Source organism: Acinonyx jubatus, chromosome A2 (genome assembly GCF_027475565.1).
Source record: "Acinonyx jubatus isolate Ajub_Pintada_27869175 chromosome A2, VMU_Ajub_asm_v1.0, whole genome shotgun sequence".
Taxonomy (NCBI): Eukaryota; Metazoa; Chordata; class Mammalia; order Carnivora; family Felidae; genus Acinonyx; species Acinonyx jubatus.
In genome coordinates this window covers 6,369,338-6,441,426 of record NC_069383.1, presented here as the reverse complement: position 1 = coordinate 6,441,426, position 72,089 = coordinate 6,369,338, and the positions used below count along the sequence as shown (strand labels likewise).

Here is a 72,089-nt window from a genome sequence, read left to right as displayed (position 1 = left end):
ATTGATAGGCTTTGGCTTGATGTATTATATTTACATTATATTTGTTTTACATATAAAACAATAGGAAATAGGTCTCTGTTACTGTTTTGACACAGAATATCTTATTTTTAGAAATAGATTACTGATATTAAGCAGGAGTTACCCACATTGTATTGTTCTTTAGCACACTTAAGGAACTGCGTAGAAACGAATCTGGAAGAATACAAAGCAAAATAATAATAGCGTGTGTAGCAAGGTAGTGATGTTCACCCAAATCCCATGGCTCCACTGTATTTCCCAGCCTTGCTGTAGTGAGGCCAGGGTTGTGGGACTATTCCTCATCAGTGGGTTGGGAGAGAAAGCCACATGAGGTTACTGCAAATCTGAGATGAAGGCAATGTAAACTCCATATTCTCTCTCCCCTGCTGTGATGGCTGCCACATAAATAAGAAGAGCATTTGAACGATTTCAACGTTAACTCTTTGGTTTGTTCTTCCTGAATGTCCACACTCGAATTATTACTGTAGACACGACTAGATCTTTGATCCCCAGAAGTGCGTCCCCTGAAATTACAGAGCTGGACAGGAAAGAAAAGCCAGGGTGCCAGGAAAGCCATGAGTGAGTTATTTCAAAATGCTTTAAGAGTTAATGACTGTTAATTTCCAGTCTGACTCAGGAAGTGGGCTTCTCTCAGGTTCCTCTTCCTGCAAACTTCTGTCTCTGCACAGCACCCCATTAGAGGTGCCCCTTCCATGCTCTTGTCCTCCCCAGTCCACACTTGCCTTTAGAACAGTGGCTGCCACCAGTGAGAAAGAGGCTTAACTTCCGCAAGGGGCGGGGCTTTGCACTTGGGCAAACTTGAAACAGTGAGGACACAGCCCTGCAGAGAAGGGATCAAATCTGCCGCAGGCAGTCCTGCCTTTCTTTCCTGTCCAGCTGAAATTATTCGAACACTGGTGTTCCACTACTGGCAAGAAAACACGGTCCACCTGATAGCAAGTAACTACTGATTAAAATTTCCTATTTTAACTGTTTATTGTGTGCATGCGGCATAAATGAGAATGTCAGACACAGGCACATGGTGGGGCTCTTTTGCAGCAGGGAGTCTCTGTGGAGATTGAGAAGAGGAAGAAGATAGACTGCGCTTTTGTTTTATTTTCTTTCTCTTTGAGCTGAGCTGGCAAGTCACAGGTTTTAACAAGGAGTCATCTGGGTTTTTGTTTTTTTGTTTTTGTTGTTTGTTGTTTGGTTGTGGGTTTTTTGACAGTAAATCAGATAAGCTCACTTTCACGAAAAGCTCCTCAGTGTTGATTTCTACTTCCCAGGCTATGCTTGAAGAAAAAAAAGTTTTAAGAACAATTTTCCTGATTTTAAGGGAAACAATTTAGAGTGACTGCTTTGCCTGAAGTATAGTCAGTTTACAGGAACTGTAAACATCGTATAGTTTAGTTTACATGTTACTGGCAAACAGAGCTTCCTTAACATAAAGTCAGTGAAAAGAATTTGGACATTCCCATGTGCTCATGAGTTTTCTGTGCCTTGTCACTTTGGTATATGCTGTGAGAAAAAGAGCTCTTTAAGCAAAAGAGAAAAACTATCTGATGAAACAAAGCGATGTATAGGAAAAGGGATAGACCCCAGGGCTTCTTCATGCTGTTGAGGAAAGAAGAAAATGCAAGTAATTGATGGATTGAATGAAATGTATTTCTGGATTCAAAGATAGTATACTTGATTCATGGAGTCTCTTGCAAGGACTGCAAGGCAGAGTGGTGGGGTTGGAGAGAGAGGAGAGGTAGGGAAGAAGGGAGCAAGGTGGGGAAAGGAGAGAAGGAAAGAAAAGACTGAACCTCACATCTGGGGAAGGCAGATTTAGAGAGGAAGGTGAGAGAGGGAAAGGGTGAGGCCAAAGAGAGCAGGAGGAGCAGGAGGTCTTGGGACGATGGAGGAAGTAGAGAAGAGGTAGGTGTGGAGACCAGGAGCAGGTAGGGCTTACAAACTAAACCCACTTTTCAACTCACTGGGTGACTTTGGGCAAGGGACTCTATTTCTCTGTAAGACAGATTAATTATCTCCCTCATCAGCTATGAGTAAACAAACGAGCCATGGGTATAACAGTGCTCTCAGAATACAAGAGTCTTTCATGATGCAGAACTAATAAACTAAAAACATAAATATAAATGTAAGTATATAAATGTATAAATATAAATGTATAATATAACATATATTATACACATATACATTGTATATATAATATTTATAAACATATATAATATATATTTATAATAATATTTATATATAATATATATATTATTGGTTTCTGGCCTCTCTGTCCCTCAGGAATAGCAATGGACCAACAGGAATGCAGTCATTCTGGTAAGAATGTGAATTCTTGTGTGTGTGTGATTATTTTACCATATTTTCTGCCTATTTTATATAAAAATCATTCTACCCTCTCTAAGCAAAGCATAAGCTATCAGATGCTTCTTCATTAGAGAGAAAAATTTTATGCTGCTCATTTCAGTATTTCCCTGGTCCAGCCATTTCACTAGTGGTCAAGAACACACCCCAGCCCAGAGAAGTCAGAGGAACCATCTCTGACCTTGGAACGGAGTCAGGTTACTTAACCGACGGTGAGATGGAACTCACAGTCTTGACTACACATCTCTGATCTTCAGAAAATGTGTACTTTAGACAGCCAGCACGGGGTGATTTGGGCAAGCCTTGCATGACAAGATATGTTTCTTTTCTTTTTTTTAACATTTATTCATTTTTGAGAGAAAGACAGAGCGTGAGCAGGGGTGGGGGTGGGCGGGGGCAGAGACTGAAGGAGACACAGAATCCGAAGCAGGCTCCAGGCTCTGAGTTGTCAGCACAAAGTCCAATGCGGGGCTTGAACTCACAGACCACAAGATCATGACTTGAGCTGAAGTCGGACACTTAACCAACTGAGCCATCCAGGTGCCCCATATGTTTCTAAATCCGTCTTGTCCCCTGAGTATGTTTTTCTAAGATCCAACGTGGCATTCCTAGAGAAACTGAGATGTTTTAAAAATCATTGTTTTATTTGATAATGGAGTTAGCTTCTGTTTTATCAATACAGTGTATTGGAAGATTCTCTTTGCCCATAAGGTGGGAATATCTCCCATTGTTAAAAATATTCCATTGGTGTAAGCAGTATATTCATGACACTGTAAACTTGCTCTACAGAACCATGTATGAAGAACCAACATGCCAGAGGATCAGAGCTGAGAATCATGCTGGTGGGCAAAACAGGAACCGGCAAAAGTGCTACAGGGAACAGCATCCTCAGGATGCAAGCATTTGAATCGCGGCTGAGTGCCCAGTCCATCACTAAGACTTGCAGTAAACATGAGGGAAGCTGGGGAGGGAGGGAGATGGTCATTATTGACACACCAGATATGTTTTCTGGGAAGGACCACTCTGATTCCTTGTACAAAGAGGTGTGGAGATGCTACTTACTCTCTGCACCAGGACCCCATGTGCTGCTCCTGGTGGCCCAGCTGGGCCGATTCACCGACCAGGACCAGCAGGCTGTGCAGAGGGTGAAGGAGATCTTTGGGGAAGATGCCATGAGACACACAATTGTCCTCTTCACCCACAAGGAAGACCTGGAGGGAGAATCCGTGACGGATTACATCCGCGACACAGATAACAAAGCCCTGTGCAAGGTGGTGGCAGCATGTGGGGGCAGAGTGTGTGCCTTTAACAACTGTGCTACAGGGAGTGAGCGGGATGGCCAAGTGAGGGAGCTAATGGATGTGATTGAGGACCTGGTGTTGGAGAAAAGGGGTGACCACTATACCAATGGGCTCTACAGCCTAGTAACAGCATCAGAATGTGGACCTGTGTGGTCAGAGGAAAGGTTCAAGGATTTCAAAAGAGATCTTGTGAAGTACATGCAAATTCAGAGACGTTACTCAGCTGAATCAAATGGCCTGAAACAAGGCCTAATCAAAACATTCGTCTTTATTTTATTTTGTATTCATTTGTTCGCCAAATTCCCAGTTCTGTTATTGTGTCCATTGTACAGAGTGTGCAACTTGTTTTACTGCTTTCTCGTTAGAATGTGCAGTTTGTTCTGTAGATTGCTGTTCTTTATAGCTGGAATATTGATGACAATTTTGGGAAAGATCACTGGGCTGGAATGCATAACTCGTAGAGCATAGTTACAGGTCAGCAATTATTTACTCACTGCCATATATGGGGTGAGTCCAAGTGCTTCCCCTGTAAAATGCAGTGCCTGACATCAGTAAATGTTTGAGATTCTGTAAAGTGTTTAAATCTTGACATTGCTTGGGGCACCTGGGTGGCTCAGTGGATTAAGTGTCTGACTTCAGCTCAGGTCATGATCTCACGCTTCATAGATTCAAGCCCCACGTTGGGCTCTGTGCTGACAGCTCAGAGCCTGGAGCCTGTTCAGATTCTGAGTCTCACTCTCTCTCTGCCCCTCCCCCACTCATACTCTCTCTACTTTCTCAATATAAATAAGTACACTTTAAAATAAATAAATATTTTTGAAAAACAAAGAAATGAGGGAAGGAAAATGAAGCACGCCCAAAACTTCTCCAATAAGAATAGAAGAATGAAAATTAATAAATTCAATTCCCACACCAAAAAATACCCATGAAAAGGAAGTAAACTAAAGGAAAGTATGGAAATAATAAAGATAAAAACAAAAATTAATGGGGTGGGGAATAAAACATACAGGGCCTAATTAATAAATTAAAACTCTGGTTTGTTGAAAAAAAATAAACTACTCATCTTTTTGGATAAGAAAAGGGGAAAAGGACACAAATAAAATTTTCAATATGATAAGAGGTTGTGACAACTAAATCAGAAGACATTTTTAAAATTTAAGACTTCTTTGCAAATAAATGTGAAGATCTGGATGAAATGGATAACTTTCCTGGGGAAATACAGATTAGCAAAACTATTTCCACTAGACAGATGAAGGTGAAATAGACCAATTTACATGGAAGAGATTGAGAAAGCCATTCAGGGACCACACCACAAAGTAAGTACCAAGGCCAGATGGTTTTGCATGGGAGTTCTTCTGAACCTTCAACATTCAGATAGTCCCAGTGCTCTTTAAATTGTTGCAGAACATTGGAAATGAAGGGAAATTTCCCTAACTGCTTTTTCAAAAGAAGTATAGCAATGATACCTAAGCTTGATAAAGACCATACAAAAAGATGAAACTATAAACCAATATCTCTCATGAGTATCAAAACAAAAATACCAAATAAAATACTAGCAAATAGACTCCAACACCACATTCTTAAACATAATTCACCTTATCAATAGACTTAAGGAAAAATAATCATAAGGTTATTTCCATAGATGACTTGTGAAAGCCTTTGACAAAATTTAACAGCTATTCATGATAAATAATATAATAGCTATTCACTCAAGAAAAGAGTAGACAGGGGCACCTGGGTGGGTCAGTTGGTCTAAACGTCTGACTCAATTTCGGCTCAGGTCATGATCTCACAGTTCTTGGGATTGAGCAGCGCATCTGACTCTTTGGGACAGTGTGGAGCCTGCGTGGGATTCTCTCTTCCTCTCTCTGCCACTCCCCTGCTCACACATGCTCGCTCTCCCTCCCTCTCTTTCTCAAAATAAATTTTAAAAACTTTTATAAAAAGTGGAGAATACTTGTTTAAAATATTTATACACACACAAATACAAATTGTATACTACTGTAATCCAATATCTCACTTACTTAACTGGGAATCACTGAAGATATATTTAGGAACAAAGCAAGCCATGTCCATCGTTTACTATTCAACATCGTGATAGACGTCTTAGCCAATGCAATGAGATAAGAGCAATCAATTATGGGCATAAGACTAAATAAAAAAGAAGTGATAAACTGTGGTGCATCCATAAGATGGAATCCTAGTCAGCAATTAAAGAAGACAAGCTGTGGACACACACCACATGGATGATTCTCAAAGTTTTTATGCTGAGTGAGTGAAGCCAGTCTCCAAAGGGACTTTGTTTTACTTATCTCTAAATTCTCAGTGTACTCTTTTGTTGTTGTTTTGTTTATTTATTTACTTTGAAACGGAGGAAAGGGAGAGTGAGCACAAGCAGGGGAGGGGCAGAAAGAGAGGGAGAGAGAGAATCCCAAGCAGGCTCCAAGCTGTCAGCGTAGAGCCCGATATAGGTCCCCAGCCCACCAATGGTGTGATCATGACCTGAGCTGAAATCAAAAGTCAGTCACTCAACCGACTGAGCCAGCCAGGTGCTCTTAGATTCTCATTGTAGTATTATGGTATAAAATCTACCCTGAAGTAAAACAATCAATGAATGTTAATGAATGGATAAATAGATATAAACTCTTAAAGCTGGAGAGAAGTGAATGTGTCGCACATGTCATTCTCCTATTGTGTGAACCACCATGTGTAATATCTATCAAGGACTTTCTACCTGCATTCTGCCATGGGAGACAAATGGGCATCACTGCTGTCAAGGTATTTCAATATTTTTAAATGTTTATTTTATTTTTGAGAGAGACAGAGACAGAGACAGAGCATGAGTTGGGGAGGGGCAGGGAGAGAGGGAGACACAGAATCTGAAGCAAGCTCCAGGCTCCAAGCCCTCAGCACAGAGCCCATGCAGGGCTCATACTCATGAACTGTGCAATCATCACCTGAGCCGAAGATGGACACTTAATTGACTGAACCCCTCAGGTGCCCCTCTCAGGGTATTTCACGTGGGACTCTCATCTCCCTAGTGCTTCTCAGGAGTAGAACCTCTGGCTTTTCCTCATCTACAGCATTAACCTGAATGCAAAGGTGACAATAATTGAATGTACTTAGGAAAGAATCGCTGCAGTTAAAGACATTTTTTTTCAGATTAAACCTGTATTTACTTTTTATTGGGAGGTATGTGTGTCTCTTTGTTTAAATATTTGCTCACAGAAGGTTATAATACAGTAGGATGTTAAATTCATAATGGAACTGTGGCTAAAATTCCAATAATGAAAACAGTAGATGCAAAGTGTATGCACATTCTACAGTGAAACCAAATCTATCTCAATCTGAGTGACTATTTCTTTTTTTTTTAATTATTACTTCTTTTTAAAATTTTCATTCCTTAGTTAGCATATAGTGCAATAATTATTTCAGGAATAGAATCCAGTGACTCATCTCTTATATATAACACCCAGTGCTCATCCCAGCAAATGTCTTCCTTAATGCCCTTTACCCATTTAGCCCATCCCCCCATCCACAACGCCTCCAGAAACCCTCTGTTTGTTCTCCATATTTAAGAGTCTCTTAGGTTTTGTCCCTCCCCCTGTTTTTATATTATTTTTTGCTTCCTTTCGCTTATGTTCATCTGTTTTATATCTTTGTGCCATACTGTCTTGATTATTACAGTTTTATAATACATCTTGAAATCTGGAATTGTGATGCCTCCAGCTTTGCTTTTCTTTCTCAAGATTGCTTTGGCTATTCGGGGTCTTTTATGTTTCCATACAAATTTTAGGATTGTTTGTTCCAGCTTTGTAAAAATGCTTGTGTTATTTTGTTAGGGATTGCATTGAATATGTAGATTGTTGGGGTACTATCAACATTTTAACAATATTTGTTATTCCAATGCATGAACATGGAATATTTTTCCATTTTTTGTGTCTTCTTCAATTTCTTTCATAAGCTTTCTATAATTTTCAGTGTATAGATTTATCACCTCTTTGGTTAGGTTTATTCCTAGGTATTTTATGGGTTTTGGTGCAATTGTAAATGGGATTGATTCCTTGATTTCTCTTTCTGTTGCTTCATAACTGGTGTATAGATATGCAATCGATTTCTGTGCATTGATTTTATATCCTGTGACTTTTGAATTCATATATCAGTCCTAAGAATTCTTTGGAGGAATCTTTTGGGTTTTCCATATAGAGTATCATATCATCTGCAAAGAGTGAAAGTTTGACTTCCTCCTTGCCAATTTGGATGCCTTTTATTCCTTTGTGTTGTCTGATTGCTAAGGCTAGGACTTCCAATACTGTGTTGAATAACACTAGCAATAGTGGACATCCTTGTCCTTCTCCTGACCTTAGGGAGAAAGCTCTCAGTTTTTTCACCATTGAGGATGATATCGGCAGTGGGTCTTTTGTATATGGCTTTTATGATCTTGAGGTATGATTCTTCTATCCCTACTTTCTTGAGGGTTTTTATAAAGAAAGGATGCTGTATTGTGTCAAATGTTTTCTCTGCATCTATTGAGAGGGTCATGTGACTGTTTTCCTTTCTTTTATTGATGTGATGTATCACATTGATTGGTTTGTGGATATTGAACAAGGCCTGCATCCCAGGTACAAATCCCATGGATCGTACTGAATAATTATTCTAATGTATTGTTGGGTCCAGTTGGCTAGTATCTTGTTGGAAATTTTCGCATCCATATTCACCAGGGAAATTGGTCTGTAGTTCTCGTTTTAGTGGGATCTTTGTCTGGTTTGGGAATCAAGATAATGCTGGCCTCGTAGATTGAGTTTGGAAGCTTTCCTTCCATTTTTATTTTTTAGAAAAGCTTCAAAAGAATAAGTGTTAACTCTTCTTTAAATGTTTGGTAGAATTCCCCTGGAAAGCCCTACAGCCCTGGACTCCTGTTTGTAGGGAGATTTTTGATTACTAATTCAATTTCTTTACTGGCTATGGGTCTGTTCAAATTTTCAATTTCTTCTTATTTCAGTCTTGGTAGTTTATATGTTTCTAGGAATTTGTCCATTTCTTCCAGATGGCCCAATTTATTGGCATATAATTGTTCCTAATATTCGCCTATTATTGTTTGTATTTCTGCTGTGTTGGTTGTGATCTCTCCTTTTTCATTCTTGATTTTATTTATTTGCATTTTTTCCTTTTTCTCTTTGATCAAACTGGCTAAGGGTTTATCAATTTTGTTAATTCTTTCAAAGAACCAGCTTCTGGTTTCATTGATCTGTTCTACTGTTTTTTGTTTTTGTTTTTCATAGCATTGATTTCTGCTTTGCCCTTTATTATTCCCATCTCCTGCTGGTTTGGGGTTTATTTGCTGTTCTCTTTCCAGTTGTTTAAGGTGTAAGGTTAGGTTGTGTACCTGAGACCTTTCTTCCTTCTTTAGGAAGGCCTGGATTGCTATATACTTCCCTCTTATAACCACATTTGTTGAGTTCCAGAGGTTTTGGGCTGTGGTGTTATGTTCATTGGCTTCCATGTACTTTTAATCTCCTCTTTAACTTCTTGGTTAAGCCATTCATTCTTTAGCAGGACGTTCTTTACTCTCCAAGTATGTGTTGTCTTTCCAAATTTTTCCTTGTGGTTGATTTCGAGTTTCATAGTGCTGTAGTCTGAAAATATGCACGGTATGATCTCGATCTTTTTGTACTTGTTGAGGGCTGATTTGTGTCCCATATGTGATCTATTCTGGAGCATGTTCCATGTGCACTTGAGAAGAATGTGTATTCTGCTGCTTTGGGATGACATGTTCTGAATATATCTGTTAAGTCCACAGGTCCAGTGTGTCATTCAAAGCCACTGTTTCATTGGTTTTCTGCTTAGATGATCTGTTTATTGCTGTAAGTGGGGCGTTGAAGTCCCCTACTCTTATGGTATTATTATCAATGAGTTTCTTTATGGTTGTGATTAATTGGTTTCTATATTTGGGTGCTTTCATGGTGGAGGCATAAACGTTTACAATCGTTAGGTCTTCTTCGTGGATAGACCCCTTAATTATGATATAATGCCCTCCTTCATCTCTTGTTGCTGTCTTTATTTTGAAATCTAGATTGTCTGATATAAGGATGGCTACTCTGGCTTTCTTTTGGAGACCATTAGCATGATAGATGGTTCTCCATCCCCTTACTTTCTATCTGAAGGTTACTTTAGGTCTAAAATAGGTCTCTTGCAAACAGCATAAAGATGGATCTTGTTTTCTTATCCATTCTGTTACCCTATGTCTTTTGATTGGAACATTTAGTCCACTGACATTTAGAGTGAGTACTGAAATTTATGAATTTATTGCCATTTTGTTGCCTGTAGAGTTTGAGTTTCTGGGGATGTTCTTTGGTCCTTTCTAGTCTTTGTTGCTTTTGGTCTTTTTTTGTTTTGGTTCATCTTTTCTCCCCTCAGATAATCCCACTTAAAATTTCTTGCAGGGCTGGTTTGGTAGTCACAAACTTCTTTATTTTTCATTTGTCTGGGAAACTCTTTATCTCTCCTTCTATTTTGAATGACAGTCTTGCTGGATAAAGAATTCCTGGCTGCATATTTTTCTGATTCAGCACATCGAATATATTCTGCCACTCCTTATTGGCCTGCCAACTTTCTGTGGATAAGTCTGCTGAGAACCAGATCTGGCTTCCCATGTAGGTTAAGGACTTTTTTCCCTTGCTGATTTCATAATTCTTTCCTCGTCTGTGTATTTTGTGATTTGATTATGATAAGCCTTGTTGATCTTTGATTTTTGTTGAATCTAATGGGAGTTCTCTGTGCTTCCTGTATTTTGATGTCTGTGTCTTTCCCTAGGTTAGGAAAGTTTTCTGCAATGATTTGTTCGCATAAATTTTCTACCCCTTTTTCTCTCTCATCTACTGGGGCCCCTATTATTCAGATGTTTTTCCTCTTTAATAAGTCTCTGAGTTCTCTAAACCTTATATCATACTCTTTTGCCTTTGTTTCCCTCTTTTTTTTTCCTGCTTCATTATTCAACAGAAGTTTGTCCTCTACATCGCTGATTTGCTACTCTGCTTCATCCATCCTTGCTGCCGTGGCAACCTTTTGAGATGTATCTCAGTTCTAGCATTTTTAATTTAGTACTGACAAATTTTAATTCTTTTATCTCAACAGAAACGGATTCTATGCTTTTTTAAGCTTCAGCTAGTATTCATAGGATCGAGATTCTAAATTTTGGTTCAGACATTTTGCTTATATCCGTGTTAAGTCCCTGGCTGTCATTGCTTCCTGTTCTTTTTTGGGGGTGAATTCCTTTGTTTAGGAAGAAAAGGATTAATAAAAGAAAAACTAAAAATTAAAAACAATACAAAAATATCACATAAAGGATGTTAGGTCCTAAGTGTGTTTTGGTCTGATTGTTGAAAGGAGCTTGATGTAACAGAGGAAAAGGGGAAAGAAAAGAAAAGAAAAAGAAGGGGAAAAAGTAGGAAACATTTGAAAATATTTTTTATAAATTTTTTTTCAATTTTTTTTTGGGGGCGGACAGAGAGAGACAGAGCATGAACGGGGGAGGGGCAGAGAGAGAGGGAGACACAGAATCGGAAACAGGCTCCAGGCTCCGAGCCATCAGCCCAGAGCCTGATGCGGGGCTCGAACTCACGGACTGCGAGATCGTGACCTGGCTGAAGTTGGACGCTTAACCGACTGCGCCACCCAGGCATCCCGAAAATATTTTTTATAAAGAATACAATAAAATTGAATAAAATGAAATTATGAAAGTAAAATAGAGTAAAAATTTATAAAAGAAGTAAAAAATGCGGTAGAAAATTTTAAGGAAAATATTTTTTATAAAAATGGAAAATAAAAATAATTTTTCTTTCTGTACTCAAGGACAAGAAAGGAAGAGAAAAAAATATTAAATAAATGGATCAGCAAACAGAATGAAATATGAATGAAATTACATCCAGTTTCCCCTAGAAGTTGAACTATGGAGCACTTTATAGTCCAGAGAATACACTAAGCAGGTGGAGAGACTTGTAGTCCTCTAGAGCTTCGTTAGTGCAGTTGGATGGGGCTTGGTGTAACGGCTCTGTTCTCCACTGTATGGCGCTGCTAGGGTTACTGGTGTGGATCATTGTGGCATGTGTATGCGTGAATGCGCATGCATGGGAGAGGTGTAAATGGCGTCACCCAGGTACCCAGTCTCCAGAATCAGAACTCTGTGCTCTCACCCACGGGCAAACATGCAACCGTCCATTGTCTCCAGCTTCCATCCACTCCCCACTTCTACACTATCCATGACCAAGCAATCAAGTGGCACCTCCCTTCTGAATTTTATCTCAGATGGAGCTGTGTTTCCAAACTCCTCATTTCTGAGGGCCCTGGGGCTTGAACCCACTCTGACCCTCTGTGGAAGTGTCTTGCCAAGCAATGGCCAGGTGCTGGTGGCTCCTGGGAACGTTTGTGTGGTGGCGCTACTGCAGATGCCCAGAGACTACTACTGCCAACCTGCCCCACAAAATTTTCACGTGATCATGTAGCAGCAGCGTCTCAGAGATTATGGCAAATCACAACATACATGTGGTGCCAGACTTCACCACCCTTGACGCCCTTGTTCCAACACCAGCAAATAGCTGTTCTCTGAAGTCCACTGGGACCTTTGACTGTAGGTAGGCCAAACGGCCTCTACCAAATGTCCTCTTATCAGGGTAACCACCTCTCGCCATGTGGCCTGAGGAGCCCTCAGACCTCACTGTCTGCTCCTAGGGATTCGCCCTCCCCACCACAGCATCGCCAAGTATCGAGCTGCAGAGTTTCCAACTCTGTGTTCCCCTGTTTATAGAGTCCCCCTTAATGGTATTGAAACTCTGCTTTATCCTTTCTATGTTTCCTGGTCAGTCCCTTATGGGTGTTTCCACTCTTTCTCTTTCTCTCCAGCTGCTTTTGGGGGGAGTATTTTCCTGTACTCTATCCCCTGTATCTGTCCTTCTCTACACAAGCAAAAACAACTCCCTACCCTCCTTGGGTTCTCTCTCCCCAAATCACCTTTCTGTGCCTCGTATCTGCCAAGTTCTATGGCTCAAGTTATGCAGATTGTTGTATTAATCCTCAGGTACATTTTCTGGGTGTGCAAAAATGCTTTGGTGCTTATCTACCTATATTTCAGGGTCAAGAGAAGCAGAAAACTTCCATGCTACTCTGCCATCTTGGCCCTTCTCCTGAGTGACTATTTCTAAAGGGATTGTGAGCTTCTTTGTGTTGTGCTTCTCTTATGCTCAAGATTAACTAAAAGTACAGTCTAAACCTATGTGTGTTGAGGAAAACTGGGAGAGATATATGTCCCTTCTGGCAAAATGGGTTTGGACATGGAGAAGCCAATTTCAAGATGGCAGAGCAAGGAGAGTTTCCATAAGTCACATATGACTACTAGAACATATTGGTACAACATGTAAATGTGCTTTGGGAAATGCTAGAATGGATTATGTGAGAAGGACCAAGTAGAAAAGTAGAAAAGGGATAAAGACGCTCCCACTGCTATCCATATATTAAAAGGAATTTTTGCTCCAGGAAAACCAGAAAGGCCTCTGAAGCCTTGGTTACACATAATTTCTATCAGTGCATAATGAATGAATCCAAGGATAATGTGGTGTTTGACTGGCAGAAGGTTTAAGGATGTGGCTGGGAACTTCCAAGGAAAAGGAGGAGAAATATCTTGAGGGTAGACCAAGACTAGTTCCGAAATCATCTTGAACTTTTACCAAAAAGTGAAACTCACCCCTGTGTTCTTAGAATAGGTAGCAAAAGTGGAGTGCCTGGGAGGCTCAGTCGGTTGAACATCCTACTCTTGGTTTCAGCTCTGGTCATGATCTCATGGTTTGTGGGTTCAACCCTGCATTGGGTTCTGCACTGATGTGTGGAGCCTGCTTCGGATTCTCTTGATCTCTGCCTCTCCCCTGCTCATGCTCTCTCAAATAAATCAATAAATACATTTTAAAGAAAATAATAAAGAAAATTATAGCAAAGATGTTTTCCAAGAAAAAGAGCACTCCAATTTTATAGAAATATGAGAGAACAGAAAATTTTTATTATAATAACAACAAACAAATTATTCAACTGGGAGGGGGTGGTATGTGCAGTAAGTAATAAAGGTCTGAGGTGATGGAGGTGAAGTGGCAACAGTTAGTTTCACATGAAAAGGAGATAACTGGTTATTCAGCAAATATGTTGCATTGAAGTCAGCCAAAAAGTTGCTGTAGATATATCTGAATACAGCAAACAGTTCTCTTCTGTGTTGAATCTCTGTCTTTCAACTGCTCTTTCTGGCATTTCACTTAGTTGAGTTCTGAGAGGTCTATTTTCCAAACAACTCTTTGTTCTTCAGTGGGCAGCTTATAAGGAACAATTTGAATCCTTCTGTAAAACTGTTACTAAATAAATTTCCATTCATCTGGAAAGAATTCTATAAGCATCTCCATCAATAGATTATCCAACACAAAGAACCAATCTTTCTTTTTTTATTTTGTATTTATTTATTTAAATTTATTTATTTTTGAGAGACAGAGAGAGACAGAGCACAAGTGGGGGAGGGGCAGAGAGAGAAGGAGACACAGAATCTGAAGCAGGCTCCAGGCTCTGAGCTGTCAGCACAGAGCCCCACGTGGGGCTCGAATTCACAACCATGAGATCATGACCTGATCTCAAGTCGGACACTTAACCGACCAAGCCAGGCAGGCACCCCAAAGAACCAATCTTTCTAACAAACTGTATGGGGAAGGTGATCACTGTGTCCCAAAGGCAAAAACAAGTGAGTAGAAGTCACAAAGGGAGAGGGTACACCAATCTAGAAAGAATCTAGATTTTATTCAGGATAAATAGGTAAAGTTTGGGGTCATCTTCTTAGAAGAGCATCAATACGTTCTACTCTGGAGTTCCACAAATTGAGAATTTGTCCCTCCCCTGTTAAGTCAATCAAATATCTACCAATCGCCAACAGTGAACCTGATTATACCCCTTAGTCTTGAGAGTCTGAGAGACAGAAGGAAGAGTGCTCCAAGGTTGGTGAATGAGTTGGGGGGTGAGGGGTTGGGGAGGGCCAGCACAAAATGGGTAGGAAATAAGGAGATCTTCTCATTCAAGTTAATCTTCCATAAACAGGTGAAAGAAAAAAAACAAAAGCCTTCTTCAGTGCTCCTATGATAAATTCAAGTAGTCAACATTGACTCTCAATTTGATAACTGGAATTTTGTTGCTTTAGGACATAGAAAACCTCTTTCTCTGCCAATTCTCTCTCCATGTTTTGCTTCATTTCTGTCACTTCAGTTTATCTTCCAGCTTTCTGACTTTGTCTTCAAACGCCCTTCTTATCTGCACCCTCTGTCTCTCTAGCTCTGCTCTGTAAGGTTTTTGCATCACTTGTATTTGTTTCTGAATTTCCTCTTCGGCCTTTTGGTACATCTTATTAGTGTAGCATCTTCCTTCATGCTCAGCCACCACTCACTGGACTAGGGCCAGCAGCTGGTTTCTCTGGGCCTCCTGCTCAGCTTCTGTCGCCAGATTGTTGAAAATGCAGTAGCGATCACTAAACTTCCCCACCAGCTCTTGGATACCTTCTGGTGTTTCCTTTAAGTATTCATGGAAATTGATGCTATCCAAGTCATCTTTCCGGGTGAATAAGAGAATCATGTATCTCCTAGCTCTGAGTCCAAACATTTGCAAGATCTTTTCCATGGCCTTGTGCTCTTCCTGCATGTACCGGCCCAGCAGGACCACCAGGAGCAGAGCATGAGGCCCTGGGGAGGTCAGGAAGATGCAGGGAGCAATCTCCTTGCAGGTGTCAGCATCCTGTGCCTCAGTGTCAAAAATGACAGGCATATCCACGGCCACAATTTCTCTTCCCTGCCACCTGCTGCTCCCTTTGTTACAGGTCTTGGTGACTGATGTTGCCGCAATGCTGGAATGAAACACTTTCTCTCTGAGGATGCTGTTGCCTGTGGCACTTTTCCCTGCTCCGATCTTACCCACTAAGACAAGTCTCAGCTGTGAAGCTCTTCCATCTTGGTCTCTAAGCCCTGGTACATCAAGAAACAAAAGCCACAGCATTAGGATGGACCTCCAGCTGCTTCCTTATAGGGCCCCCCATTTCTCCTCACACACACCCCTCCTCTGTTGCCCCAGGGTCCCCTCCCATAAGTGACTGCTGACTCCCAGGAACTCTATAGAAGGCTTCTAAAGAAGCCTATTCGAAGTCTATAGAAAGCCTGAAGTTCTCTTGCAATACTTGGGGAATGCCCAAGTACTTTCCAGGATTTCCTGGAGCTTCTAACTCTTCCTGGGTAATAGATTTTTCTGTGGGCTCTAAGTAGCTCACAGAAGAGGAAACAAAATACTGTAGTTTAAGAAGATAATTCTGAGCTGCTGCTGCTGGTAGTTGTTCCTCATAAGAGCAATGCAGCAAGTAACACAAAATTTGACTTGGTGGCATCTCAGTGGGAGACCCCTGCCACACCATTTTTATTCAAAATGGAAATTTTCTTCTGCCATTAAGAAGCCAGCCAGGGGGGTTACACAGGCCAACACAACCTTGCAGGGCACAAAAGGGATGCTTGTGTGGAAAGACAAAGTGTCTTTTTCTATTTCGTGTGTGCAACCACCCTGTCAGGGATTGTGACATGAGAGAGAACAATATAATTTATATTTAAAGTTAAAAACCTTAACTTAGAATCCACTGAAGCTTTTATATTCTAAATTAAGACATTAAAGAATTATAGCCAGAAAATACCGACATTTCTCTAAGATTATTACAAAATCTCTTGATACACAAAAAATTAAAGAAATGGAGCACCTGGGTGGCTCAGTCGATTGAGCATTGGACTCTTGATATCGGCTCAAGACATGATCCCAGAATTTTTGGGTTGAGTCCCACATCAGGCTGCATGCTGAGCACGAAGTCTGCTTAAGATTATCTCTCTCTTTCTCTGTCTCCCTCTTCCTCTCTTCTCCGTCTCTGTTTCTTAAAAATATGGAGGGGCACCTGAGTGGGTCTGTCGGTTGAGTGCTGGACTTCTACTCAGGTCATGATCCCGCTATTTATGGGTTCCAGTCTAGCTTTGGGCTCTGTGCTGACATCTCAGAGCCTGGTGCCTGTATGCAATTCTGCGTGTCCCTCTCCTTCTTTTTGCCCTTCCCATGCTCATTCTCTCTCTCTCTCTCTCTCTCTCTCACACACACACACACACACACACACACAAATGAATAATTTTTTTAATTTTTAATGAAAGAAAAAACGGATACAGTTGAGTGCATTAGTAGAGTTATACTTTCTTAGCTTCACTAGATTAAGCATATTCTACTTCCTAGGACAGTTGACAGGTAATCCCAGCTCAGCATAACAATTCTCACATTTTTCAGAATAACTGTGCCTTAAGTTAAACAACAAATCATCTATATAGCTCTTCTGCATTTCTTTTCAGTAATTCATTGCATATCTCTTCACTGTCTCTATATGGTCCCCATCTTCAGGATTTATAAAGCACAGAACCGCCCTTGACCCAGGTGGAAGATAAGTGTGAATCATATTTGAAAGCCTGTTTCTCCAAGGAGGCAGACCCTGCCAGAACAGCCCTTGAGTGAGGCTGATTCCTGAATGGGAATCCTGTATTATACCCATCCATCTCTCCGTGAACATAATGCATATGTTATGACACTCACAACATCAGAGACACTACTATAAACTGCATTTATTTGTCAGAGACACCAACAGCATTGATCCAGTCCCTTAGACCCAAAATCTAGCAACTGCCCTTGATTCTTCCCTTCCCTTCCCTTCCCTTCCCTTCCCTTCCCTTCCCTTGCTTTCCCTTTCCTTTCCATATCAGCACATTCTCTGATCTCCACCTACAAATCTGTCTACTTTTCTCTCTCCACTTTGAAGGCCACCACACTAGCTCCCACTACCATCAGAATCCAGACCTCCAGAGTCTCCCAGCTGGTCTCTCTGCTTCCATTTGGTCCCCTTCCATCTACTCTGTCAATTGGAATACTCTTTTTAAAATGCCAATGAAGCAGAGAAAAATGCCAATGGGTTCCACAAAATCTGTAGTTGGTCCCCACCTCCTTCCAAGGATTAGCAAAACCATCCCCAATGCAGAGTCCACACATGATAACCAGATCCCTGGCCTGAGACAGGTAGATTTCCAGAAACCGAGAACACTGAATACAGAATGGCTAAGATTATCAAAGGAAACATGTGGATGGGAGTTCAGATTATCATTTAGTTAGCATCCCTATGCAAGACTACAACTTTGGGACAGCCTGAGGGCATCTCCCTAGCGAAGAGGAGTAGGGAAATCACGGGAGGAGAAACAGAAAGGCGTTTTACCCGGAGAGAGTGGACAGGGTGGACAGGAAAGAAAAAGCAGAGGAGATGAAGAGGAGATCAGATACAGGGGTGGAAACATTTTGCTCCAGCCGGATGAGGTCTGGCTGTCAGCACAAGAGAACCCCTCTGCTCGCTGTCCTCCCCCAGCCCAGCCCAGGAGGACTGGATCTCACTGATCTCACCGCAGCTGCTCCTGGGGTCACCGGGGCTGCAGCACAGACCGCTGTTAGATGTTGCCATTCAATGTGAATTCCTGCCATAGAGAAACATAATGTGTGGTTTTAGGGAGGTGGACAGTACTGGAAACCTCAACCTCGTGTAGCCAACAGTTTCTTCTCTTCTGCACACTTGCCACTTGGTTTCCCTGCCCTATTTCCCAAGGCTTCTCTGCTCTCCACATTTGGGCTCATCTTCAGATTGTTCCCTTTTCTTCACACAATCATGCACTTCCGGTGGTCTGTTAGCACTCCTTCAGGGTGGCCTTCCCCTGGGATACTGAGGATTTACTGACAGACCCCTTCCACTCCCCTTAAGAAGCCAGACTTGCCTAAACAACGCATTCCTTGCTAATAAATTCCTTTCTTTGTCTTCTCTTTTAATGCCCTCTCCCTGCCTTTAAAGACCTTTCTTCTGTAGCTCAGTGGAGAGCCCCCCTATTTGCAGGATGAGATGCTGCCTGATTCATGAATCTTCCATAAAACCAATTTTCTTCCTGAATAGTGTTTCCTAACAAAATTACTGGAGAAAACTTTGACAAGGACAGGTTGAAAATGCTAGTTGTTCAGGACAGGCTCCTCTGACGGGAAGTTGTTGCATTCACACGACTCCTGAAACAGAATGCTACGGGCACCAGTGACAGTCACAACAAAGTTTATTGCAATGAGAGTCAAGGCCGACCGATCGGGACCAACACTCTTTATCAGAGTGCGGCTTCGAACAGCCGGGGTACAGAGTTTTTATAGCCGATTACATCGTTTTATCATCACCTGGGAACAAAACAGAGAAATAGTTCCCAGATGAGTTAGAAACAGTTCCCAGATGAGTTAGAAACAGTTCCCGGATGAGGTGATTATTTTAGACTTTCTGCCATTAACTTGCAACCAGTGGATCTCCTTGACCCTGCCTCTGATGCTCTTTTCTTTGAACTTTTGTTTCCTTCATTGGTGAAGCCTAATTTACAAGAGTAAAGCAAGGCTGTTATCTCTTAACCTTCAGTGTCAGAACAAAGCTGTTATTTTTCAAGCTACAGTGTCAACACAAAGCTGTTATCTCTCAAGCTACACGTTAGCCCTACACTACAATTTCACCCTTACAAAGTCATCAAAACACATCAAAATGTACAACACTGTGAGCAAGACAGACTTCTCTTGTAAAGAAGAGTTCTTTGTTTATCCTTTTAGGACAGGGAATAGGAAAGAGCTTCTTGTAAAGGGAGAAGAGAAATCACAGAATTTTTAAAAAACCATCTTTGGACACAAGTTGGTGTTGGTGATGGGTGTTAGGGAGGGGGAGGATAACAGAAATACCGAAACAAAAGTTATCTGGGTGTTTCTTAAGGTCCTTCTTCCAGCTTGTGGGCTCTCTCTTCATTCTGGAGTGCTGTGCTGTGTATCCCAGCTCAGATGTCAAATCAAAAGACTGCACTTCTGGACATCCGGATGGCCAACAGGCACATGAAAAGATGCTCAACATCGCTCCTCATCAGGGAAATACAAATCAAAACCACACTCAGATATCACCTCACGCCAGTCAGAGTGGCCAAAATGAACGAATCAGGAGACTATAGATGCTGAAGAGGATGTGGAGAAACGGGAACTCTCTTGCACTGTTGGTGGGAATGCCAATTAGTGCAGCCACTCTGGAAAGCAGTGTGGAGGTTCCTCAGAAAATTAAAAATAGACCTACCCTATGACCCAGCAATAGCACTGCTAGGAATTTACCCAAGGAATACAGGAGTACTGATGCATAGGGGCACTTGTACCCCAATGTTTATAGCAGCACTCTCAACAATAGCCAAATTATGGAAAGAACCTAAATGTCCATCAACTGATGAATGGATAAAGAAATTGTGGTTTATATGCACAATGGAGTACTACATGGCAATGAGAAAGAACGAAATATGGCCCTTTGTAGCAACGTGGATGGAACTGGAGAGTGTGATGCTAAGTGAAATAAGCCATACAGAGAAAGACAGATACCATATGTTTTCACTGTTATGTGTATCCTGAGAAACTTAACAGAAACCCATGGAGGAGGGGAAGGAAAAAAAAAAGAGGTTAGAGTGGGAGAGAGCCAAAGCATAAGAGACTGTTAAAAACTGAGAACAAACTGAGGGTTGATGGGGGGTGAGAGGGAGGGGAGAGTGGGTGATGGGTATTGAGGAGGGCACCTTTTGGGATGAGCACTGGGTGTTGTATGGAAACCAATCTGACAATAAATTTTATATATTGAAAAAAAAAGACTGCACTTCTGACAACACAAAGAAATAAAAGGCATCCAAATTGGCCAAGAGGAGGCCAAACTTACACTCTTCGCAGATGACATGATACTCTATATGGAAAACCCAAAAGATTCCATGAAAAAACTGCTAGAACTGATCGATGAATTCAGCTAAGTTGCAGGATATAAAATCAATGAACAGAAATTGGTTGCATTCCTATACACCAATAATGAAGAACAGAAAGAGAAATCAAGGAATTGGTCCCATTTACCATTACACCAAAAACCATAAAATACCTAGGAATAAATCCAACCAAAGAGGTGAAAAATCTGTACACTGAAAACTAGAAAGTTTATGAAAAATGGAAAAAGATTCCATGTTCCTGGATAGGAAGAACAAATATTGTTGAAATGTCAATACTACCCAAAGCAATCTACATATTCAATTCAATACCTATTAAAATAACACCATCATTCGTCACAGAGCTAGAACAAACAATCCTAAAATTTGTATGGAACTAGAAAAGACCCTGAATAGCCAAATGAATCTTGAAAAAGAAAACCAAAGCTGGAGGCATCACACTCCCAGACTTCAAGCTGTATTACAAACCTGTAATCATCAAGACAGTATGGTATTGGCACAAAAACAGACACTCAAATCACTGGAACAGAATAAAGAACCCAGAAATGGACCCACAAACGTATGGTCAACTAAACTTTGACAAAGCAGGAAAGAATATCCAATGGAATAAAGATAGTCTTGTCAGTAAGTGATGCTGGGAAAACTGGACAGCGACATGCAGAAAAATGAACCTAGACCACTTTCTTACACCATACACAAAAGTAAACTCAAAATGTATGAAAGATCTAAATGTAAGACAGGAAACCATCAAAATACTCAAGGAGAATGAAGGCAAAAAAAAAAAACCTCTTTGACCTTGGCTGCAGCAACTTTACTCAACACGTCTCTAGAGGCAAGGGAAACAAAAGCAAAAGTGACCTATTAGGACCTCATCAAAATAAAAAATCTTCTGCACAGCAAAGGAAACAATCAGCCAAAGTAAAAGGCAACTGACGGAATGGGAGAATATATTTGCAAATGACATATCAGATAAAGGGTTAGTATCCAAAATCTATAAAGAACTTATCAAATTCAACACCCCCCCAAAAAAATAATAATAATCCAGTGAATAAATGGACAAAAGACATGAATAGACACTTCTCCAAAGAAGACATCCAGATGGCCAACTGACACATGAAAAAAAATGCTCAACATCACTCATCATCAGGAAAATACAAATCAAAACCACAGTGAGACAGCACCTCATACCTGTCAGAATGGCTAACATTAACAAATCAGGCAACAATAGATGTTGCTGAGGATGTGTATAAAGAGGATCTCTTTTGCACTGCTGGTGGGAATGAAAACTGGTGCAGCCACTCTGGAAAACAGTATAGAGGTTCCTCAAAAAATTAAAAATAGAACTACCCTATGACCCAGCAGTTGCACTGCTAGGTATTTAGCCAAGGGATACAGGTGTGCTGTTTTGAAGGGGCACATGCACCCCAGTGTTTATAGCAGCACTATTAACAATAGCCAAAGTATGGAAAGAGCCCAAAGTATGGAAAGAGCCCATATCAATGGATGAATGGATAAAGAAGATGTGGTGTATATATATATGCAATGGAGTATTACAAGCAATCAAAAAGGATGAAACCTTGCCATTTGAAACTATGTGGTTGGAGCTAGAGGGTATTCTGCTAGGTGAAATTAGTCAGAGAAAGATCAATATCATATGACTTCACTCATATGAGAACTTTAAGACACAAAAAAGATGAACATAAGGGAAGGGAAGCACAACTAATATAAAAACAGGGAGGGGGACAAAACATAAGAGACTCTTAAATATGGAGAACAAACAGAGGGTTCCTGGAGGGGTTGTGGGAGGGGAGATGGGCTAAATGGGTAAGGGGCATTAAGAAATCTACTCCGGAAAACATTGTTGTAAATATGCTAACTAACTAAGAGGTAAATTAAAAAATAAATAAATCATTAAAAAGAAAGAAAGTAAGAAAGCATTCACACCTTAGTACATACTAAAACTGTAGCCCATCAAAGCAGAAAGTCTATCTTAAAGGGAGTCAGAAAGAACAGACAGATGACATTTGAGGAAGGGATATTTGGAGTTATACTTTTTTTTTTATTTAGAGAGATATAGCATGAGCTGGAAGGAGCAAAGAGAAAGAGAACCCCAGCAGGCTCTGTGCTGTCAGTGAAGAGCCCAATGTAGGGCTTGATCCCAAGAACTGTGAGATCATGACCTGAGCACAGAACAAGAGCTGAACGCTTAACTCACTGAGCCACCCTAGCACCCCTGATTTTTTTAAGTAAGCTCTACATCGAACATGGGGCTCGAACCCATGACCCTGAGAGCAAGAGTCAGGCACTATATCAACTGAGCCAGGCAGAGTAACAGAGGAAGCCAAGAAACAGTGGAGGCAGATTTTCAGTGTGCTGAGAGAAACTGACAGCCAACCTGAAATCCTAGACTCAGAATCACTGTCAAAAATAAGGACAAAATACATGCACACATTTCAGGTAACAGAGACTGAGAGTTCTTGCCAACAGCACAATCTCATTAGAGGAAATTGTAAAGAATGTATCTGAGGCAAAAGGAAAGTAATCCAGATAGTAAGTCACAGATGAAAGAAAAAAAGGTAAGTTTAAATGAATGCAAACTATGTAAAATAATACTAATGCTTCATAAAGTTTAAAAGGGGGGGGAATGAGAATATTAAATATTCAACAATAACAATATATAGATTGGGGTTAAGGGTGGGAATGGAATTAAAATGTTCTAATTTGTTGTATACGAAGAAGATTAAAATATAGATTTCTTGAGATTTTGAGAAGTTAAGAATGTATGTTGTAATCACTGGGCGATTTCAGGAAAAGCATAGATAATTTCCAAACCAGTAGAGAAAAAAACATAAAATGTGGGGGGAAAAAAAACTAAATAATTCAAGTTAAACCACAAAGAGGAAGGGGAAGAAAGAGAAATATGGAACTGGTTGGACACATAGAAAGTAAAAAATAAAACTTCATGCATCCCAATAGGTCACAAGTTTTAATTATGATAAATGCACTAAAGTTTTCAGTTAAAAAAAAAAATAAAGAGTTTTGGAGGGGACTGAAGAAGAAATTCAAGTCAAAAACGTTAAGTGAGGGAAAACTTGAAAGCAACAGTATAGGTAAACCTACAAGCAAATTCTAAACAAATAAGAACAGAATATCAAACTACATAGAATTTTCATTCAATAATTATCAAGAGCTTATCATGTGCCAGGCACTGTTCTGGGCAACTGAATACATCAGCAATGAGAGCTGGTAAGGATCCTTGCCTTTCTGAATCATTTAGTGGTCTTTGAAGGAGAGAAAATGAACAAAAATTTGTAAATTACAAAAGATATGAGATGTTCCCTTGTATAAGAAGGAAAATCACAGAGGAGGGTAAAGAGGGGAGAGATCAGAGAAGATGAGTTGAACGCACACCACGGTCTTGAAACACCTGCCCTGCTCATGTAAGTAGTGTAAGTAGTCCCATTCATCAAGATAAAACACGGTTTTACAATGTTATGCACCACAAAGGGAGGCATCACATGTATAAAGGGAATAATCGAATCACAAGAGGAAATAGACAAATCTCCATGTATGGTGATAGATTTTAACACACATCTCTCATTTCTAGAACAGGAAGATAGAAAAAAATCAAAAAGCAGTCAGAAGATTTAGGCAACATGATTAATAAGTCTGATCTAATGAGCATATGTAGACTATTTCAGAAAACTTCCAGCCAGCTGTTTTCAAGTACATAGGAAACATTTATTATCATTACTCTTACATTTATCCAAGAAGAAATGCTTAAAATTTTTATAGTATTAAAATAATATAGACAACATTTCCTCACCACAATGTAATTAAAAGAAAAGTAAATAAAATGTCATACGTTTAGCAATTGGAGAACACAGTTTTAAATAACTGATGGGTCAAAAGAGACAAAAACAGAAATTGATCGATATTTGGAATGAAGTGTAATTAAATTACTGCATTTCAAAGCCTATGAAAAATTAAAATTTAGCTTTCAGTGTGTATTAGGAAAGAGAAAGAATGAAAATTAATCAGCAAAATACATATCTGCTTCAGATTCTGTGTCTCCCTCTCTCTCTGCCGCTCCTCCACTCATACTCTGTCTCCCTCTCTCTCTCTCAAAAATAAATAAACACTTTAAAAAATTATTCAGTTTCACTGAAGGGTAAATTTTCTACAATCCCTGGCATATGCCTGCTCCTGGAGAAGAACCTGCAGTGTAGACAGGGCTGCTTAGAGCTCTCGCCAACCTGCCCTTCTCCTCCTGTCCTTGCCTTGGCTCTGATTGCTCATGGGCTGGGGGAGAAGAGGCAGGAACACTGAAGACCAGTCAGGTGTAGTCTGGCCTTGGTGGGGGTGGGGGATGGTGGCAGCATACTTAGTGGCTCTTTCCCCGCCCAGGAGACCTTTAATGAGTCTTTAGAGAGTCTTCCCTGGGAATCTGCAATCACAAGTCCAACAGACGGCCACTCTCTCCCTTCCCGCTGGTTGCTTCCATGTCTGTTCCTGGTGCCTGGACTTCCAGAGCTCTGGTCCACACAGAAGCTGTTGGGATCCCTGCTGGGCCCCTGGGCAAGTCCCCCTCAAACTGGCTTTGGCTGCCTCCCTACTGTATGGCCCACATTTGATATGAGGAACCTATACTTTTGCCCCTCCCCCCGCTCCTTAGTGAAAGTTTTGACTGCTTCCAAGACAGCCACCACCATGTGTACCCTGCTCCCTCCACAGAACACAGCAATAACCTTCATGTATCCCCTGGGTCCAGCAGGGAGCAAAGCCAAACTCCAAAGGACACACATCAAGTCTCTTAACATACACCACCCACATCCCTCTGGCAGCATCAAAGTCCTGAGGCCACCTCACTAGCTTTCGGGAAGAGGAAACCTCCATCTCGCTGGATATGGCACACAGAGAGGAGTCCCTGTGGGGCTTCCCTTATATAGTCACACGGTTTCACCTGGGTCACCTTCTGCACTGGGGAGATGGCTGGCTCAGTTGGAAGAGCATGCAACCCTTGACCTCATGGTCATGAGTTGGAGTCCCACATTGGATGTAGAGATTACTTAAATAAAACCTAAAAAAAAAAAAAAAGTCCTTTCCTCTTGACCCCTTCAAATATCTATCAAATTAGTTGAAGGAATAAATCTCACAAAACTGGTTCTCGCTTCTTCCTTTGGGCATCCTATGTGGATCTTCTGGCATATAGCTTTTGACTGTGGGGTATTGGCAATTAGAAAGATTCAGCTGAAATTGGAGATATTTATGTTAATATCCACCCACATTTACCCCAAGCCTTTGGGGTAACCTTTGGACCCAGATTTCAAGTTAATGCAGGTCATTTATATTGGACCTTACCTTTGACATCTGATATTCAACTTGTCACAAACCTAACTGAACGCTGTGGCTCCTGACTCTACCCTTCCCCTGAAAATCTTACCTGTCACCCTGAACTTTCCTGTTTCTGAACAGAAGCATGATCATCATACCCATCACCCACATGGACACATCCTACACATCCTTCACAGTAGACTTCACACCTAAATCCTTCCTCAGGTCTTCTTCTATGAATCCTTGTTTAAATTCCCCATCATGAGTCATGACTATCACATATTTCAACAACAGGGATCATGCACACATTAAACGCTGGAAATACCACAGTCCAGCACTGAAATAGAACCATCTTGAGAATAAACTGGGACATAAAATATGTTAAGAGAAGTGAGTGAGCAATATTTCAATTGTCAAGTGAAGAGATAATGATTTATTTGATTTACTCGTTTTTTTCTCTGGGTATGTGTTACCTTCCAAAATAGAACCTAAGGCTGGGAAAAAAGAAATTAGCTCACGTAAGCTGCACATTCAAACAGCCCTCACACAGGTTAATTGTATTAAGAATGCTTCTGCATATCTCTGAGGGAAAATATCCTTTAAACGGTTCTTAAATGAAAAACCTCAAGACAGGGCATGAATACTTTGCTCCCTAGAGATACTATCACACAGATGAGTCACTTACAAGGAAGTACTTTTGAACATAAGAATTGCATGATGGCAGAGAGTACTTTGGTCTTGCTGTATCATTTGACACATGTTTTCTCATAAGAAGATTTTTCTTCCTTGTTGTTTTTACTGCATTCTGAATACTTCTGATGAATCTTAGAAAGAACAGGTATTTAGAATCTTATGTTTTCCAGACTCAATCTCTAATCTGTCTCCCTAATATTCACTCATTGGTAAATATTCTCAGTCATGTTCACAGACAAAAAAAAAGGACGACTGTAAAAATTCTAATAATCTGGATTTGGAGTGTCTGCAATCCTCATGAGTGACAGAAAGTCACCCATCTAACTGAATTTTCTCTATTATTTTAGCAAGACAGAACCTTTCATCTACTCACTGCAAATGTCACACCATGGAAGGGTAAGGAGAGATATTTCTGGTGGAAGAAAACAAACACTAGAGGGAATTTTAAGCCATCAACAACAATAAAGACGTTCTGAAAGAGAAGTGGGCATCATAAGATTTATCAATCAGATTCTAGCAAGAAAAAGGCGGTCTTCTCTCATTAGGTACTTGGAGAAAGTTTAGAGAAAGAGCATCTTACAAGCTGTAGACACAGGGAATTTGCAAATCACAAGGGACATTACTAGTATCGGTGAAAAATTACAACCCAAACCTGAGAGAGTGAACAAATACTGGAACACAGAAGGAGAGTTGGGTACAAAGGCCACCAAGGGAGGAGCTATGACCTTTGGCATAGGACTGCAGCTAGTCAGAGATGGCCCTGCAGAGATAGAGGTGGGAGAATGGATACCCCAGCCTTACTTTTCTACTTCCACAGGGTCTCTGACTTGGACTTCCCATTGGCCAACCAGGCAGAAGTCAGAGAGCAAGAGATCCCACCAATGCAGTGCATATATATCAGCCTCATGGGGCAAAGAGCCAAGGTGAAGTGTGATTCTGCAGAGGCAAATGAAAAATATGTGGCCCAGATGTGGATTTTTCGGATACAATTGGAGACATCTTAAGTTAGGATTGTCCCTAAAAAAAGAAAAGAGAGAAACACAGTAAAAGAAACCTGTGACTTTCAGGTCTCCATGAACCACAGAACAATCTTTCCAGAGAAACCAAATACCTCCCTAACATAGGACTTGTGGCCATGCGGTGCAACGACACATGTGACCAGTGGTTCAGACACTTAACATGTGCAGGATTTCCGATTTGAATTTTACTGGGTCTTTGAACTCTATATGCCATTGCCTGATTATGCCAACTTTGTGTGAAGAGGGACAGGTGGGAAGGGGAGGCGGTGGGAGTGAGAGCTGGGAAGAGGCTTCATTCTAGTTAGTTCTCGCTGCATAACAAAGCATTCGGAAGCTCAGTGGTTAAAAACAAAACCATCATTTATTTGTTCTCATAAAGCTGCAATTTGGGCAGGACTCAATGGGAATGGATCATCTTTGCTTTCTGCAACTTCGCCTGAGATGGCAGGGCATCCGGAGGGCCCGCTTCTGGGACAGCCAAAGTTGCCTCATTTGCATGGCGGGCAAGTTGGTGTGAGTCACAAATGAAAGGTGAGCTGGGAAGTGGGCCAGCGACTTCAGGCCCTCTGCATGGGGGCCTCTCAAGAGGCAGCCTGGGCTTTCTCACAACATGACAGTCAAGTTCCAAGGGCAAGAACCCCAAGAGGACAAGGAAGCATTGCCCATATGTAACCTTAGAGTACAAGGTGTTGCTTCAACCATCTGCTATTAATTGAAACAGTCCCAGATCTGCTCAGTTCCAAGGTAGAGGACACAGGCCCCACAACTCAGTGGCAGGAGTAACAGGGTCAGGTTATAGGAAGAATAAGTAGAAGCTATTGTCACAGTTGTCTATGGAAACTACAATCTACCACTATCGCAAATCATCATAAATTCAGAAGAAAAAATGAAATGGACTTTACTACCAAAACATATACCATATTTTTGGAAGCACCCACATAATCACATTTAAAACATGTTCAAATATGCCCTTCTCAGCTTCTTCCCTGATATTTTTTGTTTGTTCAGCATACTTCCTCTTTAGAGATTTTATTTTTTCCTCCTGTTCTTCCTGTGATTTATGAGCATATTCCTTTTCTACTAGTTTAATTTCATTATTTAATTGATCAGTGTAGATCTTCCTCAGGACTTTTGCCTGTTGCTTCAGCCTCTTTTCTGTGTCCTTGTAAATGGCATCAGTAAAGTAAGCCCCTCCATTGCTCTGCACCATCTCCTCTATCAGCTCCACCAGCTCCTGCACTTGAGCTTCCTTCTCAGCCTCTGAGGCTCTGTTGTTGAAGGCACAGTAGCGGTTCCCACACTCGCTGATGATGTTTCTTAGTTTCACATCTGCATCTGCTAAGAAGTCACTCAGGCTCTTCTCCTCCAAGTTATCTTTGCGAGTGAACAATATGATCATGTGCCTCAAGGCTGGCTTCCCAAAGAGAGCCTTGATCAATGCCACGGTCTTCTGCTCTTCATCTGTGTAGCGGCCCAGCTGTAGGACCAACACGATGGCATGGGGCCCAGGGCAGGAGTAGAGGACACACTGGCTGATTTCTCTGCATGTGGTATCCAGGGTCTCCTTGGTGTCAAAGAGCCCTGGGGTGTCAACAACAACAAGTTTCCTCCCCTTCCATTCCTGGGATGCTCTTTGACAGCTGGAGGTGACAGCATGGGGAGCAACTCTAGACTCAAAGACTCTACTCCCCAGGATGGTGTTGGCCGTTGCGCTCTTCCCACTTCCAGTTTTCCCCACTAGTACAATCCTCAGAGTGTTGTCCTGAGGGTACGCCATGTCACTACCAGGAGCCTCTGGGGCATAAAAAAGGGAAGGAGAAGAAAAAGAATCAATGGAGGTAAGTGGAAACCATCACCTCACTCTTATGACCTTTGTGTTCCTCCCTGAAATCCTGCAGTAGTCTACTATCCGTGTTGGTCCCATAAATACAGAAAGATGAAACAATCCAATCACCATGGGAGAAACAACAAAGTAGTTAAAGAGTTCCCCTACAAAAGAGTACCAGGCCCAGATGGTTTCATGGGTCTCATTTAAACTATTCTTAAACTATTCCTGATGACTTAAAACAGAAGGAAACCTTTCCAATTCTTTCTATGACACAAGTATGATATTGATCCCAAAGGTTAACAAAGATTTCACCAATAAATAAAGCTACAGACATGTCTCATTTGCAAATACTAATGCAAAAATCCCAAATAAATTGTCAGACACTAACAAGTAATACCCCAAAATTACATGTGATTTATTTCAGAAATACTAGGGTGGTTCAATATGAGAAAATGGATTGTTACAACACATCTCTAGTAGTACACTAAGAAGAAAAATACCTCGATGCAGAAGAGACAACTCCCCACATTCAACACTGATTTAATAGATACTTCTTTAACGTGATTTTATATAAATATAAGTTAAAAATTTTTGTCACCACTTTTTCCCTGCAGCTAAAATAGTTGACTATTACGTTCATTTGGATGAATGAAGAAAGAAAATTAGCCTGTAGAGTCAACAAAGAGAAGAACGATGAGGGAGGGCCAGCTGTACCAGATAGTAAAATATTTTAGCCCCTATAATTAAGGTAGTAGGACGTGTGTGTGAACAGAGACAGAACGGAAAACAAAAACAGACAATTCAGAAATAGACCAAATTGGTCTACTATATTCATGAGTATCCAGTTCAATTGTATTATGTTACATTTATCTTCCATGAGGCATCTGTGAGTATCTCACAGCAATGGGGAGAAAGATGGACTAATAACCAGCATTGAGATAACTACAAACCACACAGAAAAAGACAAAACTGCACCCACGTCTTCATGCCATTCACATACTAAATACATTAGAAATATAAACACTAAAAAACAATCCACATAAATACTAGAAGAAACTCAGACATAGCCTTTGTAACCTAGGGGCGGGGAAACTCTTTCTAAGATTTGAAAGATTGTAAGGAAAAGGATTCATACATCTGACTACATAAAAATCTAAAAGACAGTGGGAGACAATGAACACCACAGACAATTAAAATATGAATGTCAGACTATATCAAAGAGGGTTAATTCTCCACTTATACAAAGAATACCTAAAAGTAGAGAGACAAATGTCCAATACCTCGATAGAAAGTGGAGCAAGACATAGGGATAAACAGTTCAAAGAAAAAAAGAAATGCCAATGCTCCTCAACTATGTAAACATATATGAACACTAACTTAAATTAGAGAAAAATAAATCCAACATAGGAAAAGAAAAAAACTAAATACGACAAATTAAAATTACACTGAGATACTATTTCTCCACTTACAGATTTGGCAAAAGTCCAAAAATTTGCTGCTATAATCAGTCGGTAAAGGTTTAGAGGAAACAGGTTTTCTCCTCCATGGCTAATGAGAATAGAAAAACAGTCTAAAACCTACAAAAGAGAAATTAGCAATATCATACAAATTACATATACATTTATTCTTGGATTGTGAGTCCCAATTTTAGGATTTATGCCTGTAGTGCAAAAGGGCAGGTCACCCCTAAACGTGCAACTTTGGCATACTGACTATTTCATACAAAAGTAACTTAAGATACAGCCTGTGTGGCAAGATTAGTAAGACCCTCTTCTGTCCCCGTGCAAGCAGGAAACAAATCTCCCATGTAAAAGGTGCCCTTCCTGTCCCAGGAGGTAAAGAGACACCCTTATGACCAGGGATGGGAGATTTAGAGCCAAGAAGACTGTATTAACAGCCCACTACTTTCTAATTTACTACCCCAGCCCAAAGTCTCTTTAGAATTCCTCCCTAACAGATGCTTCCAAAGTTAAGTGTTCCTTGTTTTGTCACTCCCTCACAGATCCATCGTCTCTTTGCCTAAAAACTATAAAAACTGCCTGCCTTGGTCATTTCTCTTGGTTTTAGTTTCATCACTGAGCATCTGTGCACACTGCTTTTTTTTTCTCTTGTTAATCTGCCTCAAGTAAATGTAATTCTTAGTGCAGCTGGAAGACCTTGAAGGGTAGAGGAAGAAGTTTCCCTTTCTTATATTCCACAGCTACACTGACAAAACATAGGAAAAGATTAGGCATACGTTTATTCTCCACATCACTATTTGTAATAGCAAAAGACCAAAAATCTACCAAATGCCCACTAGTAGGGGTCTGATTGAATAAACCAAGGTACATACACACAGTGATGTACTATCCGACTGTAGAAAGGAATAAGAAATACCTCTCTATGCCCGGATGGAGAGATCTCCAGGATATTTCATTAAGCAAAAAAAAGGCAAAGTGAAGAAAATAATATTTAGTTTACTGTCATTTCTCTAATGGGGAGGAACATGAACTGTAGGTACAAAATACAACATATATTTCATGCACATGAAAAAGCAATGGCAGATCATCTGAACCGTCACCAAAGAAGTTACTGACAGAGGGATGGGAGGAATAAGGCGGGGGACAAGGTAGAAGCTGGGAACTACTTTGAGTATACTTAGATTTCATAGATTTATCTTGAAAGCATGTACTTCCTCCTTTTTGAGAGTTCGAATTACAGCTCTTTTCCTTTATGAAATACCTACATGTGTACCTGTTGTTGCTGGCTGACATAAATTCAAAGAGGATTTTTCATTTCTACAAAAAAAGCTGAACACGAATACAGCGTTCCGCATTTGTTTTACAGCCTGTTGAGCTAATGGAGAGACCGAGTGGGCCCTTGTCCACGCCAGCTGCCAATATACCTTCCCCGGGAACCTCACACAGGGGTTCACCATCCAGCCACCAGAGCTGTGAGCCAAATGAGCGCGTGGGCTTTCTCTCAATTGAATTTGTGCATCTGTTAACAAGTTGTGTCTAAAAGTATCAGAAACACATAAGGGAGGTTATTTGGGAGAGATCTGGGAATGCGCACCCTTTTTCCATGTACATTGATGGTAATTGCTTCTCTCCTTTATGTCATTTTGTTTCATAAAAGATTTCATAGGAACGTTCTGCTTGCAGATAGTGAGGAACATCTGGAAATAGCTTACATAAGTATAAACAAAAACTATATTTTCAGATAACTAGTAAAAATCAAAGCAAATGAAATACATAGTATTTGGAGTAATAGACAAACCATACAAAGAATTGGTCCAAGAAACTTGAAAATAAAGTTGCTTCATTGGCTATTGTCCTAATGGGATATAGTGTAAGGCCAAATAGGGGGAAAAAACGTCAAGAAAATCTTAAATTGTTTTCAGGAATCCTGTCCTATTCTTAGCTTTTTGTGCACATGTGTACTTTTGAAGCCCAAGGACAAGCCCAGTACCAATGAGCACCCTTAGTGCCCATACTGTGCTCTTCAAATGCCATTTCCCACCAAAAATATTAGGACTCTTAGGAGAAGGTACCGATTCCAGATCTGGGCCAAGAAATGTGCAAGTGGATCTTAGACTATCTAGTCATACTAGAAAGCGAGGATGCTATCAAAAACTACTCAGACCGTGGGACGCCTGGCTAGCTCTGTCAATGCAGCATGCATCTCTTGATCCCACGTTCATGAGTTCTAGCCCACATTGGGTGCAGAGATCACTTTCAAAAAAAAATGTTTGGATCTTACCGAAAGGACTACAGGGCCAACTTGAAGAGGCTGACTGGACAGAGATGGGGTAATTTGACTACCAATGAGAATAATAATGTCAATGGATTAAAATTCATCAAATATGTTGAAGTTCATGAATTCATATCAATACCATCATCGCAAAAGAAGTGAAGTGTTCTCTTTGGGGTATGCTAGGAAATGATGTCATCAGTCTGAACATGGACAAAAAAGAATCAAGCATTCCTTTTGTCTTATTAACTACACCTTATGAAATGAAAGTATGATTCAGGGGAAGTTTCTTTTTATAGGATTATGCCATCCAATCAATGAAGAAAGATTGATAGAATTATACTACTATAATTTGCGACCATTAATGAAACAAAGTTACTCTAGGCTATCATTACTGTCTGCTACATTCCAGAAAGAGACAGAAGAATATATAAGGTGTCTTCTGATGGAAGTTTACAACTGCACCTATGAAATATTGCCACCCAAATAACCAGGCAAGCCTTAATCTGATCAAGCCTCTCCTTAAATTTAAATTTATACAAAACATGGAAACTAGAAGAACATGTAATATGACATCTTGAGGATTTAAAGAGCAAAATGTACACTGTCCAATTCTCTTGGAAAAAGGACCAACCGTTTCTTAAACAGAAACATTTTACAAAAAGAAACAGGAAGGTAAAAACTTATTTATCAAATAACCTTAAGAGATATGAAAGAATCGCTATTTATGAACCATATTGGAGCTGATTTCAATTTTAAAATCTATGAGACAATCTGGGAATTGGAATACACCTGGTAATTTTTAAAAATTCTAATTGCTTTTTGAAATCTGATTATGGTATATTTTAATGACCTTTATCTTCCAGACATAGATATGGAAGTATTTACTGATAAAGTGATAAAATTTTTAGTATTCTAGTAATTTAATACCTTTTAGTATTCTAATGTTTAAAGTGTATGTATGTATATATGTATGTATTTAATCTCTACACCCAGCATGGGGCTTGAACTCACAACCCTGAGATCAAGAGTCCCATGCTCTTCCCATTAAGCCAGATAGGCGCCCCCACTCTAATTTTTGAAATGAGGAGATTGATGTGGCTCAGAAATGCTGAGAAAGTTGCCCAAGGTCACTGTGCTAAAGGGCTTTGGGCAGAGAAGGGATCCAATGCAAAGTATGTCTGACCTCTACACTCATGCATAACACTTTGCATGCTCTGGTCTCTTCCTGGTTCCTTCTCAGGTCCTTGATTCTACATTTCTGTTTACATTGGATCAGAAATAGATCATGGGAGGCCAGGGGAGGTAGTTCACTCTCTGTCCAGAAACATGAACTGGTAGCAACCCTGGAATTAGGGAAGGCAACCAAAGGGCTTCACGCACATTTGTTTTCTATAGAATAGCTCATTCTCTCCCCATGGCATCCCTTCCTTACCTCCTCTGTTACACTGTCGATCACACCATTTCTCTCTTACATGTTGGAAAGGACACAGCCACCTGAATTTTAGACTTCCTGTGCCATTTGTGACCTGGGTATCCCAGGGAATTTCATAAAACCACACGCACACCGTCTAGGATTCAGATTTTTTTTTTTTCAGGAAAAAAGAGGGATTGGGACAGACTGGTCTCTAAATTGCCTTCCAGCTCTAAAGACCTGCCTGGAGGACACTAGTTTCCCACTAAGGGAAATGGATGGGGTGTCAGGCAGCACTCACTCTGTCATGACAGCAACTGATGGAAGATATGCTGTTCAGCAAGTTTGTCCTGCTAAATAGGAGACATGTGGACATGGGCCACTCAATCTGCTTACTCCCACTCTTTCTCCCCCGGGACCCCTGTGGCAGCATCCTGTTTGCCGGGCTGCTGGCACGGTACTTGGTCCCCTCTCAGACCAGGACCCACACCCTGTGTCCTGCTGCCCCTCCCGACTCTATTGCCCTAGGCCAGGCTCACCTTCTTTCCAATGAGCTGATGAGTTCCCCAGTGTTCTCCAAAGAAGCTGTTTGAGCTGCTGCTTTTGTTTAACTGAGAGGAAAAAGTGTTTGCACCCTTTACACCTCTGAGGCAGGAAGCTCAGATTGGGTGGACCTAGTGAAGGAACTATTCGTATTTAAAGAGACAGAAATATTACCCTATAATTTGGGGAATGCTTTAGTTTTACCAAGGTGTAAGCTTTTTCTCCATGTGCCTGCTCTCACACCAAATTTTCCAAACCTATATTTGTTGTTTGGGGTTATACTGGTGGATCCCAAAGGCCCTTATTAAGTGACCCAAATCATGCACACAGAGCCAGGCGTGCTCTCTGATCATCTTCTCTGATGGAGTGGGAGATGCTGGGTTGATTCTGGGAGAAAGGAACTCAGATATGTGGCTAGATGTGTCCAAATTTAGAGACTGGGATACTTCCCAGTGATTGCATCATATGGGCTTTCATGATGGTCTTTCATGAAGCTCTCAAGTTACTCATTAAAAATTTAACAGCGCTCAGGTACAAAGCCAAAAGAGTCTAAACCATTGAGAACCAAGAGTAAAAGAGGACGACGTAGCCTGGAAAAAGTCATCCAATGAACACACACCTTCTCTAGTTTTCTTCATATGGTTCTCTCAAGCCCAAAAATAGGCATGACCTGACCAGAAAAGATGGACCCAGGGAGGAGAATCATCTTTCCCCTAAACCTGCCTACCTTCCCCTACCCCAGACCCAGGCAGAGATAGACTTTTTCAGATTTAGCCAGTACACCCATTCCAACCTGCTCTGGAAACTATGAGATGAGAAGCAGATGGTCAAAGCTCTCATGGTTGACCAGCTGTTCCAATTATTTGTTGCATCACCATAAAATTATTATGGTTTTGATTATATATTTTTGTTCATTACTTTGAGACATGGGACTAGCCGATGCTGAAGCTTAAAAGTGGGTACTAAGAAGACTAAATGTGGCAGGAAGTAATGTATAATGGGGTGACAACCAATGGAAGGAAGTAGCTACATTTTGAAATTACCGTGTTAAGTAGTATATTATTGGTCAATATCATTGGACTACTTATTGGTGTTAATGACTTGGAGGGCCCCAGGTAACTGTTCTCCAACTTGCAATAAAGACACAGACCAGGACCAGCTATGTAATTTGCAGGGTCTGGCACAAAATAAAAATCCCAGGCCCTTTGTCAAAGAGAATCAAACAAACAAACACACATAAACACACACACACACACACACACACACACAAAACTTAAGAATTTCAAGATAACATCACAGGGTCCTTTACATACCCATGAAGTTGGTCTTGATGAGGCTCCATACATAGAAGTCTAGAGGAGAGCCAGAACCATATGTCCTACTCAAAATATCTCTACCATTGCCTAGTTTCATTTCAATCTATATATTCCTTGAGTGAGACGTGTCCAGCCAGAGCCACCTTGGATGTTTCCTGGTCAGCTAATTGCTTCTCCAGGTATTATCCTCAGGTATGCTGGTAAGTTCCCTAGTGGGAACGGGAGAGTAGTTGACACAGAATCCATGGATGCCACAGGAAATCAGATGTGGGTCTCAAATGGTAACAGTCTTGCGATCATTGGTTAAAGAGGAGCATGTGGCTCTTATCAGTCCCATGCTGAGCCCTAAGTTATGAGTGATCTCCTTCTAGAAGATATTTGATAGAGCCAGTCTTGCCCCATATCTGCATTGCTCACTTAGCCACGTTTCTCATCATTGAGGGCTTCCTTCCACTTCCTTTTTTTATGTTTTCCTTTTATTATTTCAATCTCACACACACAAAGCAATGTGGATATAATGAATTTTCAAAAAGTTGTGGGGTCATTAAAAGATATTCTTTAAATTCTACAGGAGTCTTCTTGTGGGAATCAGGGAGTTTTCTGCTGCTTAGATCTAGATGGCCTCAAAGCTCAACTTATTAAAACATTGCAGAGATAATAACAGGAGATGAAAAAGAATCGTTCCCTACATTGTCCTGGTTCTTCTACATATCATCTCTATAACCTGGTGAGTCAGTTTTCCATTGTTGCCATAACAAGCTATCAAAACTTTAGTAGCCTAAAACAATATAAAATTAATCTCCAACAATACTGGAAGACAAGAATATGAAATTAGTCTTATGGAGATAAAATCAAGGTCCTGCAGAGCTGGTTCTTTCTGGAGGCTCTAGGAGACAATCCATTCCTTGCCTCTTTCATCTTCCAGAAGCTGCCTGCTCTCCTGGGCTTGTGGCCACATCACACCAATCTCTGCTGCCTTCATCACAATGCCTTCGTACCTCTTCCTTAGAAGGACATTTCTGATTACATCGTGGGTCCACTCAGATAATTCAGAATTATCGTATCTCAAAACCATTAACTTAATAACATCTGCAAAATACTTATGGAATAAGGTAACATTCACAGGCTCTGGGGATTAGGGTGTGGACATATTTCTGGGGCCACCATTCAATCTGCCACATTTGGGTAAGTTAAACTATCTGCAACTCACTTTCCTAATCATTAAAATGGAGTACTTACTTCAGAAGGTCGTTGTGAAACCAGACAAAGTCGTACGCATGAAGTGGTTCTCAGACCATAGTGATTAACAGGTAGTAGTTAGTAGTAATAACAACCCTCAATGCTAGTCTCATAGATTACCATTCTGAGGCTCATCTACACATCATAGATGCTGTCTTAGTCAGCGTGGACCGCCATAATACCACAGCCTGGGAGCAGGAACAACAGGAATTAATATCTCACAGTTCTGGAGACTGGGCAACTCAAGCCCAATGTGCCAGCCAACTTGTTTCCCTGGGGAAGGCTCACTTCCTGATTTGCGGATGACACAGTCTCACTGTGTCCATACATGATGGAGGGAGGAAGCAACTCTCTGCTATCTCTTCTTACAAGGGCACTAATCCCGTCAAGACGACCCCAGATTCATGAACTCATGGAAACCCACTTACCTTATCCCCAAATACCATCATGTTGCCGGTTAGGGATTCTGGAGCCTTCTCTCTTGGTGCCAAAAAAAAAAAAAAAAAAACTAGTCACTTCTACTTTGTAACAATATCCTTTAAGTGAATTGTTGGATATCACTCAAGGTTTCCTGGTTTCTCCCCACTCACTCAACCCCCAAAGGGCACTGCATGAAAAGGAAGACTCAGCACCTCCACAGCCTGTCTACCAGGATAAGGCATTTGGATTATCTATACCCCTGCACTCACATGTCTTTAATGAAATTGTCTTCTGTCTCCACGGATGTGCAAGAAGAGCTGCCTCTTGCAGGATAATGGCAGCCTTGTCACAAAAGAGATATAGGTGTTAGGTGTGACAGTGCACTTGGGGCTGAATCCCTCAAAGGAAACATTGACCAAAACCTCATGAAGTAAAGACCATGCCCCCCAAAGAGCCTCTTACTGTCTTCCACGATGTTTTATTTGGTTATGAACCACAACCATTAAGTCCTGTTCTCAAACAGGTCTCTGCTTCCTCCTAAGGCTTCTCCGAAGATCTGCCAAAAGTGACCACTCAGAATTTGTGTCTTCACCAGAGGGTCACAGTCTTGGATCTTCAGGAGAAAAACTGTCAGACATGCTCTGAAATACTGTTGCCTCAAAGAGACTCTTCAGAGCAGGTTTCCAAGATGGCAGCACTGACTCAATGCTCAGACTAGACTGTGCCAGGGAGAGAAGCCAGGACTATTGGGACTCTCAGTCTGGAAGCATATGTACCTCATGAAATCAGACGACTGACTCAAGATCCAGCAGAGTGAGAAATAATGACATAGGACTGAGTGAACAGATTCAAGATGTGCCATTGTGGTTATTTGTTTGGAATATTGATGGCATTCTGTTTAATGTTCTACTTGTATGACTATTTGAAGAAACCTTATGTATTTCTCCTTAAACTATCTCTAATCCATGATTTAGTAGACTGTTTATTTGTAAGCCCATAGCAACCATTTTTAACTGTCATCTGATTTTCACTTAACCTCAGAATTCAGAAACAAACTCTTCTACTGAGTTTTATTCACTTTCATGATGATAGAACCAATTGCATAGGTTTAATAAAAATCTGTCATCTTGTTTACAAAGATACCATTGGAAAAATCGATTCTGCAGCAAGGCCTTATGTACAGTGTGATATTTGAGAGTGATTGTCATTTAATCAAAGACCATCAGACCACTGCTAAGGAGCAATTGTTGGTGTTACATGTGGGGCTAATGTCTCCAAAACCTTCATAAGAAAACTAATATGATGTCTGGCATCCAGGATCCCAGTCTCTCAGGTATTAAGGAAGTCCACTCCCTCGTAGTCCAGAAACCTAGGCAAATTTTGGAGACCTCGGGAAGAGGGAAATTCACTGAGATTTATGGGTACAGCATGCAAAGTTTACTAGAGAAAGTGTTTGGGCCTTGGTTTCCTACTCCTAGGATAGAAGAATGGCAGGGGCTTTGAAAAGTCTGATTCAAAATTCATTTTGAAAATTTCCAAAGGAAGCTTATCCTTTGGAATTGATACTTGCTTAATATGATTAGGCTCTAGATTTCCTGAACAAACTCAAGGAGGCTTTTCCAGTTAATTAAGATTCTTGCTGCATCTGTATAAATAATCAGGCCGTGCATAGTAAAAACAATCTTCTAGGATCAACAATACTTGTTGGAAACTGCTTATGATCACAAAGTAGAGAAAACTATGAAAATGATCCAGAATTTAGAAATAGGCAAGAGAGATTACTGGAGTGTTCTATTGTTCTGTGTGGTGCTGTGCTTGATGATCAGCTGTGATATTTTACAACACTTTAAGGACAGAGAGAATTTTTCCACATCTCTGCCTTATAGATACTCAGCGAATTTTCTGCTGGTGGAATATAGAACTCAAAAATTACATTTTACTACTCTCTTGAACCCATCAACCCTTGATTTCAAATGAAGTTTGTGTTTCTGTTTGTTTGTGTTTTTTGTTTTATTCTTTGCTTATTTGTTTGTTTTTCACTAGGTTTCACACCCAGCATGGAGCCCAAACTCAACACCCTAAGGTCAAGACCTGAGCTGAGATCAAGAGTCAGACGCTTAACTGATTGACCCCTCAAAGGAACTTTGATCCAATTATACTATCATACTGGTTCTCTAGTCACGCCATGAGTTGAGCAAAATCTTTGATGTGTTTATACTTGCCCAAGAGGCATGATTTTGCTTTTTTTCAAAACTGCACTCAGACAAGTAAGAGAGGGAGAAATAGCATGATTCAAGCCTTGGAGGTGGAAATATACTGGACACAGGCAGAGAACAGCTAACAATTTGGAGAGCAGGAATCATTACCAGCCTTTACTGAGGGCCCACTGTGTCCCAGGCACTGGCCTCTCCATCATTATCACCTTCGTTCCTTACAAAAGTGTAAACAGATATTAACGGGAACAATGATATCTAGAAGAATCTCATTCTTGGGAGAGAAGTTGAGACTGATTATAATGACTGTTGAATACCAGGCCAAGGAATGTGGATTCTAAGCCCTAGGCAGTAGAAGATTTCCAAGAGGCAGAGACCTACACAAACTATCCCAATAGGCTTAACCTAGCAACTGCAACTAGGACTGGAGACGAAGAGATCAGGGGTACTGTACCCTCACACTGCACACACTGTCCCTCTCTTACCATCCATCCTAGGTTGAATTGTGTCCTCCTAAAGAAGTCCTAATCCTGGTACCTGAGAATGTGACCTACTTTGGAGCACGGTCTCTGTGATGTCATGTAATGAAGTTAAGGTTGGGCCCTACTCCAATGCTTGGAATCGTTTCATTCACAGTGAGAGAAGTTTACACACAGATACACACAGAGAGCACCATGTGACAAAAGAGGCAGATTTGGAGCGAAGCACCTAGAAGGCAAAGAACAAAGCAGGCCAGCCAGCACCAGAAGCTAAGAAGCAGCAAAGAAGGATATTTTCCCAGAGACTTCATGGAGATCATGGCCCTGAGAACGTCTCGGTTTGGCACAGTAGCCATAACAATGAGACAGTAAGTTTCTGCTCTTTAAGCAACAGTTTGTGGTCATTTGTTACAGCAGCTCCTGGGGGAACTAATATATTTTAAGGCCAAGAAGTAGTGTCCTGCTCTGGTAATTACATAAAATGTAGGAGTCGTTTCGAAATTGAGTAATGCATGAAGGCTCGAAGATTCTGAGGTACATGATAAAAAGAAAGGCCTAAGAGGATGTCGGTGGTAGGATGAATATCCAGGTCACTTTCTGGTGAGGTCCCAGAGAGAGGTGGGGACCACGCTGCTGGACATTGGAGGGATGATGGCACTTGCTATAAAATGGCAGGTGGCAGGGGGCAGGGGGCAGGGAGGCACGGAAAGGGATTGTATGCTTTTTCAATCCCAGATAATATTTATATTATCCAGACTCTAAATTCTGGTTGAAACATTTTGCTTATTTGTCTGAAGCATTTCCTCCTGTTCTTTCTTTTGGAGTGAATTCCTTCATTTCTTCATTTTGGATGAAAAAGAAATAATAAAAAAATAAAGATTAAAAGTTAAAAATTTAAAACAACACAACAAAAATCAAATAAAGGATGCTAGTTCCTAGGTGTGTTCTGGTCTGGTTGTTGAAAGAAACTCGATAGAATAGAGAAAAAAGGGAAAGAAAGGGGGGAAAGGGAATAAAAAGAAAATGTTTGATAATTAAAAAAAGAATACAATAAAATAGAATAGAGTGAAATGCTGAAAGTAAAATGGAATAAAAAATTTTACAAGAAAGTAAAAAAATACAGTAGATATAATTTAAAGAAAAATATTTTTTATAAAATCAGAAAATAAAAATAAATTTTTTCTCTTTCTATATTCAAGTATAAGAAAAGAAGAAGGAAAAAGAATGAATGGATGGACTAGCGAACAGAATGAAATATGAATGAAATTATATCCAGTTTCCACTAGAAGTCAAACTATGGAGAAACCTATAGTCTGTAAACTAAGGTGGTGGAGAGACTCATGTTCCTCTAGAGCTTGGTTGGCACAGTTGGATAGGGCTTGGTGTGACGGCTCCGTTTACACTAGATGGCACTGCTTAAATTACTGGGGTAGATCACTGTGGCACCTGTATCCATGAATGCACATGGGTGGGAGAGGTGTAAATGGTATCACCTACCTACCCAGTCTCTAGCATCAGAACTCTGTGCTCTCACTGACTGGCAATCATGCACCCCTCCTTTGTCCCTGGCTTCTGTCCACTCCCTGCCTCTACACTATCCAGAACCAAGTCATCAGCCTGCCAGGTGGTACCTCCCTTTTGAATTTTATCTCAGATGAGGCTGTGATTCCAAACCCCTCATTTTTGAGGGCCCTGTGGCTTGGACCCACTCTGACCCCCTCAGGGAGTGTCTTGCCAAGACTTGCTTGGGTGCTGGCCGCCCTTGCCCCCAGGAAAATTCGCATGACCATGTTGCTGCTGAAGCCCAGAGACTATGGCCAGGTGCCAACATTCCCAGAAAAAATTCACACAATCTTGTAGCAGCAGCATCTAAGAGATTATGGTAAATCACACCACACATCTGGCATCAGGTTTCACTGCTTCCTAACACCCTTGATCAACACCAACAAATGGCTGTTCTCTAGGGTCTGCTGGGACCTTTGCCTGTGGGGAAGCTGCATAGCCTCTACCAAATGTCCTCTTAACTGGGGAACCACCTCTCCCCATGTGGCCAGAGACCCCTCACCCTTGGACCTTGCTGTCTATTCCTGGGGATTTGCCCTTCCCACCAGAACACCACCAGGCATTGAGCTGTATAATTTCCAACTCTGTCCTCCCCTGTTTATAGAGTGGCATTGAACTTTCTTCTTTCTCGTTTCTCTCTTTCTTGTTCAGTCCCTTGTGTGTGTTTCCACTCTTTCTCTGTCTCTCCAGCTGCTTTCAGGGAGAATTTTTTCATGTACTCTCCCCGCTGTCTCAATCCTCTTTCCACAAGCAAAAATAGTTCCCTAACAACTGAGCCTTCTCTCTCCACCAGTTCACCTCTCCATGCTGCATACCTGTGAAGTTCTGTGGCTCAAGTTATGAAGATGGTTATGTTAATCCTCAGATACATTTTCTAGGTGTTAAAAATGCTTTGGTGCTGATCTAGCTGAAATTCAGGGATGAGAGAAGCAGAAAACTTCCAAAACTCTGCCATCTTGGCCCCTTCTCTTAAGTGACTATTTCTAAAAGGATTGTGAGCTTCTTTGTGTTGTGCTTCTCTAATGCTTGAGATTAATTAAAAGTTCAGTCTACACCGGGATTTATTGGTAGAACATGGAAATGTACTTTGGGAAACCTTAGAATGGATAATGTAAGAAGTACCCAGGAGAAAAGTAGAAAAGGGGTAGAGACACCTCTTATTGTTATACATATATTAAAGACAATTTTTGCTCCAGGAAAACCAGAAAGGTCTCTGAAGCCTTGGTTACACATAATATCTATCAGTGAATAATTAATGAATCCAAGGAAAAGGTAGTGTTTAACTGGCAGAGGGGTTGAGTATGTGGCTGGGAATTTCCAGGGAAAAGGAGGAGAGATGTGCTGAGAGTAAACCAAAACTGGCTCCAAAATCATCTTGAACTTTTACCAAAAGGTAAAATTCAGTGTTCTTAGAAGAAATAACAAAGGGGGTCACCTGAGTGGCTCAGTCCATTGAGCATCTGACTCTTGGTTTCGGCTCAGGTCATGATCTCACAGTTCATAGGATTGAGCCCTGTATCGGGTTCTGCACTGATGTGTGGAGGCTGCTTGGCATTCTTTCTCTCTCTGCCTCTCCCCTGTTCATGCTCTCTCTCTCTTTCTCTCAAAATAAATAATTAACTAATTTTAAATTAAGTAATAAAAAATAGCAAAGGTATTTTCCAAGAAAGAGTGGACTCCAATTTTATAGAAATATGAGAGAAGAGAAAATTTTTATTTTAATACAAGCAAACAATTCAACTGGGAGGGGGTGTAAGTAATGAAGGTCTGAGGTGATGGAGGTGAAGTGGCAACAGTTTCACATGAAAAGAAGAGAACTGGTTATTCAGCAAATATATTGCATTGAGGTCAGTCAAAGAGTTACCATACATACATCTGAATACAGCAAACAGTTGTTCTCTTCTGTGCTGAATCTCCGTCTTTCAACTGCTCTTTCTGGCATTTCACTTAGTTGAGTTCTGAGAGGTCTATTTTCTAAACAACTCTTTGTCCTTCAGTAGGCAGCTGATAAGGAACAATTTGAATCCTTGTGTAAAACTGTTACTACATAAATTTCCATTCATCTGGAAAGAATTCTATAAACATCTCCACCGATAGATTACCCAACACGAAGAACAAGTCTTTCTAACAAATCATAGGGGGAAGGTGATCACTGTGTCCTAAAGGAAAAATAAGTGAGTAGAAGCAACAGAGGGAGAAGACCCACCAATCTAGAAAGAAACTAGATTTTTCTCGGGATAAATAGACAAAGTTTGGGGTCACCTTTATACCTTCTACTCTGGAGTTCCACAAATTGAGAATTCGTCCCTCCCCTGTTAAGTCAATCAAGCATCTACCAATCTCCAACAGTGAATCTGATTATACCCCTTAGTCCTGAGAGTCTGAGAGACAGAAGCGAGAGTGCTCCAAGGTTGGTGAATGAGTTCAGGGGTGCGGGGGCTGGGTGGGGGGGTGGCAGACAGTGGGCAGGGCCAGCGGGAAATATGCAGGAAATAGGGAGATCTTTTCATTCAGGTAAATCTTACATAAACAGGTGAGAGAAAACAGGAAAAACTATCTGCAGTGCTTCCATGATCAATTCAAGGTTCCTGCAATGAGTCTCACCTTCATATCTGGCGTTCTGCTGCTTTAGGGCATAGAAAGCCTCTTTCCCTGCCAATTCTCTCTCCATTTGTTCCTTTCATTACTGCCGCTCCAGTTTATCCTCCAGCTTCCTGATTTTTTCTTCAAACTCCTCTCTTACCTGCACTCTATGTCTCTCTAGCTGTGCTCCATAAAATTCTTGCATCTCTTGGATTTGTTTCTGAATCTCCTCTTTGGCCTTTTGGTACATCTTCTTAGTGTAGCATCGTCCTTCATTCTAGGCCACAATGCGCTAGACCGGGGCCAGCAGTTGGCTTCTCTGGGCCTCCTGCTCAGCTCCTGTCGCACCATTCTTGTACACGCAGTAGCGATCACGGAACTACCCCTCGAGCCCTCGGATGCCTTCGGGTGCTTCCTCTAAGTAATCATGGAAATTGATGCCATCCAAGTCATCTTTCCGGGTGAAAAAGAGAATCATGTACCTCCTAGCTCTGAGTCCAAAATTTACTGGATCTTCTCCAACCTTGTGCTCTTCCTGCATGTACGGGACCAGCTGTCCCATCAGGGGCAGGGTGTGAGGTCCTGGGGAGGTCAGGAAGATGTAGCAAGTAAACTCTTTGCAGGTGTCAGCATCCTGTGCCTCGGTGTCAAAAATGCCTGGTATATCCATGACACACTTTCTCTTACCTGCCACCTGCTGCTCCCTTTCTTACAGGTCTTGGTGGCAGATGTTGTGGCAATTCTAGAAGGAAACACTTTCTCTCCAAGGGTGCTGTTGCCCATGGCACTTTTGCCTGCTCCGATCTTACCCACTAAGAAAAGTCTCAACTGTGAATCTCTGCCATCTTGGTTTCTAAGCCCTGGGATATCAGGAAACAAAATCCACAGCATTAGGAGGTAATCCTGCTGCTTCCTCTACACTGCCCCCCCATTTCCCCTCACACACACCCCTCCTCTGGTGCCCCATAAGTGACTGCTGCACTCCCAGGAACTCTATAGAAGGCCCTTCTAGAGAAGCATATTCAAAGTCTATAGAAAGCCTGAAGTTCTCTTGCAATACTTGGGGAATGCCCAAGTACTTTCCAGGATTTTCTGGAGCTTCTTACTCTTACTTTTTGTCGGTAAGTAGCCCACAGAAGAGGAAACAAAATATTGTAGTTTACAAAGAGAATTCTGAGCTGCTGCCGCTGGTAGCTATTCCTCATAAGAGCAATGCAGCAAGTAACATAAAATCTGACTTTGGGGCATCTCAGTAGGAGACTCCCCTCCCCCATTTATATTCAGAATGGAACTTTTCTTCTCCGATTAAGAAGCCAGCTAGGCAGGTTACACAAGCCAACTCATCCTTGTAGGGTACAAAAGGGATGCCTGTGTGGAAAGACCAAGTGTCTTTTTCTATTTCGTGTGTGCAACCATCCTGTCAGGTTGCGACAGGAGAGAGAACAATTAATTTAACTTTAAAGTTTAAAAGCTTAGCTTAGAATCCAGTGAAGTTTTTTATATTCTAAAATAAGACATTACAGAATTATAGTCATAAATTACTGACATTTCTTCAAAGTTATTATAAAATCCCTTGATACTAAAAAAAAAAGAAAAAAGAAAAAAGAAAGAAAAATAACGCCTGGGTGGCTCAATTGATTGAGTGTTGGACTCTTGATATTCTCTCTGGTCATGATCCCAGAGTCGTGCGATTGAGTCCCACATAGGCTACACGCTGAGCATGGAGTCTGCTTAAGATTCTCTCTCTCTCCCTCTCTCTCTTAATCTCTCTCCCTCTGTCCCTCTCTCTTTCTATCTCTCTCTAAAAAAAAACGAGGGGCTCCTGCGTGGCTCAGTCAGTTGAGCATCCAACTTCACCTCAGGTCATGATATCACAGTTCATGAGTTCGAGCACCAAATCAGGTTCTGTGCTGAAATCTCAGAGCCTGGAGCCTGCTTGGGATTCTGTGTCTCTCTCTTTCTCTACCAAACCCCTGCTCTAGCTCTGTCTCTCTCTGACTCAAAAGTAAATAAGTATTAAAAATTTTATTAAAAACTTTTTTTAAAAAATGATCATATGATTCAGTAATGCCATTTCTGGGTATTTATCCCAAGGAAAAAACACTAACTGGAAAAGTTATCTGCATTCCCATGTTTATTGCAGCATTACCTACGATAGCCAGGATATGGAAACAATCTAAGTGTCCACTGATGGATAAATGGACCGAGAAATCATGGCATATATACACAATTGGATATTAGTCATCCATTAAAAAAAACCCAAATCTTACCATTTGCAAAAGCATGGATGGATGTCAAGGGAATTATGCTCAGTGAAATAAGTCAGACAGAGAAAAACAAGTACTCTACCATCTCCCTTATATATGGAATCTAAAAAATAAAAAACAAGACAAGCTCACAGTTACAGAGAACAGGTTGATGGTTCCCAGGTTGAGGGGATTGGTGAAACCTGGGAAGGGATCAAAAGATAACAGATAAAATAAAATGAATATATGTTATGACAATATACACATATATAGGCTAGTGGGAAATAGCAAGACTTGCTGGATATATTTTTCAATTGATGATTAAATCTACTGAAAGGAGATGAATCTTATTTTATGTAAATTAAAATTCAATGAAGCTGAAAAATTGCAGCACTTTAGTACAATTGGATGCATTTAGGATAATCCATCATGGTAGATTTACATCATTTTTTTTAAGTTTATTCATTTATTTTGAGAGAGAGAGGGAGAGAGAGAGGGAGAGAGAGAGAGAGAGACAGAGAGCATGAGCAGGAAGGGGCAGAGAGAGGGAGAGAAAGAATCTCAAACAGTCTCCAGGCTGTCGGTGCAGAGCCCAACACAGGGCTTGAACTCACAACCCATCAGATCATCACCTAGGCCAAAATCAAGAGTCTAACTTTAAAATCAAGACGTCTAGCGCACTGAGCCACCCGGGTGCCCCAACATGATTTACAATCATCTAAAACTGGCTACAAGCTCTCATCCTACCTGTGTCCGTGCCCCGTTATGATATGAATTTATAACTTTTCTCATCCACAGATGGAGTCTATTTCTGCATCTTTGGGAGCTCAAAGCCTCAAAGGTTTTGCATTTTGCCTTTTGACAATATCTGCTTCTTTATGCATTTCTTGTCTCTGTTTTATAATTTGACACCTTTTTTCAACCCATGTCCTCCCTCTCATGAATTTGAAAATATCTGTAACACTTTATTAGAAATGACATAGTAAAGAGAAGAAAGGATGATTCCTATGCACCTCACAGCTCAGTCCCCAGGAAGTCTGTAGTCTACAATCCACATTGGCCCAGTTCCCAGAACTTTCTCACAAGAACAAGCACGGTTGTTGTCAATTTACCGGTGCACAGCCACACTTCTTTCTTGTCTTCACCACAACCATTTCCTGCTGCATCTCCTTCTGGTATTGTCTTCCGGTGACATAGGATTGTGAGCACCTCACAGCACACAAGACTGAGGTGCAAGGTCCATACCCCCAACCCAGCTCTGCAGTGGAAGCTTGCAGCATTTTGGTACAATTGGATGCAATTAGGATAATCAGTTGTGGTAGATTTACATGATTTTTCAAAGTTAATCATTTATTTTGAGAGAGAGAGAGGGAGAGATAGAGAGCGTGAGCAGGAAGGGGCAGAGAGAGCAATCTACAAACTGGAAGAAAATGTTTGTGAGTCACATATCAGATAAAGAAAGAACTTGTGTATATACTTGATAAAGATCTGACAAAGAATAGAATGTGTCAAGAACTCTGAAAATTCATTAATACAAAGACAGTCCAATTTAAAATAGAAAATACAAACATTTTCCACATAATTAAATTATGTATACACCAGTGAAACCATCATAACAAGCAAGATAGCGAATGTATCCGTCAGCCACAAAAGTTCTTCATGCACCACTCACCTGCCCCTGTCCCTTAGGCACCATTTATGTGCTCTGCACAATATGCACAGCAAACTGTTCCTGATGTGAACATTTGAGTGGCCAGACCTATATTCAGAGTTTCAGGTCCTTAAGGAGAAGGTTTTCTTACCATCAATGCCACCTTCTGCAACATGGTAATTGTTGACCCCAAACCCCAGAGAATGCAGTCCAACTTAGGAAGAATTTCAGATAATCAAGATACTTCTTAACAGGAAGTAAGAACTTCAGAACAATTGCCTCAGATATTCCACTTTGTATTTTTGTTTATAAACATAGACGATGCTGAAAATAAATAAATAAAATACAATAAAATAAACATAGACCATTGTTTTAAAAACGTGCCAGAAATTATGCAACCTTACATCCACATTCACAAATGATTACAAATGCACTCTGGGTTGTTGTTCATGGACTATGTGCACAGCACTTTGGCAAATGATCGCTGGCTCTGGAATATGCATCTTCAGGGCTCATCACTCAAAACGTCTCTGAAACTCTCTCAGCAGAGTCGTCTTCAGAGTTCAAGGCGACAATGGAAGACAAGTCTCTAATGTGTAGCTTCTTTTTGCTTCCAAACACTAGCATGCTTTGGTCACTCACCCTATTTACCAGATTGAGATTGTCAAAAATGAAATTCATTCTCAAAAGACCAAGTTGTGGCCTCTAAGTGTACTCAGAAATTTAGCCCCAGCCACACCACAAGCTTGCCGGCAAAGTTACCCACACAGATGTAAAGATCATGTCCATTCACTGCTGTGCTCTCTTGACCACCTGTCCTCTCCTCGGACGCAAGGATGTGGACACTCCTTGGCACAGATTTTTAGCTGGTCAAGTCTTGGGTCTGATTGACCTTGAATAAGTAAGGCCCAGGGCCCAGAGGGACCCTGACCCACCTGAGATATTGGAGGCCTTACTCCACCTCTCTGAATCTCTAGATTCTCTGTGATTTACATATAAATGTCCCTCCCTGGTGGGATGTAGGAACTTCCTGTCAGTTCTCTGCATGAGCAAAGTGCCTGTCACCTGGATTCCCAGTGCTACACTCATAAGAAACACACACCTCAGTTACAGGATTAGGATGGGCAAGATCTTGGAGTTCTTCTCTACTGGAATCTCCTCTCCATCAAAGTCCTCCTATGTGCAACTATGTGATTAAATAAGAGGGATGTCACAAGGACAGGGAGAGAAGGCACTTATTCTTTCCTCCCATCGGCCCTTCACACTGGCTCCATCCATGCCACCTGAAGGAAACCTTACACAGGTTCTGCCTTAAGCAAAAACCTCTCCAATCACTATTGGTCACATTCATGTACTCAAATCATCTAGTGTAATAATCACACTCTCAATTTCACTGAGGGGTGGGGCGCCTGGGTGACTCAGTCAGCTGAGCGTCTGACTTCAGCTCAGGTCATGATCTCGAGGTCCATGGGTTTGAGCCCCACGTTGGGTTGTGTGCTGACAGCTTGGAGCCTAGAGACTGCTTCAGATTCTGTGTCTCCCTCTCTCTCTGCCCTGCCCCTGCTCATGCTCTCTCTCTCTCTCTCTCACACACACACACACACACAAATAAATAAACACTTCAAAAAATTTTCAGGAGTTAACATGGCAGAGAAGTAAGGGAATCTGAAGTTCCCTCGTCCCTCAAACACAGAAGTATTGAGGCGAGAAGGCTTGAAATCCAGGAATCCAGGCTACAGAGTGACAGAAACATCTCCAGGGGCCCATGGGGACAATGTGATGGGCCATAGATGCATGATTTCAAACTGGGAGAGATAAAAAAGGCAGCGTAGGAAAGGAGGGGAGGGATCCCCTTCTGCAGAAAGACAAAAGAAAGCGAAAGAGAGGTTGCAGAAGTGGAAGGTTGTATTTGGACAAGAGATTAAACATGGGTTGGGAACAGACAAAATGGAGAAAGAACCAATTTTTAACTACAGGGCTTTCTCCGGCCTCTTTGTGTACCCGGGGAGGAGGGGAGCCAGCCCAAGCTCTGTAGCCAGCTCCCAGGCACAGGTGGAGAGAGCAATCCCCTCCCTTGAGTGCTGTGGGAAGAAGGCAAATAGCGATTCCAAGGACAAAGGACACTGGAGGAACCCCCGCCATGCAGAGGCCCTTTGTGACGATACCCTGGAGTGACAGTACGCCAGAACTGGGTCAAGACCCATAAGAAGCTATTAAAACACATAAGGGACAGAAAACTAGGCAAAATGATGAAATGGAAGAATTCTCGTCAAAAGAAACTCCAGAAGGAAATGACAGCTAGAGAATTCCTCAAAACAGATATAAGCAATATAACTGAGCAAGAATTTAGAATAATAGTCATATTGCTGGGCTTGAAAGAAGCATAGAAGACAGAAGAGAATCTATTGCCACAGAGATCAAGGAACTAAGAAATAGTCACATCGAATTAAGAAATGCTGTAAATGAGGTGAAAAATAAACTAGATGCAGTGACAGCAAGGATGAAGGAGGCAAAGGGTAGATTAAGGGAAGTAGAAGACAAAATTATGGAAAATGATGAAACCAAGAAAAAGAGAGATAAGAACATACTAGACCCAGAGGGGAGAAATAGAGAACGAGGAGATTCAATGAAACATAATAATATCCATATCATAAGAGTTCCAGAAGAAGAAGAAGAAAAGAGAGAGAAAAAGGGAAGAAGGTTTACTTGAACAAATTATAGCTGTGAACTTCCCTTATCTGGGGAAGGAAATGGACATCCAAATCCAGGAGACAAAGAGAACTCCTTTCAGATTTAACAAGAATAGATCTTCTCCACAGAATATCATAGTGAAACTGGCAAAATACAAAGATAAGGAGAAAATTCTGAAAGCATCCAGGGACAAATGGGCCTTAACCTACAAGAGTAGACACATAAAGGTAGAAGCAGACCTATCCAATGAAACTTGGCAGGCAAGAAGGGAGTGACAGGAAATATTCAATGTGCTGAATAAGAAAAATATGCAGCCAAGAATCCTTTATCCAGCAAGGCTGTCATTAAGGATAGAAGGAAAGATAAAGGCTTTCCCAGACAAACAAAACCTGAAGGAATTCATGAACACTAAACAAGTTCTGCAAGAGATCCTTAGGGGGACTCTGTGAGTGGAATGCTGCAAAGACTACAAAGGACCAGAGACATCACCACAAGCATGAAACCTACAGGTAACACAGGCTAAACACTAAATCCATATCTTTCAATAATCACTCTGAATGTAAATGGACTAAATGCCCCAATCAAACACATAACATATCAGAATGGATAAAACAAAACCAAGATCCATCTATATGCTGTCTACAAGAGGTCCATTTTAGACCTGAGGACACTTTCAGATTGAAAGTGAGGGGATGGAAACCATCTATCATACCACTGAAAGTCAAAAGAAAGCTGGGGTAGCCATACTTATATCACACGAACTAGATTTTAATCTAAAGGCTGTAACAAGACATGAAGAAGGGCAATATATCATAATTACAGGGTCTATACATCAAGAAGAGCTAACAATTGTAAATGTTTATGCTCCCAACTTGATTGCACCCAAATAGATAAATCAGTTAATCACTAACATAAGTGATCTTATCGATAGAAATTCTGTAATTGGAGGAAACTTTAATTCTCCACTTACAACAATGGACAGATCGTCTGGGCAAAAAAAATCAATGAAGAAACCATTAAAACCCTAGAGGAGAAAACAGGCAATAACCTCTTTGACCTGAGCCCCAGCAATTTCTTGCTCGACCCATCTCCGAAGGCAAGGGAAATAAAAGAAAAAATGAACTCTTGGGACCTCATCAAGATAAAAAGATTCTGCACTGCAAAGGAAACAATCAACAAAACAAAAAGGCAACCAATGCAATGGGAGAAGATATTTAAAAGTGACATATCAAATAAAGGGTTAGTATCCAAAATCTATAAAGAACTTACCAACCTCAACACCCAAAAAAACAAATAACCCAGTGAAGAAATGGGCAGACAACATGAATAGACACTTTTCCAAAAAAGACATCCAAATGGCCAACAGACACATGCAAAGATGTTCAACGTCACTCATCATCAGGGAAATACAAATCAAAACCACATTGAGATGCCACCTTACACCGGTCAGAGTGGCTAAAATTAACAACTCAGGAAACAAAAGATGTTGGCGAGGATGTAGAGAAACGGTAACTCTCTTGACTGTTGGTGGGAATGCAAACTGGTGCAGCCGCTCTGGAAAACATTATGAAGGTTCCCCAAAAAATTAAAATGGAACATCCCTACAACCCAGCAATAGCACTACTCAGAATTTATCCAAAGGATACAGGAGGGCTGATTCACAGGGGAACATGTACCCCAATATTTATAGTAGCACTTTCAACAATAGCCAAATTATGGAAAGAGCCCAAATGTCCATCAACAGAAGAGTGGATAAAGATGTGGTTTATATATACAATGGAATACTATTTAGCAATGAGAAAGAATGAAATCCTGCCTTTTGCAACAACATGGATGGAACTGGAGGGTATTATGCTAAGTGAAATAAGTCAGTCAGAGAAAGACAGATGTCATATGTTTTCACTCATATGTGGACCTTAAGAAACTTAACAAAAGACCATGGGGGAAGGGAAGGGAAGAAATAATTTCAACCAGAGAGGGAGGCAAACCATAAGAGACTCTTAAATACAGAGAATGAACTGAGGGCTGATGGGGGGTGGTGGAGGGGGGAAAATGGGTGATGGGCATTGAGGAGGGCACTTGTTGGGATGAGCACTGGATGCTGTATGTAAGTGACGAATCATAGGAATCTGCCCCCAAAACCAAGAGGACACTGTATACACTGTATGTTAGCTAACTTGACAATTTATTGACAATTGTCAAGTTAGCTATATATATATATATATATATATATATATATATATATATATATACAAAAACTTTTCAAAAAATATTGCTAAAGGGTAAATCTTCTACTGTCCCTGGCATCCCTGGCATGTGCCTGCTCCCAGAGAAGAACCTGCAGTGTAGACAGGGCTGCTTAGAGCTCTCCCCACGCTGCCATTCTCCTCCTGTCCTTGCCTTGGCTCTGATTCTTCATGGGCTGGAGAAGAGGCAGAAACACTGAAGATGAGTCAAGTGTAGTCTGGCCTTGGTGGGGGGACAGTGGCAGCATTCTTAGTGGCTCTTTTCCCCGTGGAACACTGTTAATAGCCTTCAGAGTCTCCTCTGGGAATCTGAAATCATAAGCCCAACAGAAGGCCACTCTCTCCTCTCCCATCACTTGCTTCAACGTCTGCTCCTAGTGCCAGACTTCCAGAACTCTGATGCACATACAAGCTGCTGGGATCCCTGCTGGGCCCCTGGGCAAGTCCCCTTCAAACTGGCTTTGGGTGCCTCCCTCCATGTGGCCCCATTTGATATATGAAGAACACATACTTTTGCCCCCCTGTTAGTGAAAGTTCTGACTACGTCCAAGACCTCCACCACCATGGGTATTCTGCTCCCTCCACAGAGCAAAGCAACAACCTTCATGTATCCCATGACCACCAGGCAGCAAAGCCAAGCTCCGAAGGACAAACAACAAGTCTCTTAATGTACACCACCCACACCCCTCTGGCAGTATCAAACTCCAGAGGCCGCCTCACTAGGTTTCAGGAGAGAGAGAACCTCCATCTCTCTGCACATGGCACGCAGAGACGATTCCCTGTGGGGCCTCCCTTATATAGTCATACGGTTACACCTGGGCCACCCTCTGCCCTGGGGAGACGATTCTGCCACAGATGAACTCCAAGAATTGGCCAATACTAATTTGTCATTGTCCCTATAAATTAAATGTTCTCGTTTAAAAAGTCCTTTCCTCTTGGGATGCCTGACTGGATCATTTGGAAGAGCATGCGACTCTTGATCTCATGGTCACGAGTTGGAGCCCCATGTTGGGTGTAGAGATTATTTACATGGTAAAACCTAACAAAAGGTCCTTTCCTCTTGACCCCTTCAAATATCTATGAAATTAGTTGAAGGACTAAACCTCACAAAACTGGTTCTTGCTTCTTCCTTTGGGCATCCTATATGGATCTTCTAGCATATACCTTTGAACTGCGGGGTATTGGCAATTAGTAAAGATTCAACTGATATTAAGGAAGATATTTATGTTACCCCGAGCCTTTGATATAGCCTTCTGACCCATTAACTTTTACGTTCATGCAGGTCATTTACATTGGACCCTAACTTTGACATCTGGTATTGAACTTGTCACAAACCTAACTGAACACTGTTGCTCCTGACTCTATCCTTCCCCTGAAAATCTTACCTGTCACCCTGAAATTTCCTGTTTCTGAATAGATGCATGACCATCGTACCCATCACCCACATGGACACATCATACACATCCTTCACAGTAGACTTCATACACTAAATCTTTCCTTAGGTCTTCCTCTATAAATCCTAATGTAAATGCCCCATCATGAGTCATGACGATCACATATTTCAACAAAGGGGATCATGCACACATTAAACGCTGGAAATTCCACAGTCTTCAGCACTGAAATAGAACCACATTCAGAGAAAACTGGAATATAAAATATGTTAAGAGAAGTGAGTGAGCAATATTTTGATTGTCAAGTGAAGAGATAATGATTTATTTGATTTACTCGTTGTTTCTCTGGTTATGTCTTACCTTCCAAAAAAGAATCTAAGGTTGGGAGAAAAGAAATCAGCTTACATAAGCTGCACATTCAAATGGCCTGAACACAGGTTAATTGTATTAAGAATGCTTCTGCATATCTCTGGGGGAAAATATCTTTTAAACGACTCTGAAATGAAAAAGGGCAGGGCAGGAATACTTTGCTCTCTAGACATACTATCACACAGATGAGTCACTTGCAAGGAAGTACTTTTGAACATAAGAAGTGCATGATGGCAAAGCGTACTTTGGTCTCACTTTGTCATTTGACACATGTTTTCTCAGGAGAGGATTTTTTCTTCCGTGTTTTTACTGCATTCTGAATACTTGTGATGAATCTTAGAATGAGCGTGTATTTAGAATCTTAAATTTTCCAGAGTTAATCTCTAATCCATCTCCCGAAAAGTCACTGATATGGTAAATACTCTCAGTCATGTTCACAGACAAAACAAAGGACAAATAAAAATTCTAATAATTTGGATTTTGGATGTCTGCAATCCTTGGGAGTAACTGAGAGTCACCCATCTAAGTTTGAAGTGTCTCTATTATTTTAGCAAGACAGAACCTTTCATCTACTTACTGCAAATGTCACAGAATGGAAGGGTAAGGAGAGATTTTTCTGGTGTCAGCAAACAAGCACTGGAGGGAATGAAAAACCATCAACAACAATAAAAATGTTCTGATAGAGAACTGCGTACCGTAAGATTTATCAATCAGATTCTCACAGGAAAAAGATAGTCTGCTCTCATTAGGTACTTGGAGAAAGTGTAGAGAAGGGGCCTCTTACACACTGTGGACACAGGGAATTTGGAAACCACAGGGACGGTGATAGTATTGATAAGAAAATTAAATCCCACCTGAAGGGGTGAACGAACACTGGAATTCAGAAGAAGAGTTGGGTAGAAAGGCCACCAAGGGAGGAGCTGTGACCTTTGGCGTAGGACTGCAGTTAGTCAGAGATGGCCCTGCAGAGATAGAGGTGGGAGAATGGATACCCCAGCCTTGCTTTTCTACTTCCACAGGGCCTCTGACTTGGACTTCCCATTGGCCAGCCAGGCAGAAGTCAGAGAGCAAGAGATCCCACCGATGTAGTGCAAATAGATCAGCCTCAGAGGGCAAAGAGCTAGGGTGAAGTGTGATTCTGCAGAGGCAAAAAAAAACTATGTGGCCCAGATGGGATTTTTCAGATACAAGTGGAGACATTTTAAGTTACGAAGGTCCCTAAAACAGAAAAGAGAAACACAATAAGAGAATCCTGTGACTTTCAGGTCTCCATGAACCACAGAACAATCTTTCCAGAAAAACCTGGTACCTCCCTAAAAAGTACTTGTGACCATGCAGTGCAACGACACATGTGACCAGTGGTTCAGACACTTAACATGTGCAGGATTTCTGATTTGAATTTTCCTGAGTCTTTGAACTCTATATGCCATTGCCTGATTATGCCAACTTTGTGTGAAGAGGGACAGGTGGCAAGGGGAGGCGGTAGGGACTGAGAGCTGGGAAGAGGCTTCATTCTGGTTAGTGCTCGCTGCATAACAAACCATTCTGAAGCTCAGTGGTTAAAAACAAAACCCATCATTTATTTGTTCTCATAAAGCTGAAATTTGGGCAGGACTCAATGGGAATGGATCATCTTTGCTTTCTGCAACTTCGTCTGAGATGGCGGGGTAGCCAGAGGGCCCACTTCTGTGTTGCCTCACTTGCATGGTGTGCAAGTTGGTCTGAGTCACAAATGAAAGGTGAGCTGGGAAGTGGGCCAGTGACTTCAGGCCCTCTGCGTGGGGGCCTCTCAAGAGGCCACCTGGGCTTTCTCACAACATGACAGTCAAGTTCCAAGGGCAAGAACCCCAACAGGGCAAGGAAGCATTGCCCACATGTAACCTTAGAGTCACAAGGTGTTGCTTCAACCATCTGCTATTAATTGAAACAGTCCCAGATCTGCCCAGTTCCAAGGTAGAGGACACAGGCCCCGCAACTCAGTGGCAGGAGTAACAGGGTCAGATTAAAGGAAGAATAAGTAGAAGCTACTGTCACAGCTATCTATGGAAACTACAATCTACCACTATCGCAAATCATCATAAATTCAGAAGAAAAAACGAAATGGTCTTTACTACCAAAACATCTGCCATATTTTTGAAAGCATGCTCATAATCCCATTTGAACCATCTCTAAATAATTCCATCCCAGCTTCTTCCCTGATATTTTTTATTTGTTCAGCATACTTCATATTTAGCCATTTTATTTTTTCCTCCCGTTCTTCCTGTGATTTATCAGCATATTCCTTTTCTACTAGTTTAATTTCATTATTTAATTGATCGGTGTAGATCTTCTTCAGGTATTCTTCCCGTTGCTTCAGCCTCTTCTCTGTGTCCTTGTAAATGGCATCGGTAAAGTAAGCCCCTCCGTTGCTCCGCACCATCTCCTCTATCAGCTCCACCAGCTCCTGCACTTGAGCTTCCTTCTCGGCCTCTGAAGCTCTGTTGTTGAAGGCACAGTAGCGGTTCCCACACTCGCTGATGATGTTTCTTAGCTTCACATCTGAATCTGCTAAGAAGTCACTCAGGCTCTTCTCCTCCAAGATATCTTTGTGAGTGAGCAACACGATCATGTGCTTCAAGGCTGGCTTCCCAAAGACAGTCTTGATCAATGCCACGGTCTTCTGCTCTTCCTCCGTGTAGCGGCCCACCTGGAGGACCAAGATGATGGCGTGGGGCCCAGGACAGGAGTAGAGGACACACTGGCTGAATTCCCTGCATGTGGTATACAGGGTCTCCTTGGGGTCAAAGAGCCCTGGGGTGTCAACAACAACAAGTTTCCTCCCCTTCCATTCCTTGGATGCTTTTTGACACTTGGGAGTGACAGCATGGGCAGCAATTCTAGAGTCAAAGACTCTACTCCCCAGGATGGTGTTGGCCGTTGCGCTCTTCCCACTTCCAGTTTTCCCCACCAGAATAATCCTCAGAGTGTTGTCCTGAGGATCCGCCATGTCACTACCAGGAGTCTCTGTGGTGTAAAGGAAAGGAAGGAGAAGAAAAAGAGTCAAAGAAGGTAAGTGGAAAGAATCACCTCGCTCTTATGACCTATGTATTCCTCTCTGAAATCCTGCAGTAGTCTACTATCCATGTAGGTCCCATAAAGATAGAATAATGAAACAATTCAATCACCATGGAAAAACAACAAAGTAGTTAAAGAGTTCCCCTACAAAAGAGTATCAGGTCCAGATGGTTTCATGGGGATCTCACTTACCCTTTCTTAAACTATTCCTGATGACTTAAAACAGAAGGAAATCTTTCCAGTTCTTTCTATGACATAAATATTATATTGATCCCAAAGGCTAACAAAGATTTAACCAATAAATAAAGCTACAGACATGTCTCATTTGCGAATACTACCTCAAAAATCCCAAATAAATTGTCAGACACTAAAAAGTAATACCCCACAATTAAATGTGATTTATTTGAGAAATAGTAGGGTGGTTGAATATGAGAAAATGGATTGTTACAACACATCCCGTTTAGTAGATTTAAGAAGAAAAATACTTTGATGCAGAACAGACATTTCCCCAAATTCAACGCTATTTTAATAGATACTTCTTTAATGTGATTTTATAGAAATATAAATTGTAAAAAATTTGTCACCATTTTTTTCTCTGCAGCTAAAATAGTTGACTATAAATTTCATTTGGATGAATGAAGAAAGAAAATTAGCCTGTAGAGTCAACAAAGAGAAGAACGATGAGGGAGGGCCAGCTGTACCAGATAGTAAAATATTTTAGCCCCTATAATTAAGGCAGTAGGACATGTGTGTGAACAGAGACAGAATGGAAAACAAAAACAGACAATTCAGAAATAGACCAAATTGGTCTACTATATTCATGAGTATCCAGTTCAATTGTATCGTAAGGCATTTATCTTCCGTAAGACAGCATCTCACAGCAATGGGGAGAAAGATGGACTAATAACCAGCATTGGGATAACTACAAAACCACACAGAAAAAGACAAAACTGCACCCACATCTTCATGCCATTCACATGCTAAATACATTAGAAACATAATACTAAAAATCAATCCACCTAAATACTAGAAGAAACTCAGACCAATCTTTTGTAACCTAGGGGCGGGGCAACTCTTTCTAAGATTTGAAAGGTTGTAAGGAAAAGGATTCATACATCTGACTACATAAACATGTAAAAGACCATGGGAGACAACGAACACCACGGACAATTAAAATGCGAATGTCAGACTATATCAAAGAGGGTTAATTCTCCTCTTATACAAAGAATACTTAATACAGAGACAAATGTCCAATAGCTCAATAGAAAATGAGGCAAGATATATGAATAAACAGTTGAAAGAAAAAAAAGAAATGTCAATGCTTCTCAACTATGTAAAAATATATGAACACTCACTTAAAGTAGAGAAAAATAAACCCAACATAGGAAAAGAAAAAAAGTAAATATAACAAATTAAAATTACACTGAGATACTATTTCTCCACTTACAGATTTGGCAAAAGTGCAAAAATTTGCTGCTATAATCAGTCGGTAAAGGTTTAGAGGAAACAGGTTCTCTTCTCCACGGCTAATGAAATTTAAAAACAGTCTAAAACCTACAGGGGAGAAATTAGCAATATCATACAAATTACATATACATTTATTCTTGGATTGTGAGTCCCAATTTTAGGATTTATGCCTGTAGTGGTCAAGGGCAGGTCACCCCTAAACGTGCAACTTTGGCATACTATTTCATATAAAAGTACCTTAAGATACAGACTATATTGGAAGTTTACTAAGACCCTCTTCTGTCCCCCTGCAAGCAGGAAAAAAATCTCCCGTGTAAAAGGTGCCCTTCCTGTCGCAGGAGGTAAAGAGACACTCATATGTCCAGGGATGGGAGATTTAGAGCCAAGAAGACTGTATAAACAGCCCACTACTTTCTACTAATTTACTCCTCCAGCCCAAAGTCTCTTTAGAATTCCTGCCTAACAGATGCTCCCAAAGTTAAGTTTTCCTTGTTTTGTCAATCCCTCACAGATCCATCGTCTCTTTGCCTAAAAAGTATAAAAACTGCCTGCCTTGATCATCTCTCTTGGTCTTAGTTTCATTACTGAGCATCTGTGCACACTGCTTTTTTTTTTTCTCTTGTTAATCTGCCTCAAGTGAATGTAATTCTTAGTGCAGCTGGAAGACCTTGAAGGGTAGAGGAAGAAGTTCCCCGTCCTTATATCCCAGAGCTACACTGACAAAAACACAGGAAAAGATTAGGCATATTTCATTCTCTGTGTCACTATTTGTAGTAATTAAAGACCAAAAATCTACCAAATGCCCACTAGTCTGATTGAATAAACCAAGGTACATACACACAGCGATGTATTATCCAACTGTAGAAAGGAATAAGAAATACCTCTCTATGCCCGGATGGAGAGATCTCCAGGATATTTCATAAAGCAAAAAAAAAAAGGCAAAGTGAAGAAAATAATATTTAGTTTACTGTCATTTCTCTAATGGGGAGGAACATGAACTGTAGGTACAAAATACAACATATAATTCATGCACATGAAAAAGCAATGGCACATCATCTGAACCGTCACCAAAAAAGTTACTGACAGAGGGATGGGAGGAATAAGGCGGGGGACAGGGTAGAAGCTGGAAACTGCTTTGAATATACTTCGATTTCATAGATTTGTCTTGAAAGCATGTACTTCCTTCTTTTTGAGGGTTGGAATTACAGCTCTTTTCCTTTATGAAATACCTACATGTGTACCTGCTGCTGCTGGCTGACATACATTCAAAGAGGATTTTTCATTTCTACAAAAAAAAGCTGAACACGAATACAGCGTTCCGCATTTGTTTTACAGCCAGTTGAGCTAATGGAGAGGCCGAGTGGGCCCTTATCCACGCCAGCTGCCAATCACCTTCCCCGGGAACCTCACACAGGGGTTCACTATCCAGCCAACAGAGCTGTGAGCCAGATGAGCGCGTGGGCTTTCTCTCAATTGAATTTGTGCATCTGTTAACAAGTTGTGTCTAAAAGTATCAAAAACACATAAGGGAGGTTATTTGGGGGAGATCTGGGAATGCGCACCCTTTTTCCATGTACATTGATAGTAATTGCTTCTCTCCTTTATGTCATTTTGTTTCATAAAGGATTTCATAGGAACATTCTGCTTGCGAATAGTGAGGAATATCTGTAAATATCTTACATAAGTATAAACAAAAACTATATTTTAAGATAACTGGTAAAAATCAAAAGCAAATGAAATACATAGTATTTGGAGTAATAGACAAACCACACAAAGAATTGGTCCAAGAAACTTGAAAATGCAGTTGCTTCATTGGCTATTGTCCTAATGGAATAGAGTGTAAGGCCAAATAGGGGGAAAAACGTCAAGAAAATCTTAAATTGTTTTCAGGAATCCTGTCCTATTCTTAGCTTTTTGTGCACATGTGTACTTTTGAAGCCCAAGGACAAGACCAGTGGCAATGAACACCCTTAGCGCCCATACTGTGCCCTTCAAATGCCATTTCCCACCAAAAACATTAGGACTCTTAGGAGAAGGTACCGATTCCAGATCTGGGCCAAGAAATGTGCAAGTGGATCCTAGACTATCTAGTCATACTAGAAATTGAGGATTCTATCAGAAACTACTCAGACTGTGGGATGCCTGGCTAGCTCTGTCAATACAGCATGCATCTCTTGATCCCACGTTCATGAGTTCTAGCCCCACATTGGGTGCAGAGATCACTTTCAAAAAAAAATGTTTGTTGGATCAGATGGACTTCACAGATATATTTAGAACTCTGCATCCCAAAGCAACAGAATATACTTTCTTCTCAAGTGCACATGGAATATTCTCCAAGATAGATCATATACTGGGTCACAAAACAGCCCTTCATAAGTTTACAAGAATTGAAATTATACCATGCATACTTTCAGACCACAGTGCTATGAAGCTTGAAATCAACCACAGGAAAAAGTCTGGAAAACCTCCAAAAGCATGGAGGTTAAAGAACACCCTACTAACGAATGAGTGGGTCAACCAGGCAATTAGGGAAGAAATTAAAAAATATATGGAAACAAACGAAAATGAAAATACAACAATCCAAACGCTTTGGGATACAGCGAAGGCAGTCCTGAGAGGAAAATACATTGCAATCCAGGCCTATCTCAAGAAACAAGAAAAATCCCAAATACAAAATCTAACAGCACACCTAAAGGAAATAGAAGCAGAACAGCAAAAGCAGCCTAAACCCAGCAGAAGAAGAGAAATAATAAAGATTAGAGCAGAAATAAACAATATAGAAACTAAAAAAACTGTAGAGCAGATCAACGAAACCAAGAGTCGGTTTTTTGAAAAAATAAACAAAATTGACAAACCACTAGCCAGGCTTCTCAAAAAGAAAAGGGAGATGACCCAAATAGATAAAATCATGAATGAAAATGGAATTATTACAAACAATCCCTCAGAAATACAAACAATTATCAGGGAATACTATGAAAAATTATATGCCAACAAATTGGACAACCTGGAAGAAATGGACAAATTCCTAAACACCCACACTCTTCCAAAACTCAATAAGGAGGAAATAGAAAGCTTGAACAGACCCATAACCAGCAAAGAAATTGAATCAGTTATCAAAAATCTCCCAACAAATAAGAGTCCAGGACCAGATGGCTTCCCAGGGGAGTTCTACCAGACGTTTAAAGCAGAGATAATACCTATCCTTCTCAAGCTATTCCAAGAAATAGAAAGGGAAGGAAAACTTCCAGACTCATTCTATGAAGCCAGTATTACTTTGATTCCTAAACCAGACAGAGACCCAGTAAAAAAAGAGAACTACAGGCTAATATCCCTGATGAATATGGATGCAAAAATTCTCAATAAGATACTAGCAAATCGAATTCAATGGCATATAAAAAGAATTATTCACCATGTTCAAGTGGGATTCATTCCTGGGATGCAGGGCTGGTTCAACATTCCCAAATCAATCAACGTGATACATCACATTAACAAAAAAAAAGAGAAGAAACATATGATCCTGTCAATCGATGCAGAAAAGGCCTTTGACAAAATCCAGCACCATTTCTTAATAAAAACCCTTGAGAAAGTCGGGATAGAAGGAACATACTTAAAGATCATAAAAGCCATTTATGAAAAGCCCACAGCTAACATCATCCTCAACGGGGAAGATCTGAGAGCTTTTTCCCTGAGATCAGGAACACGACAGGGATGTCCACTCTCACCGCTGTTGTTTAACATAGTGGTGGAAGTTCTAGCATCAGCAATCAGACAACAAAAGAAAATCAAAGGCATCAAAATTGGCAAAGATGAAGTCAAGCTTTCGCTTTTTGCAGATGACATGATATTATACATGGAAAATCCGATAGACTCCACCAAACGTCTGCTAGAACTGATACATGAATTCAGCAAAGTTGCAGGATACAAAATCAATGTACAGAAATCAGTTGCATTCTTATACACTAATAATGAAGCAACAGAAAGACAAATACAGAAACTGATCCCATTCACAATTGCACCAAGAAGCATAAAATACCTAGGAATAAATCTAACCAAAGATGTAAAAGATCTGTATGCTGAAAACTATAGAAAGCTCATGAAGGTAATTGAAGAAGATATAAAGAAATGGAAAGACATTCCCTGCTCATGGATTGGAAGAATAAATATTGTCAAAATGTCAATACTACCCAAAGCTATCTACACATTCAAAGCAATCCCAGTCAAAATTGCACCAGCATTCTTCTCGAAACTAGAACAAGCAATCCTAAAATTCATATGGAACCACAAAAGGCCCCGAATAGCCAAAGTAATTTTGAAGAAGACCAAAGCAGGAGGCATCACAATCCCAGACTTTAGCCTCTACTACAAAGCTGTTATCATCAAGACAGTATGGTATTGGCACGAAAACAGACACATAGACCAATGGAATAGAATAGAAACCCCAGAACTAGACCCACAAACGTATGGCCAACTCATCTTTGACAAAGCAGGAAAGAACATCCAATGGAAAAAAGACAGTACTCTTTAACAAATGGTGCTGGGAGAACTGGACAGCAACATGCAGAAGGTTGAAACTAGACCACTTTCTCACACCATTCACAAAAATAAACTCAAAATGGATAAAGGACCTGAATGTGAGACAGGAAACCATCAAAACCTTAGAGGAGAAAGCAGGAAAAGACCTCTCTGACCTCAGTCGTAGCAATCTCTTACTCGACACATCCCCAAAGGCAAGGGAATTAAAAGCAAAAGTGAATTACTGGGACCTTATGAAGATAAAAAGCTTCTGCACAGCAAAGGAAACAACCAACAAAACTAAAAGGCAACCAACAGAATGGGAAAAGATATTTGCAAATGACATATCGGACAAAGGGCTAGTATCCAAAATCTATAAAGAGCTCACCAAACTCCACACCCAAAAAACAAATAACCCAGTGAAGAAATGGGCAGAAAACATGAAAAGACACTTCTCTAAAGAAGACATCCGGATGGCCAACAGGCACATGAAAAGATGTTCAACGTCGCTCCTTATCAGGGAAATACAAATCAAAACCACACTCAGATATCACCTCACGCCAGTCAGAGTGGCCAAAATGAACAAATCAGGAGACTATAGATGCTGGAGAGGATGTGGAGAAACGGGAACCCTCTTGCACTGTTGGTGGGAATTCAAATTGGTGCAGCCTCTCTGGAAAGCAGTGTGGAGGTTCCTCAGAAAATTAAAAATAGACCTACCCTATGACCCAGCAATAGCACTGCTAGGAATTTATCCAAGGGATACAGGAGTGCTGATGCATAGGGGCACTTGTACCCCAATGTTTATAGCAGCACTCTCAACAATAGCCAAATTATGGAAAGAGCCTAAATGTCCATCAACTGAGAATGGATAAAGAAATTGTGGTTTATATACACAATGGAATACTACGTGGCAATGAGAAAGAATGAAATATGGCCTTTTGTAGCAACGTGGATGGAACTGGAGAGTGTGATGCTAAGTGAAATAAGCCATACAGAGAAAGACAGATACCATATGGTTTCACTCTTATGTGGATCCTAAGAAACTTAACAGAAACCCATGGGGGAAGGGAAGGAAAAAAAAAAAAGAGGTTAGAGTGGGAGAGAGCCCAAACATAAGAGACTGTTAAAAACTGAGAACAAACTGAGGGTTGATGGGGGGTGGGAGGGAGGGGAGGGTGGGTGATGGGTATTGAGGAGGGCACCTTTTGGGATGAGCACTGGGTGTTGTATGGAAACCAATTTGACAATAAATTTCATATATTTAAATAAATAAATAAATAAATAAATAAATAAATAAATAAATAAAACAAAAAAAATGTTTGGATCTTACCAAAAGGACTACAGGGCCAACCTGAAGAGGCTGACTGGACAGAGATGGGGTAATTTGAGTATCAATGAGAATAATAATTTCAATGGATTAAATTCATCAAATATGTTGAAGTTCATGAATTCATAACAATACCAACATCGCGAAAGAAGTGAAGTGTTCTCTTTGGGGTATGCTAGGAAATGATGTCATCAGTCTTAATATGGACAAAAAAGATTCAAGCATTCCTTTTGTCTTATTAACTACACCTTATGGAAATGAAAGTATGATTCAGGGGAACTTTCTTTTTAAAGGATTATGCCATCTAATAAATGAAGAAAGAATGATAGAATTATGATATTATAATTTGCCACCGTTAATGAAACAAAGTTACTCTAGGCTATCATTACTGTCTGCTACATTACAGAAAGAGATAGAAGAATATATGAGCTGCCTTCTGATGGACGTTTACAACTGCACCTATGAAATATTGCCACCCAAATACCCAAGCAAGCCTTCATATGATCAAGCCTCTCCTTAAATTTAAATTTATACACAACACGGAAACTAGAAGAACATGTCATATGACGTCTTGAGGATTTAATGAGCAAAAAGTACACTGTCCAATTCTCTTGGAAAAAGGACCAACCATTTCTTAACCAAAAACATTTTACAAAAAGAAACAGGAAGGTGAAAACTTATTTCTCAAATTAAACTTAAGAGATATGAAAGAATCGAAATTTATGAACCCGTATTTGGAGCTGATTTCAGTTTTAAATTCTAGGAGACAATCTGGGAATTGGTCTACACCTGGTAATATTTTAAAAATTCTAATTGCTTTTTGAACTCTGATTATGGTATATTTTAATGACCTTTATCTTCCAGACATACATATGTAAATAATTACTGATGAAGTGATAAAATTTTTAGTATTCTAGTAAATTAATAGTTTTTAGTTTTCTAATGTTTAAAGTTTATGTATGTATGTATGTATGTATGTATGTAATTTCTACACCCAGCATGAGACTCAAACTCACAACCTTGAGATCAAGAGTCCCATGCTCTTCCCACTGAGCCAGATAGGCGCCTCCACTCTAATTTTTGAAATGAGGAGACTGATGTGGCTCAGAAATTCTGAGAAAGTTGCCCAAGGTCACTGTGCTAATGGGCTTTGGGCAGAGAAGGGATCCAATGCAAATTATGTCTGACCCTACACTCATGCATAACTCTTGCACGCTCTGGTCTCTTCTTGGTTCCTTCTCAGGCCCTTGATTCTACATTTTTGTTTACATTGGATCAGAAATAGATCATGGGAGGCCAGGGGAGGTAGATCACTCTCTGTCCAGAAACATGAACTGGTAGCAACCCTGGAATTAGGGAAGGCAACCAAAGGGCTTCACGCACATTTGTTTTCTATAGAATAGCTCATTCTCTCCCCATGGCACCCCTTCCTTACCTCCTCTGTTACACTGTCGATCACACCATTTCTCTCTTACATGTTGGAAAGGACACAGCCAGCTGAATTCTAGACTTCTTGTCCCATTTGTGACCTGGGTATCCCGGGGAATTTGATAAAACCACACACACACCATCTGGGATTCAGATTTTCTTTCAGGAAAAAAGAGAGATTGGGAGAGACTGGTCTCTAAATAACCTTCCAGCTCTAAAGACCTGCCTGGAGGACACGAGTTTCCCACGAAGGGAAATGGATGGGGTGTCAGGCAGCACTCACTCTCTCATGACAGCAACTGATGGAAGATATGCTGTTCAGCAAGTTTGTCCTGGTAAATATGAGATGTGTGGACATAGGCCAATCAATCTCCTTACTCCCACTCTTCCTCCCCCAGGACCCCTGTGGCAGCATTTTGTTTGCTGGGCTGCTGGCACGGTACTTGGTCCCCTCTCAGACCAGGACCCACACCCATGCACAGCCCTGTGTCCTGAGGCCCCTCCCGGGTCTATTGCCCTAGGCCAGGCTCACCTTCTTTTGAAGGAGCTGAGTTCCCCATTGTTCTCCAAAGAATCTGTTTGAGCTGCTGCTTTTGCTTTCACTGTGAGGAAAAAGTGTTTGCACCCTTTAAATCTCTGAGACAGGAAGCTCAGATTGGGTGGAGCTAGTGAAGGAACTATTTGGCTTTAAAGAGACAGAAATATTGCCCTATAATTGGAGGAGTCCTTTAGTTTTACCAAGGTGTAAGCTTTTTCTCCATGTGCCTGCTCTCACACCAAATTTTCCAAACCTATATTTGTTGTTTGGGGTTATACTGGTGGATCCCAAAGGCCCTTATTACATGACACAAATCATGCATACAGAGCCAGGCATGGTGTTGGATCATCTTCCCTGCATGGAGTGGGTGACTCTGGGTGATTCTAGGAAGAAGGAACTCAAATATGTGGGTAGATATGTCCAAATTTAGAACCTGAGATACTTCCCAGTGATTGTATCATATGGGTTTTCATGATAGTCTTTCGTGAAGATCTCAAGTTACTCATTAAAAATTTACCAGCCTTCAGGTACAAAGCCAAGAGTCTAAACCATTGGGAGCCAAGAGAAAAAAAAGGAAAATGTGGCCTGGAAAAAGTCTTCCAATGACCATACACCTTCTCTGGTTTTCTTCATATGGTTCTTTCAAGCCCCAAAATATGCATGACCTGACAAGAAAAGATGTACCCAGGGAGGAGATAAAACTTTCCCCTACAACCTTCCTACTTTCCTCTACCCCAGACCCAGGCACAGGTAGATTTTCCCAGATTAGCCAGTGCATCCATTACAACCTACTCTGGGAACTTTGAGATGATAGACAGATGGTCAAACCTCTCATGGTTGACCAGCTGTTCCAATTGTCTCTTGCATCATCATAAAACTATAATGTTCTTGATTATACATTTTTGTTCACTACATTGAGACATGGGATTAGTTGATGCTCACACTTGAAGGTGGGTACTAAGAGAACTAAACGTGGCAGGAAGCAGTGGACAATGGTGTGGCAACCCATAGAGGGAAGCAGCTAGATTTGGAAATTATTGTACTAATACTATATTATTGGTCCATATCATTAGACCAGTTATTAGTGCTAATGACTTGGAGGGCCCCAGGTAACTGTTTTCCAACTTGCAATAAAGACACAGACCGGGACCATCTATGTAATTTGCAAAGTCTGGCACAAAAGGAATATGCCAGGCCCTTTGTCAAAAACAAAAAAGAAAATTAAGAATTTCAAGATGACATCAATAGAACAGTAAACCGTTCTAAGTACAGGGCCCTGTGCAACGGCACAGGTCACCTACCCATGAACTTGGTCTTGATGAGGCTGCATACATAAAAGTCTAGAAGGAGAGCTAGAATCATATTTCCTGCTCAAAATATCTCTATCATTTCCTAGTTTCATTTCAAGCTACATATTCCTTGACTGAAACTTGTCCTTGGATGTTTTCATGGTCAGCTAATTGCTTCTCCAGGTATTATGCTCAGGTATGCTGTTAAGTTCCCTAGAGGGAACAGGAGACTAGTTGACACAGAATCCATGGATGCCACAAGAAATCAGATGCGGGTCTCAAATGGTAACAGCCTTGTGATCCTTGGTCAAAAAGGAGCATGTGGCCCCCATCAGTCCCATCCTGAGCCCTAAGTTAGGAGTGATCTCCTTCTACAAGATTCTGGATAGAAGCAGTGTAGCCCCATATCTGTATTGTTCACTTAGCCACGCTCCTGATCATTGAGAGCTTCCTTCCACTTGCACCTATGCTGTGAGCCACAAGCCTCTCCACTGCTTGTCTCCACCTGCAACCCCGGAAACACAACTTTCCACCCAGGATCTTGCTCCTTCCACATAGTCAGAAGCAGAGAGATAAATGTGGACAAAGGACCACCTTCCTTTTTTATGTTTTCCTTTCATTCTTTCCATTTCACACACACACACAGAAATGTGGATATAATGAATTTTCAAAAGGTGTGGGGTCATTAAGAGACAGTCTTTGAATTCTATAGGAGTCTTCTTGTGGGGCTCAGGGTGTTTTCTGATGCTCAGATCTAGATAATCTCAAAGTTCAACTTATTAAAATAGTGCAGAAATACTAACTGTAGTTTAAAAGAATCGTTCCCCATTGTCCTGTTTCTTCTATATATCATCTTTGGAACCTTGGTGGATCCGTTTCCTATTGCCTCCATAACAAATTCCCAAAACATTAGTAGCTAAAAACAATATACACTTCATCTTCTACAGTTATGGAGGACAAGAGCATGGAATTAGTCTTATGGAGATAAAATCAAGGTCCTGCAGAGCTGGTTCTTTCTGGAGGCTCCAGGAGAGAATCCATCCCTTGCCTCTTACATCTTCTAGAAGCTGCCAGCTGCCCTGGGCTTGTGGCCACATCACACCAATCTCACATTGCCTTCTTGCCTCTCCTTAGAAGGACTTTCTGATTACGTCTGGGGCCCACCTAGGTAATCCGGAATAATCTCCCCATCTCAAAGTCATTAACTTAATCACATCTGCAAAGATGCTTATGGAATAAGGTAACATTCACAGGCTCTGGGGATTAGAGTGTGGCCATCTTTCGGGGGCCACCATTCAGCCTGCCACATTTGGGTGAGTTAACCTCTCTGCAACTCACTCCCTTAATCTTTAAAATGGAATACTTACTTCAGACGGTCATTGTGAAACCAGAAAAATTTGTACATATGAAGTGGTACTCAAACCATAGTGATCATAGGTATAAGTTAGAAGTAGTAATAGAACCCTCTATGCTAGTCTCATAGATTACCCTTCTAAGGCTCACCTACACATCAGAGATGCTGTCTTAATCAGCTTGCACAACCATAATACCACAGCCTGGGAGCAGGAACAACAGGAATTCATTTCTCACAGTTCTGGAGACTGGACAGCCCAAGCCCAATGTGCCAGCCAACTTGTTTCCCTGGGGAAGGCTCACCTCCTGATTTGTGGATGGCGCCGTCTCACCGTGTCCATACATGATGGAGCGAGGAAGCAATTCTCTGCTATCTCTTCTTACAAGGGCACTAATCCCGTCAAGACGACCCCAGATTCATGAACTCATGGAAACCCACTTACCTTATCCCTAAATATCATCATGTTGGGGGTTAGGGATTCTGGAGCCTTCTCTCTTGGTGCCAAATAAATCTAGTCAATTCTACATTGCAACAATCTCTTTTAAGTGGATATCACTCAAGGTTTCCTGGTCTTTCCCCACTCACTCCACCCCCAAAGGGCACTGCATGAAAAGGAAGACTCAGCACCTCCACAGCCTGTCTACCAGGAGAAGGGATCTGGATTATCTATACCCCTGCACTCACATGTCTTTAATGAAATTGTCTTCTGGCTCCACGGATGTGCAAGAAGAGCTGCCACTTGCAGGAAAATGGCAGCCGTGTCACAAAAGAGATATAGGTGTTACGTGTGACAGTGCACTTGGGGCTGAATCCCTCAGAGGAAACATTGACCAAACCCTCATGAAATAAGGACCATGCCCCCCAAAGAGCCTTTTACTGTCTTCCACGATGTTATATTCGGTTATGAACCACAACCATTCAGTCCTGTTCTCAAACAGGTCTCTGCTTCCTCCTAAGGCTCCTCCGAGGATCTACCAAAAGTGACCACTCAGAGTTTGTGTCTTCACCAGAGGGTCACAATCTTGGAGCTTCAGGGGAAAAACTGTAGGACATGCTCTGAAATACTGTTGCCTCAAATAGACTCTTCAGAGCAGGTTTCCAAGATGGCTCAGACTGTGCCATCTCAGACTGTGCCAGTGAGCAAAGCCAGGACTACTGGGACTCTCAGTCTGGAAGCATATGTACCTCACGAAATCAGACGACTGACTCAAGATCCAGGAGAATGAGAAGTAATGGAAGTAATGACATAGGACTGAGTGAAGGGATTCAAGATGTGCAATTGTGGTTATTTGTTTGGAATATTGATGGCATTCTGTTTGATGTTCTTCTTCTATGGCTATTTGTGGAAACCTTATTTCTTTCTCCTTAAACGAATTAGTAGACTGTGTATTTGTAAACCCACAACAACCATCTTTAAACATTACCTCATCATCACCTACCCTCAAAATTCAGAAATAAATGCTTCTACTGAATTTCATTCACTTTCATGATGATAGAACCATTTGCATAGGTTTAATAAAAATCTGTCCT

At 41.0% G+C, this 72,089-nt stretch overlaps 2 protein-coding genes and 1 pseudogene across 2 annotated transcripts; 1 reads left to right on the top strand and 2 right to left on the bottom strand.

Moving 5' to 3' along the window:
• The first annotated feature begins 808 nt into the window (after nucleotides 1-808).
• Nucleotides 809-4,753, top strand: GIMAP2 (GTPase, IMAP family member 2). Its single transcript, XM_015072329.3, has 3 exons — nucleotides 809-978; nucleotides 2,317-2,352; nucleotides 3,187-4,753. Exons 2-3 carry the CDS (start codon nucleotides 2,325-2,327, stop codon nucleotides 4,164-4,166), a joined length of 1,008 nt encoding a protein of 335 aa, XP_014927815.1. The 5' UTR covers nucleotides 809-978; nucleotides 2,317-2,324; the 3' UTR covers nucleotides 4,167-4,753.
• Nucleotides 4,754-13,778: 9,025 nt separating this feature from the next.
• On the bottom strand, nucleotides 13,779-18,865 carry LOC106975103 (GTPase IMAP family member 4-like; annotated as a pseudogene).
• A 9,142-nt stretch (nucleotides 18,866-28,007) lies between these two features.
• LOC106984198 (uncharacterized) lies at nucleotides 28,008-60,082 on the bottom strand. The gene is given in 9 exon segments (XM_053217780.1): nucleotides 28,008-29,457; nucleotides 35,177-35,323; nucleotides 35,918-35,985; nucleotides 45,377-45,683; nucleotides 45,686-45,908; nucleotides 56,310-56,374; nucleotides 56,798-56,805; nucleotides 57,702-58,590; nucleotides 59,127-60,082. Coding segments are annotated over 9 exon segments (2,619 nt in total). The 5' UTR covers nucleotides 59,146-60,082; the 3' UTR covers nucleotides 28,008-28,564.
• Between the last annotated feature and the right edge of the window lie 12,007 nt (nucleotides 60,083-72,089).

Excerpts from the sequence above, each read along its gene's own strand:
- GIMAP2 (XM_015072329.3), top strand. The coding sequence starts at position 2,325 with ATGGACCAACAGGAATGCAGTCATTCTG. Across the intron at positions 2,353-3,186 it reads ACAGGAATGCAGTCATTCTG|AACCATGTATGAAGAACCAA; the intron begins GTAAGAATGTGA and ends CTTGCTCTACAG.